This window comes from Nuphar pumila, chromosome 7 (genome assembly GCF_984573655.1).
Source record: "Nuphar pumila chromosome 7, dmNupPumi1.hap1.1, whole genome shotgun sequence".
Lineage (NCBI taxonomy): Eukaryota > Viridiplantae > Streptophyta > Magnoliopsida > Nymphaeales > Nymphaeaceae > Nuphar > Nuphar pumila.
Genome location: NC_143255.1, coordinates 68,867,594 through 68,939,682, shown reverse-complemented (window position 1 = coordinate 68,939,682; position 72,089 = coordinate 68,867,594). Strand labels below are relative to the sequence as shown.

At 36.7% G+C, this 72,089-nt stretch overlaps 1 protein-coding gene across 1 annotated transcript; it reads left to right on the top strand.

Annotated features, from left to right (window-relative positions):
• The first annotated feature begins 39,007 nt into the window (after positions 1 to 39,007).
• Positions 39,008 to 45,833, top strand: LOC149832379 (uncharacterized). Its single transcript, XM_090014480.1, has 3 exons — positions 39,008 to 39,363; positions 43,390 to 43,453; positions 45,550 to 45,833. Exons 1-3 carry the CDS (start codon positions 39,061 to 39,063, stop codon positions 45,720 to 45,722), a joined length of 540 nt encoding a protein of 179 aa, XP_089870606.1. The 5' UTR covers positions 39,008 to 39,060; the 3' UTR covers positions 45,723 to 45,833.
• Positions 45,834 to 72,089: the final 26,256 nt, after the last annotated feature.

Genomic DNA, 72,089 nt, shown 5'->3' with positions numbered 1-72,089 from the left:
TGGTAGTTCCTCCAAGACTACCATAACTGTCATTTCTTTTCACAGTGGTTCACATGGAACCATTGTGGACTTTTCTTTTTTTTACTATAGTGGTTCATCAAGAACTACCATAGCTGTCTTTCTTTTACAATGGTTCGCGTAGAACCATTGTAATCTTTCTTTACTATAGTAGTTCATCAAGAATTACTAGTCATATTCAACATTTTTTTTTTTTTACAAGGAGCCACTATGATCTCCCATTTCCATGAATGGCTCATCACTAGCAGTTATAACTGTTGCATTCCATAATGATAAATCTTGGACCATCCTGGCCCCCGCCTTTATTTATGGCACATAGAAATTCACTTAATTATGGCCTTGCTTATATATATACATATATATATATATATATATATACCCATATATATATGTATACTCTCTAAACAAATGTAGGGTAGGCCATATACCCTTCTCATTCGGCATGAGCATAGCACTTTGCGTTAGGATCAATACAAGTCGTATATGATCTTGTTTTCAATGAAGCACTTTTCTTCTATTATGCTAATTCACTCTTTTACAGGGAAGTCATGGGAAATTTGTATTGCCATCTTAAGATTAGAGATGTCATCTTTCCAGATTTCAAGGATTGTAACAACTTAGAATCTTAATGAGAATTTATATTTTCTGCTCTAGATTAGAATGAATGAGCATGGTAAATATCATAAAATTGCTCATTTTCATGCTTTTTTTTTGCCTTTATTTCTCAAATTCTCACAATGGTGAAACACGAATGGCACGTGCACCATTTCGTAAGAGGTAATTGATACTAAGTTGATGATCCACATTAATTGCCATAGTGAGGGTGTGGACAAAACTTAGTATTTTTATCTTTTACAAAATAACACTAGATCCACACTGGATCCGTTTTCGAAATTCATCATATTTTCCTTAAATATTTTTTTCTTTTATCAGAATTTAACTTAAAATTAACTCAAAATATATACCAATGGCCATAGTCAAGGTATATTGAGAGTTCATTTCATTTTAAATTCTATAAAAGCACCAAATGTATTTTATTCTTTACTTGAATCTAAATATAGATTATTATATAATACATTCAATGACCATAGTCAAGGGTGTATTATATCTTCAATCTTATTTTAATTCATCCAAAGAATGTGATAGCTTTTCAAATCCAAACTCAAAATTCTTTAAATCCATTCATCATTTAGGATAGAACTGCATCATGTTTTCAAAAATTCCTTTTTCAAAATTCCAAGTGATATAAATGTCTTCCTTAATCTATCTTCAATTCTTACAAAATCCAATTCATCCTTTCATTTTCAGATTCAATTTCATTTTTCAATCTCAAAGTTCAATTTAAACTTTGAGATTTCAAAGTCATTTTTATTCAAATTCAAATCAGATTTCAAAGTTCAAATTGACTTTGAAATTCCAAATTCATTTTATCTTCAAAACTCCAATCAAAACCAAAGTTCAATTTAACTTTGGAATTCTTGATTCATCTTCTGAATATAACCCCAAATCCATTTTTAGGATCCAGGATTCAACACTTATATCGGATTTCAGACTTCAGATCCAATTCCTCCTTAGGGTCCAGAATCCAATTTCACATTGGATCTCAGACTTCAGATCCAAATCCATCTTAGGATCCAGAACCCAATTTTACTTTGGATCTTAGACTTTAGATCCAAATCCATTCTAGGATCCAGAACCCAATTCTACTTTGGATCTTAGACTTCATATCCAAATCCATTCTAGGATCCAGAACCTAATTCTACTTTGAATCCTAGACTTCAGATCCACTTCATTTTAGGATCTAGAACCCAAGTCCATCTTGGATTCTAAATCTCGGATCCTGTTCTGTTTAGGATCCAGAATCCGATTCCAATTGTAGATTTCAATTCCATTTTCGGATCTAAGCTGAATCTCTTAAATCCATCTCTATTCTCAAATACCATTTGATTTTCTCAGTCCATTCCAATCTCAAACTTCAAAATCTAAATTCAATCCCATCTCAAGTATTTATTTCCTTTCCTAAATTCAAGTTCAAATTCAAAGTCCATTTCCGACTTTGAGACTTCATTTCAAAGCTTTAAATCATTCTTTCTCGAAGTCAAGATTTATTTTTCCAACTCTGATTACTTCAAATGCTTAGAACTTCTCTGATCTATCTCAAGCTATAAAGTTAAGATTCAAACATTTCCTCACTCCCTTATCAAGTTCATCTCAGAAAACTTGGAAATTTTCAAAACATCTTTCAAAAAGAGCATACATCATTGCATTGCACAAGCATGATTCTTTGTGCATTTAAAGTTAGAATAAATTCTTAGATTATATTCAGGCAAAGCAAAAGGCATAGATTCGATCCTTGGTTCGATTACCCCTGGTAAAGGCGCCAGGAACGGTCGAACCTCGTACCGACGAGCAAATCTCGTCTTTCCATTTTCTCACAAATTTTCAAAACGGAGGCGAGTTATTTCTAAATATTTTTAAATTAAGGTCAAGTGAGACCGCGCAAAATAGTTCCTCTTCTCTTTTTCTTTCTTTCTTTTCTCTTCTCTTTCTCTTTTCTTTCTTTTATTCTTCTCCGTTCAAAAAGGAGGAAAATAAAGGTTAGAAAAGGAAAAGAGAAGGAAGAAAGAAAAAGATACGAGAGAGGAAAATTTTGCGATGATCACAGTGATATAGAAAAATCCACTCAATTTCCATATATCCTCAATCACCTAAGCTGCAATTAAATATCTGCAAAAGGGATCTCTCAATTGTCGTCAAGATGAAGGCGAATTAAGCGAGTCGACCCCCGGGGCCAAAGAAGATTTGGATCATCTCCAAGATGACGGAGTTTGTGACGGATCCTTCGAGGGAAAGTTCAGATCATCGTCAAGATGAAGGCGAGTGTGATGAGCCTACCAACAAACCCTAAAAAGATATTTAATTCCAGCTATCATCAAGAGATTTCCTACCAAAGAGCCAATAATCATCATGATAATCCCTGAGAGAAAAGAAGGATCAGAACATCTCTGAGATGAAAGAATTTGTGACGTACCCTTCCAAAAAAAAAGAAAAGAGAGAAAAAGTCAGGACATCTCCAAAATGAAGGATGATGTAATTCCCGAAAAATCCAAGAGAGCTCCAATTCTGTTAAAAAGAGAGTGCAGAAAGATCATCATGAGAAAAGAATCCCAGGATATCAGACTGCCGAATCTATCAAGAACCTTCTTTAATTTTGTAAAATTCTTTTATCAATATTCTTTCACCAATAGCTCTCGCAATATCAAGAATACTTTCTTTTTCGTCCATATCAAGGAAATTGATAGCTTCCTTGAAAGAAAGCCAATCGCAAGTAATTTGAATTCAAATCTTGATTCTACGGAGTTAAGCCCAGTCGAAGTTAATACTTCAGGTAGAAAAGAGGAAATATTTTCACATCAATGTGCATCATTTTCAATTATTTTGAATCAACAAACAATTTTCAACATTTTGACAATATTTTCTAGCTATTCTAGCGTGAAGCGAGAGCTTGAGGTTCATCTTTGGCGCATCCTGACACCATCTCTTTTAGGACTTGATAACTGGAGTTTTCAAGATTCCTTCCCTTCTTTGGTATAATCTGAGCGCACGGGCTCTCAGATTCGCACACTTCCTTGTGTCCCCACTGTCCCACCATAGACAGTCCAATTTCGGCTTGAGGTTAAGCCACCAATTTCAGCAAAAGGCAATTTCAAAAGTTAATTAGTCTCAACAATGAGGCGCCCAGAATCAATCCCTTTTCAAACTTTAGGGACCCCAATTTACTTCCTTTTGCAAAACCCCTATCGGATTCATTGTGTGGAAATCCGAAGATTCCATCACGGTATCTTCTTTCGAGGATTTCGTTCATTTTTTGCCCAATCAGGTTAAGGGTATAAACCTGGGCCTCCTTTGATGAGGTATTCCATTTTTTTGCCCAATCATGTTAAGGGTATAAACCTGGGCCTCCTTTGATGAGGTATCCCATTTTCCACCCAATCAGGTCAAGGGTACAAACCTGAGCCTCCCTTGATGAGGTATTCCATTTTCAACCCGTTCAGGTTAAGGGTTAAGCCTGAGCTTCGTTCCATACGAGGTATTTCCCGTCCCATCCAGGTTAAGGGCAAAACCTGAATCTCACTTCTTTTGAAATAAAATTCTCCATTTTATAACTACCATCATCATTTGAATTAATTCTTTCATACCCAGTCAAATTTATCTAACTTGGCATTTTTATGGTTCAAATTTGGTATGTTTTCTTTGCCACTAAGCTCGGCTTTCAACCGGCTTAGCAGCAAAGAGGGGCATCTGTAAACACCCCAAATTTTCACTCTCATCCAGTACTTACATTTCATGTGTCATTGCATATCATTGCATGCATTCGGCATACCATTTCATTGCATTGCATAGCATTGCATGTCATTCCATCTCATTTTCGAGATTCAACACTCCTGTTTTTAAAATATTCAATCCAGATTCAGGTTTTTAAAACTTTTCTTTCAAAAACAATTTTAAAACCTGGGTTTTTATTCAACATTTTGTCATTTTTCAACCCCCGGGACCTTATATTTTGAAATACTTTCTTAGAAAACGATCTGGATTCATTTCAAACTCAATTTCAATTGATTTCAATTCTCAGATGAGGCCCATTTAGGTGGTGTCGCTTCTGGGTTCCTTCACTTATCAAAAATCTTAGAGTCCTAGTTGGATCAGGACTCTTTTTCCAGAGTCTTAGTCGGATCAAAACTCTACTTTTCACTACCTTTTTACCTGTCTTTGAAGAAAACCTTTCAAAATCTGCTGTTTTGGCCAAAATTTCAGAGTCCTAGTTGGATCAGGACTCTTCTTTAAGAGTCCAGTCGGATCAGGACTCTTCTTCAGAGTTTCAATTGGATTGAGACTCTAATCTTTTACAGCTATTTTTATCCATTTTCAATCAAATCTTTCAAAATATTTCAAAATGAGTCAGAAACTCAGAATTTCAGTCAAAGCAGGACTTTGTTCAGAGAGTCCTAGTTGGATCAGGACTCTGATCCTGATTTCAATTTTGAGATAATCTTTCAGAAATCTTTCAATCTACCAAAACTATTACACTTTTATCAAAGAATTTCAAAATTCTGAGATTTTATCTCAGAGTTCTGATCGAAGTAGGACTCTATCCGAAATTGATGTTCTCGCTTCATTTTCACAGGTTTTCAAAAGCTTTGCCCAAGTTTAATCATTTGCTCATCAGAAAATCAAAATTCTTAGAGTTCTGATCGAATCAGGACTCTTTCTTAAAGTCCTAATCAGATCAGGACTCTGAACCAAAATTCAATTTCATTCTGTTTTTAACTGTTTTTCAAAATTTTCTCATTTGATTTCTCAGAAAATCCAAAAACTAAAAGTCCTAGTTCAATCAAGACTCTGTCCTTAGAGTCTCAATTGAATCAGAACTCTCTTTTATTTCAATATTCGTTATTGTTTTCACTGTTTTGACAAGTTCTTTCATTTGTTTTTCAGAAAAATACCAAAAAAATCTAGAGTTTCAGTCCGATCAGGACTCTGTCCCAGAGTCTTAGTCCAGTCAGGAGTCTGTTTTGAAGTCCGTTGTCATTTCCATTTTTTATTTATTTCTATTTATTTTCAAAATTTAGGTCATTTTGTAGAGTCCAGTTAATTCAGGACTCTAATTTAGAGTTCTGATCGAGTTAGGAGTCTAACCCTGACTGTATTTTCTGACTTGTTTCACCATTTTCGATAAAATCTTTTCAAAAATTTCTTTATTTGGCTTTTAAAAACCAAAATCACAGAGTCCTAAAAATCCAGGACTCTAGCCCAGAGTCCAGTTTGCTTGAGACTCTATTTTCAAAAATCTTTGAATTTCAACTATTGATTTTAACCCCTTTTTAAAGCCATTTTCAGTATTTATTTCAAATTTTCAAAACTCTGATGTGGGGTCCACTCAGTTGGTGCCATATCCAGAGGAGTTCTGACCCAGTTGGAACTCTGTGCCATTTCAAAACTTTTAATTTCAAGTCTACTTTTGAATCTTTTTTTAAAACTCCTTCAATTTCAAGTTTTAAAATCGCTTTTTGAAAAAAACTCAAGTAGGGCCCACTCGGGGTGGCGCCATGTTCGAGTAAGTCAGGGCTAGACTAGGGTTAGTCATTGTCCTAGTTAGGTTAGGGGTTTAGAGGAGTCAAAATAAATTTTAAAAATCCATTTTATTTAACTTTTAAACCATTGGTTTTTTAAGGTTTTAAATTCAGGTTTTAAAAACCAAATGTGGGTCCATACTGGGTGGTGTCACATTTGGACTTTTTAGGGTTTAATTAGGTATTAATTAGAATTTAATTAGAGTTCATTTAGGGTTAGGAAACCACAAAAAATCGTTGCCCTTAGTGGATTTATTAGAAAGAGTCCTGAAAAAATGAAAAACCTTTTAATTAACCCTAATTAAGTGACTTTTTGAAAATCTATAAATAGGGGACCTAAAGGGTGTCAAAAGAGAGATTTTTTTCTCTCAAATTTTTGTGGCTTCTCTCTCCTCTCCTGAATCTCCACCTTCCTCCATTGCAGCTGCAGCCCCAAGGTGAGTTATTTAATATGATTTTATTAGTTTTTTATGATTTTTCAATAGATTTCACCATGGAAACTCTTGTGTTCATGGATTTCATCAAATAACCCCAAAATCGACCCAAGAAGATGATATAACTCAGTTTGAGGGAGATTTCAAAGATTCTAATCCATTAGAATCGATTTTAGCATTAGTCTTTGCATTATTAACCAATAAAATACATGATTTACCCTTTTAATGGGTTAAATCTATGTTTTAAAGGTAATATTGAATTTCAGACATTGATTCCCTGATTTTATTTTATTTTCATGGTTTATTCATGTTTGTTTTACGTTCCATAGTATAGAAATAATTTTTATTTACTGTTTTATGGTTTATTTTATTGTTTTTCATTAGTTAATGCATATTTTCTCAAGTTTCTTAGATTTCTGTGTGTTTTAGTTTAGAACAGAAAAGAGCATGCTGTTTCGGATTGAAATATGTGTTGTTAATTTCTGATTTTGTTATATGTGATGCATGCATATGTTATTGAACTACTGTAAAAAAATCAGAGATTTTGGACTTCGAAAACTCTGTCAGAAAAATCAGACACCAAATCGGGTTTTTAAAACTTTAAAATCGTTGTTAAAATCAGGAAGGTAACTTGCTGTGATGATATTTTTCTCATCCTATATCCGCTTTTAGATCTGTAAAGTGCCATGGATTCACATTAACTAGATCTGTCTACTGTGAAATTTTCAGAATTTTTTATTACTGTTATTATTTTTCCTCTGTCAGAGACTCTGATTTTCAATTTAAAACTCATTAGGGTTTACCAAAACCCTAATCAGACTTGTATTGTTTATAAATCCCAAACTACAGATCTGATTCATGATCTGTAAAAAGTGAGTATTGTTATTTTTCTGTCAACTGTTCACTATTAAAATCTCAGATATTTGGAATAAGTTCTGCTATTTATCCCAGAATTTTCAATTGAAAGTATCAGTTATGACCAAAGTTAAAATCAATATATTCAAGTCCGAATTGTCGGATGGGGATCTCCCTGGTTTTAAAGGCTTTTTCATATCTGTAAAAAGGAAAAGTTATGTTTTCCTGTCTATTTGGTCTCTGTAAAAGTTCATAGATTTTCATGGAGGTTTGACCCCTGGTTCGGGTCTTGGACTGAGACTGGTTGGTGAACTAGGTTAAAAATAGCATATTTTTAGGGTTTGATGCTATTTTCGGATTAATTTAATGCCAACAAAATATTTTTATAATTCTAATTTTATATTAGGGTTATAACAAGTGCAGGTACCAATTTTGAGGATTTTTAGAATCCGTTTGATGTTTGAATGGCTTGAATTGCAAAACAGGGCACCCAAAGAATTCCAAAACACTGCAAAAAACACAAAATTTGTGATATTCTTGGATTTTTGTGTATAAGCATATATTTTTAGGGTTTAATCATATTCATAATCATATTAGGATACTTTTGGTTAAATTTTATGTTCATTTGACTTCATTTAGTGCATAAAACCTAAGTTTTATCCAAAATCTATTTCAGAAAACCCTGATTTCAAGGCCATAGTCTTGCTATCGGGGGCAATTTGGTCATTTGACCTCAATTTCGAAATCCCTAACCCTAATTTTCATATTTTTAATCGTGTCATATCTTACTTAGTTCAATTTGTCATTATTTGTATTTCAAAACTTGCATTTTTATCAAATATCTTTCTGAAAACCCTAATTTCAAGGCCATAGTCTTGTTATTAGGGGTATTTTGGTCATTTTGACCCCAATTTCGAAATTTCATATTTTATATTTATTATTTCTTCATATTTTATCATTTTTATTTAAGGGAATCATGGAAAAGGCTTATATCTAGCAAAATCCAGTAATTTCTAGATATTACTGGATAAACCTATAAAAGCCAACATATTTTCATTAACCAAGTTTTCTAGTTTTGCAGGTACATTGAAGACTTTATTTTTCATGTATTTAAATTTCAATAGTGATGTAAATTAAATGTAAACTTTGGAATAAGAATTTAAATTCCTGCATAGATTAGGATTTGCATTTCATATAGTTTAAACTTTGATATATAACTGCCATGTATGCCAATTCATGCACATTTTATTAATTCACTATGGTCTACATGAATGGCACATACACTAGCTTTTATGAAGTTTATAAACTTGGTGGAATTTGTATTTATGGTCATAGTCAGAATACGAATGATACCCAGATTTATGATCTTCACATTAGCCACATTCAGCCTACACTCTTCGGCTAACTTCAAAAATGCACTGCATTTCTCAAAAATACAAAAAAGTATTTCTCAATTCCTCAAATCCATATTCATTCATTTCATGCATTTGCCAATTTCAATTCAAATCTCAATTCAAAGAAGTTCATTGTCTCAAATTTTCTAAGTCTATTTCAAAAATCGATTTTCTCAAAATATGGATTTGCCAATGATATTTCAAGCATTTCCTAAGTTCCAAATTCGATTTTCTAAGTTATATTTTCAATTTTAAAGTTTGAATTCAAAGAAATCAAGTTTTTCAAAGTTATTTCACATTTCTCAAAATCAATTTTCACAAAATCTCAAGATTTCTTCAGAAACCGATTTTTACTTTTCTCAGAAGTACATTTCAAATCCCAATTCACGATTTTCCATGTGATATCTTTTCTAAGTGTTTCAGTTATTCAAAGCAGACATCATGTTTTCAAATATGCATTTTCAGAAAATTCATAGCACATGCCTGATTCTATGTGCATTTAGAAATTAGAATATGATTTAGATAAGTTGAATAGAGCAGAGCAGTAGATTGATCCTTGGTTCGATTACCCCTGTTAAAGGTGGCAGGAACGGTCGAACCTCGTACCGACAGGCGAGTCCCATTCTACGGAATTTTCCCGCATTTTAAAATGGAGGCAAGTTATTTTCAAAAAACTATTTCAAAGGTCAGTTTGACTAGCAAAAAGTAAAAATTTTGCGATGATAACAGTACCGAGGGTTGACCCATTTCACACTCGAAGAAGCAATTCTAGTCGAAGGGTGCACCTATTCATTGCAATCTTGGTTCCTCCGGCATGTGCCAGCCCGAGCTAGTTCATTTAGATACAATGGTGAAAAGCTTCTTCCAGTTGAGTGATACTGATTCTTGATCGATAACCTTCAGGAGGAAGAAGTCATGTGGGACTACTTTGATTGTCAAGAATCACCTCCTAGATATACTTATGCATATGGCAAGCGATTCAGGCTACTTGGCCTATTCTTCTTGCTCATACTACCATCCAGAGTGGTGTGTCAGGCAGTTCTCTCAGAGACAGAAGCGCATAGAAATTTGTCTACTATCAGGGATCTTGCCAGAGTTCAATCTCACATCAGATCAGTGGTCCGAAGCATACCATTCTGCCAGACATGGTTGGGATTCTTTTGTTACTCTCACTATTTTTCCTAGTCCTAGAGTGTCCTCTGATTATTAGGATTGATGGAAAATTGTCTGTCCCCCTCCTTTTTGTCAAGTTTATTATTAATAAAATCATGTTTTTCCTTCAATACAATTCCTTTAATTTTCATCTTGGTTTGACGAGCTCGTCTAGGTAACAAGGCATATTTCCAGTTATTTATTTTGCAAAGAATAGCAACGCAATTGTCGTGACTCCAGCGATGACTTAGTTCTTAGTAATGGGACATCCTTCAAATTGTCTACCAAATATCCAACAAATATTCCGTATTCAAAACTATTTTCAGCAGCTAATCCTCAGTTTTGCCCTGTAGAGAGTATTTGCACCCTTATATGGTTCAGAAAAGGTCCGGCAGAAAAATTACACTCGTTCAGCGTATCAGTTACTCGCCAGCCTCAGAACAGAAAATGGCCTCTTCAATATCTATCAGAAACAAAAATCAGCAGAGCAATGATGATGTTGATCCTCAGATGTATGTCATGTTTCAAAAGATGATGAGTAAGATGATGGCAGAGCAAGCAGAGGCCAATTCTGGCAAGATATCTAGCAAGAAGAAGACTAAGGGCCAAACACTGAAGAAGCAGCTGATGATATCCAAGAAACATATCCAACATGAGGATACATCTGATGAATCAGAATCGGTAAGTGACATTGATGAAGAGTATGAAGTCCAACAAGCATTTCAAAGATCCTCTCATAGACAAGGGACAACCTATAAATTGAAAAAGCAAACAATAGATGATCCAGTCCAAATACAGCTGAAGGAAATGGCCAAGATGATTAAAGATTTGCAAGCCTGTGACAAGGGCAAGAAGGTGTTCAGGAGCAAAGACTTCTATGATGGCATCACCCCCGTCAGGAATAATCAAGATTCAGAAAAGAAGACAAATTTCACCTTCTTCGTCGATGCCAACTGCAGCGATTGTAAAGATAACAAGGGAGATCATACAAGTCAGAAAGAAAAGTCTTCGAAGCGGAGTGAAAAATTGAGTCAAAAAAAAGAGAAGAAAAAGCACAACAACTGGAGTTTTAAACGTGACTTTACTCCTCTAGATCAGTCACATGAAGAAATCCTTGAGTATATGTTGGCCAAGGAGATGATTAAGCTCCCAAGAGTCGATGATCCTCCTATCATTAGGGGAAGATTTAAAGATCAATTCTGCAAGTTTCATCGGGCCATGGGGCATGATACTGAGTACTGCTTCGTTCTCAAGAATATTATCCAAGACTATAGCGATAAAAATATCCTTATGGAAGGCAAAGAAAAGGATAAAGCAGCAAACTCATCAGCACCCTAAGAGTGACAAGGCCAACACTCTTTTATTCTTGCATCTTGTTTTTGTCATTTTATATGGATGGCATGGTCCCATCTCTTTCATCAATAAAATTATCAATCTTCCCCATAGCTTGACGTCATCTTTTGTATTTCTCCTTCTTTACAAAATATCTTTTTACAAGGAGTAACCTCTTTCAGAGTGCCTCCCGAATCCATCAAGAAAAACATCGTCAATCTTTCCATTGTTATCTTCAGAGAACATTCCTCAAATATCAATTATTTATCCTTTCGTCCAATATCTTACTCCCCCGTTATACTGGGGCATTATTTTGAAAATTGTCTTCAAAACATCCTGTATGTAGGTAGGATCAAGCAAATCTCTTATTTTGCATGCATACTCATTCATTTGCATACATCTGCATTCATCTTCATCAATTTACATCAAATTTATTACCCATTCAGGATAAGGGATAAATCTTGAGACTCGTGGCATTTGTCTAAGTCATCGTGAGGGTGAAGATCAAAAATCTCCCATCACAATTAATTGATAATCTTTTAGAAATCAGCATTCGTGCTGGTAATGTTTTAAAAAAAATGCAGTGCTCGTACTGGTAACCTTTTAAAATCCAGTGCTCGTGCTGGTACTCTTCCAAAATCTGATGCTCGTACCAGTTGAACTAGTCCCAAATGTCATCTTTACACTTATCAACTTTTCTTTCCTTCAAATGTCTTGAATTGGTCTAGAGGATTTGAGTTCTTATTCGAATCTTCTTCCAAATCTAATTCAGAATTGGTCCAGAAAATCTGAGTCCCGATTCAAATTTTCTTTCAAATCCAGTTCATCTAATTTTCTTTCCTCCAGATTTTAGAATTGGTCTAGAAGATTCGAGTTCTGATTTGAATCTTCTTCCAAATCCAATTCAAAATTGGTCTAGAAAATCCAAGTCCCAACTTGAATTTTCTTCCAAATCCAATTCGTCTAATTTTCTTTCCTCCAGATTCTAGAATTGGTCTAGAAGATTCGAGTTTCGATTCGAATCTTCTTCCAAATCCAATTCAGAATTGGTCTAGAAAATCCAAGTCCCGACTTGAATTTTCTTCTAAATCCAATTCATCTAATTTTCTTTCCTCCAGATTCTAGAATTTGTCTAGAAGATCCAAGTTCCGATTCGTAGCTTATTCCAAATCCAATTCAGAATTGGTCTAGAAAATCTGAGACCCAACTCAAATTTTCTTCCAAATCCAGTTCATCTAATTTTCTTTCCTCCAATGTCTCGAATTGGTCTAGAAGATCCGAGTTCCGATTCGAATATTCTTCCAAATCCAATTCAGAATTGGTCTAGAAAATCCAAGTCCCGACTTGAATTTTCTTTCAAATTCAATTCGTCTAATTTTTTTTCCTCCAGATTCTAGAATTTGTCTAGAAGATTCGAGTTCCGATTAGAATCTTCTTTCAAATCCAATTCAGAATTGGTGTAGAAAATCCAAGTCCCGACTTGAATTTTCTTCCAAATCCAATTCGTCTAATTTTCTTTCCTCCAGATTCTAGAAATTAGTCTAGAAGATCCGAGTTTCACTTCGAATCTTCTTCCAAATCCAATTCAGAATTGGTCTAGAAAAATCAAAGTTCTGACTTGAATTTTCTTCCAAATCCAATTCGCTTTGTGTTTCTTTAAAGGTTTGAACTTCTACTCAAACTATCCTGTAAATTGGTCTAGAAAATCCAAGTTTCGACCCGAATTCTCTTTCAAAATCCAATTTATCTTGTCTTTCCTTGAAGATTTGAATTCTGATTCAAAACTTTCGACCAAACTTAGTTTTACACCGGTCCGGTTAAATCCAATTTTCAAATTTGTCCTTTTATGAAATCCAATCTCGCCTTGGTTGCTTTACCAAATCTTGTATTTGTATTGATAATCTTTCTAAAATCTAGTGCTCGTACTGGTAATCTTTTAAAATCCGGTGCTTGTACTGGTACTCTTTTAAAATCTGCTGCTCGTACTAGTATCCTTTTAAAACTCAGTACTCATACTCGCGACCTTTCAAAATCCAGTGCTCGTACTAATAACCTTTCAAAATCCAGTGCTCATACTGGTAATCTTTTAAAATCTAATGCTCATACTGGTAATCTTTTAAAATCTAGTGCTCGTACTGGTAATCTTTCAAAATCTAGTGCTCGTACTGGTAATCTTTCAAAATCCAGCGTTCGTACTAGTAACCTTTAAAAATTCAGTGCTCGTACTGGTAATCTTTTAGAATCCAGTGCTCATGCTGGTGATCTTTTAAAATCCAGTGCTCGTACTGGTACTTTGTCAAAATTCGGTCTTCATACTGGTCGCAACATAAATCTCACATTGGGGTTCAGACTCAATGTTAATCTTCAGATCTACGAACCAAACAATCTTTATCAGACCTTTGGGTCACTCCATTCTGTTAATCTGACCTTTGAGTCACCAATTTTGTCAGACCTATGGTCATCCATTTTACCAAGCAAAACTTTGGGTTATCAAATTCTCTTAATGTCGATCATATTTGTCTGACCTTTGAGTCATATCCTGCAATCATAATCTTTCAAGATTTGACCTTTATGTCGAATTCGTCTGCCAATTAGTTCAGAATCAATCATTAATCATTTTCTCTTGCGAGGGACCCTTTTTCCAGGGAGAGTTTGAGGGAACTCGTTCTTTTCGCATGTCTTTATTATTCATTTGTTGAACCCCTTTTTCTAAGGAGAGTTTGAAGGGACTCATGTTTCACGAATAGTTTGCAAAACAATCTTTATTGTCACACAAGAAACCCTTTTTCCATGGAGAGTTTCGACGGAAGCTCGTCCTCCTTGTAACCCTAAATGTCTTTTGTTAAGCCACCCCCGTCGTCGAGGACCCTTTTTCTAAGGAGAGTGTGATCGACTCGTTCCTCTATGATATCCTTCCAACCTTTATTAGCGCCCCCCTTTCCATAAGAGAAGCCTAGAAGTAGGGAGTTTTGACAAAAACTCTATTTCTCTTCGAAAGGTCATTTTGTAAACACCTTCTCTTCAGGGAAGAGATGAGTATCTTTTTATTACCCATTCAGGTAAGGGTCAAGCCTGAGTCTCTCCTTTGGGGAAAGGAGAGGAGAATCTAGCCACGGATGTGTCATCTAGACCTCAAGTGATTTCTTTCACGAAGGATTCCAAGAATATTTTGCCAATTTGTCATGAAAAATAGTTGTTGATTCTAAAAATCTTTTATAACACAAAAAGAATTACCTCAGATTACCTTCAGTATTACTTCCAAAAAGATTGAAGCTTTTGCGAAAAAAGATTCAAAATCCAAATTCTTTCTATTGACCAACCAAAGGGAGGAAGAATAAATCCTTGATATGGCCAGCAAAGAAAATTCAATGTTGTCACAAAGCCATAAGTGATCGATATTGATCATAGTCAATGACACATTTTTAAAGATCATTCTTGTAAAAATAAGGCAGTCGAAATATCCTGGGTGATACAGAAAAATCCATTCAATTTTCATATCTCCCCAATCACCCAAGTTGCAATTAAATATCTGCAAAAGGGATCTCTCAATTGTCGTCAAGATGAAGACGAATTATGCGAGTTAGACCCCCAGGGCCAAAGAAGATTTGGATCATCTCCGAGATGAAAGAGTTTGTGATGGATCCTTCCAGAGAAAGTTCAGATCACCGCCGAGTTGAAGGCGACTGCGATGAGCCTCCCGACAAACCCTAAAAGATATTTAATTTTAGCTATCGTCAAGAGACCATCAGCCAATATCGTCAATATAATCTTTGAGGTAAAGGAGAATCGAAAAATCTCCAAGATGAAGGAGTTTGTTACGTACCCTTCTAAAAAGAGAGAGAAAAGTTAGGACATCTCCAAAATGAAGGAAGATGTAATAAATTCCCCAGAAACTCAAAAAAATCCAATTTTGTCAAAAAAAAAAGAGTACAGGCAGAAAGACCATCATGAGAAAAGAATCCAAGGATATCAAACTGCTGAATCTACCAAGTATCTTCTTTAATTTTGTGAAATTCTTTTATCAATATTCTTTCACCAATTGCTTTTACAATGAGAATACTCTCTTTTCCGTTCATATCAAGGAAATTGATAGCCTCCTTGAAAGAAAATTCAATTGCAAGCAATTTGAATTCAAATCTTGATTCTACGAAGTCAAGTCCAGTTGGAGGTAATACTTCAGGTAGAAAAGAGGGAATATTTTTCATATAAGTATACTTACATTTCAACCATTTTTTAATCAGTCACAATTTTTTTTATCTTATTGGCAATCTTTTCTAATTATCCTGACATGAAGTGAGAGCTTGATGTCTATTTTGATGTATTCAGGCATTGTTTTTATCCCTTTTAGGATCGGATGATGGGAGTTGTCCAAGATACTTCCCTTCTTGTTTTGATCTTAGTGCCTGGGCTCTCAGATTTGCACACTTCCCTGTGTTCCCCACTATCCCACCATAGACAATTCTTGTTCAGGTTAAGGGTTAAACCTGAATTTTCTGCAAAAGGTCATCTGTTTTAAAAGCTATTCAGTCTCAGCGATGAGACGCCCAAGATCAATCCCTTTTCAAGCTTTAGGGAACCCCCTTTCTTCCTTTTGCAAACTCCTCTCGGATTTATTGTGCAAAATTCGAAGGTCCCATCATGGTTTCTTCATTTGAGGATTCCGTTTATTGTCCCCTTTTAGGTTAAGGGTTAAGCCTGAGCCTCATTTTTCCATGAGGTATCGTCCCCTTTCAGGTTAAGGGTTAAGCCTTAGACTCGTTTTTCCATGAGGTATCGTCCCCTTTCAGGTTAATGGTTAAGCTTGAGCCTCGTTTTTCCACGAGGTATCATCCCCTTTCAGGTTAAGGGTTAAGCCTGAGCCTCGTTTTTCCATGAGATATTGTCCCCTTTCAGGTTAAGGGTTAAGCGTGAGCCTTATTTTTCGACGAGGTATCGTCCCCTTTCAGGCTAAGGGTTAAGCCTGAGCCTCATTTTTCCACGAGGTATCGTCCCCTTTTAGGTTAAGGGTTAAGCCTGAGCCTCATTTTTCCATGAGGTATCGTCCCCTTTCAGGTTAAGGGTTAAGTCTGAACCTCGTTTTTCCACGAGGTATTGTCCCCTTTCAGGTTAAGGATTAAACTGAGCCTCGTTTTTCCACAAGGTATTGTCCACTTTCAGGTTAAGGGTTAAGCCTGAGCGTCGTTTTTCCATGAGATATTGTCCCCTTTCAGGTTAAGGGTTAAGCCTGAGCCTCATTTTTCCACAAAGTATTGTCGCCTTTCAGGTTAAGGGTTAAGCCTCAGCCTCGTTTTTCCATGAGGTATCGTCCCCTTTCTGGTTAAGGGTTAAGCCTGAGCCTCATTTTTCCACGAGGTATCGTCCCCTTTCAGGTTAAGGGTTATGCCTGAACCTCGTTTTTTCACGAGGTATCCTCTCCGATCAGGCTAAGGGGTTAAACGTGAGCCTCATTCTTATGAGGTATTTCATTTCTCGTCCCATCCAGGTTAAGGGCTTAGCCTAAGCCTCATTTCGATGAGGTGAATCTTCCTCTTTATTCTCCATTCCATATCTACCATCACCATTTGAATTAATTCCTTCACACCCAGCCAGATTTTTCTAACTGAGGCATTTTTATAGTCCAAAATTGGTGTGTTTTTCTTTGCCACTAAGCTCGGCTTATAACCGGCTTAGTAGCAAAGAGGGGCATATGTAAACACCCCAAATTTTCACCCTCATCCAGTGTTTATATATTTCATGTGTCATTGCATATCATTGTATGCATTTGGCATACCATTTCATTGCATTGCATAGCATTGCATGTTATTACATCTCATTTTAGAGATCCAGCATTCCTGTTTTCAAAATATTTAATCAAGATTCGGGTTTTAAAACTTTTCTTTCAAAATCAATTTTAAAACCTGGATTTTTAATCAACATTCTATCATTTACCAACCCCCAGAACCTTTTATTTTGAAATGTTTTTGCAGAAAACAATCTGGATTCGTTTTAAACTCAATTTTCAATTGATTTCAATTCTCAGATGAGACCCTTTTAGGTGGTGTCGCTTCTGAATTTCTTCATTTATCAAAAATCTTAAAAATTTTAGAGTCCTAGTTGGATCAGGACTCTGTATTTTCATTTGTTTGAATCTTTTTGAACCTTTTTAAAACACCATTCTGATTTTAAACCAATTATGGTCATATCTCTTGTCTGTTTCCTCCCTTTTGGCCAAAATCTTAGAGCCCTAGTTGGATCAGGACTCTTTTTTCAGAGTCCCAGTCGGATCAGAACTCTACTTTTTACTACCTGTTTTGGAGAAAACCTTTCAAAATCTTCCGTTTTGGCCAAAATCCTAGAGTCCTAGTTGAATTAAGACTCTTCTTCAAGAATCCCCGTCGGATTAGAACTCTTCTTCAGAGTTTCAGTCGGATTAGGACTTTGTCATTTGTCACTATTTTTACCTGTTTTTAACCAAATCTTTCAAAATGAGTCAAAACTCAGAGTTTCAGTTAAAACAGGACTCTGTTCAGAGAGTCCTAGTTGGATCAGGACTCTGATCCTGATTTTAATTTTGAGAGAATCTTTCAAAAATCTTTCCATCTATCAAAACAATTATACTCTTAGCAAAGAATTTTAAAATTCTGGGATTTTATCCTAGAGTCCTGATAGAATCAGGACTCTGCCCCAGAGTCCTGATCAAATCAGGACTCTATACAAAGTTTGTTTTCTCACTCCATTTTCACTGATTTTCAAAATTTATGTTTAAATTTCATCATTTACTTATCAGAAAACCAAAAATTGTTAGAGTTCGGATCGAATCAGGAATCTTTCTCAGAGTTCTAATCAGATCAGGACTCTGAACCAAAACTTTAATTTTATCCTATTTTTAACTGTTTTTCAAAATTCTCTCATTTGTTTTCTCAGAAAATCCAAAAATCTGAGAGTCCTAGTTCAATTAGGACTCTATCCTCAAAGTCTCAGTTGAATCAGAACTATGTTTTATTTCAATATTTGTTATTGTTTTCATTGTTTTCACAAGTTGTTTCATCTATTTTTCAGAAAATACCAAAAAAATCTAGAGTTTCAGTCCGATCAAGACTCTGTCCTAGAATCCTAATCCAGTCAGGAGTCTATTCTAGAGTCCGTTTTTTGCTTCCATTTTTACTCTTTTCCATTTGTTTTTCAAAAATTAGGTTATTTTGCAGAGTCTGAGTTGATTGAGAACTCTATTTCAGAGTTTTGGTTGAGTTAGGACTTTAACCCTGACTGCATTTTCTGAACTCAGTCAGAAAATGGAAGCAAAAAACGATGGCAATGCCACTCGGTAGGCAGTCTCTCCGATCCGGTTCAAAATTTTGAAGGGACCAACGAATCTGGGGCTGAGCTTCCCCTTCTTTCCAAAACGAAACACACTCTTGGTTGGAGAGACCTTGATAAAAACCTTATCTCCAACCGCAAAAGTGAGCTCCCTACGCCGTTGATCTGCGTAGCTCTTCTGTCGGCTCTGAGCAGTCAGTAGCTTCTTTCTGATCATGTGGATCTGCTCAGTATAGTGCTGTAACACAATGGGTGAGTCCAAGGTTCGCTCACCCACTTCACCTCAATAGATTGGTGATCGACATGGTCGCTCGTACAAGGCTTCATACGGTGCCATCCCAATGCTAGCGTAGTGGCTATTATTATAAGCAAATTCAGCCAACGCTAGGTGGGAATCCCAATCATCTTTGCATTCCAGCATACCTCAATATATCTTCGAGAGTCTGTATGGTTCGCTCAAATTGCCCATTAGTTTGGGGATGAAAAGTCGTACTGAACTTGAGTTTTGTCCCCAGGGCTCTCTGCAGCTGCTCCTAGAAATGAGAGGTGAACTTCAGGTCACGATCAGATATGATCAATATCGGCACTCCATGGAGTCTGACGATTTCTCGAATGTAAATTTCTGCCAATCGTTCTGTTGAATACCGAGTGTTGATTGGCAAAAAGTGAGCAGACTTGGTGAGTCTGTCCACAATCACCCAAATTGAGTCATGTTGTCTCTTAGATCGAGGCAATCCAATGATGAAATCCATCGTAATGCCTTCCCATTTCCATTTTGGAATCTTGATCCGTTGCATTTTTCCACCAGATCGCTGATGTTTGATTTTGACTTGCTGACAGATCAAACATTTTGAGACAAACGTAGCCACATCACGTTTCATACCCCTCCACCAGTACTTTCTCTGCAAGTCTTGAAACATTTTTGTACCTCCAGGGTCGATAGTGTACTTGCTACTATGAGCCTCCTGGAGTATTTCATTTCTTAGCTTAGGGTTATTTGGAACCCAAATCCTTTCTTCCATCCATATTCCTCCATCTTCTTTTAAATGGAAGAAAATATCATCCTTTTCAGCATGAGCTTTTAATTCCAAGTACTGGGGGTCCTTGAACTGTTCGGCTACGATGCGATTGAGGATCTCGATATGAATCGTCAGGCATGACAATCGAATCTTTCATGGATCAGCCAGGAATGGCTTCCAGCTGAAGAAATCCTCCATCAGCTTCCATTGTCCTGTGAGGCTGACAAGAGTGCCAACAGTCTTTCGACTAAGGGCATCCACTACGACATTCGCCTTTCCAGGGTGATAGGAAAGCGTGAATTCATAGTCTTTGAGGAATTCCAACCATCGCCTTTGTCGTATATTGAGTTCTTTTTAAGAAAAAAGGTATTTTAGGCTTTTATGGTCCGACATGACCTCAAATTTCTCTCCATATAGGTAGTCTCGCCAGATTTTAAGCGCGAACACCACCGCGGCAAGCTCCAGGTCCTGGGTTGCATAGGCGATTACTTTGCTGTGCTGCATCAACACACAACCCAGACCCGTTCCTGAGGCATCCGTGTAAGCGACTAATCCTCCCTGACCAGAAGGTAGAGTAAGGACAGGGGCAGTGGTAAGCCTCTGTTTGAGAACCTCAAAGCACTCCTTACACTGGTGAGTCTTCGAACTTAACTCCCTTTTTTCAACAATTTCGTCATCGGTACGACGATTCGGGAGAAGTCGTGTATAAACTTTCGATAATATCCGGCAAGTCCAAGGAAGCTACAGACCTCAGTGATATTTTCTGGCTGCTTCCAGTCCATCACAGCTTTCACCTTTGCAGGATCTACTGCGATTCCATCTTTGAAGATCACATGGCCAAGGAACATCACTTTGTCTAGCCAGAATTCACATTTTGAAAACTTAGCATAGAGTTGGTTATTCTGAAGGGTTTTCAGGACAATCCACAAGTGCTCCACGTGTTGTTCCTTGTTCTCTGAGTATACGAGAATGTCATCGATGAAGACAATGACAAATCTATCCAAATATTGTCTGGATATCCAGTTCATTAGATCCATAAAGGTAGCAGGCACATTAGTGAGTCCGAAGGGCATTACTACGAACTCATAATAGCCATATCTCGTTCTAAAAGCAGTCTTAGGTATATCTTCTTCTTTAACTCTGAGCTGATGATACTCAGACCTGAGGTCAATCTTGGAGAATACTCTGGCAGTTCTGAGTTGATTGAATAAGTCCTCAATCCGAGGCAACGGGTATTTATTTTTAATTGTTTCCTAGTTAAGCATCCGATAATCGATGCATAACCGAAGGGATCCATCCTTATTCTTCACAAACAGCACCGAGGCTCCCCACGGTGATACACTCAAATGGATGAACCCTTGTTCCATCAGTTCTTCCAACTGACATTTCAGCTCACTGAGTTCGGCTGACGCCATTCGATACGGGGCTTTGGATATTGGCGATGTTCCAGGTAAGGATTGAATTCCAAATTCAACCTCACGAAGTGGCGAAAGTTATGGCAATTCCTCAGGAAACACATCGGGAAACTTCCGCACCACTTCCAAACTCTCAAGGGGTTGGTCGTTGGATTTTTTCACTGAGAGACTCAACAGGAAGGCCACACAACCCTTCCTAAGGTATTTTTGTACCTTAAGTGCTGATATGAGTCTTTTCTGTGGAACTGGTTTGGATAACCGGTATTCCATCTTAGGCAATCCAGGTCAAGATAGAATCACTCTGCCCTCGCGACACAGAATCTTGGCATTATTCTGAGCCAACCAATTCATTCCCAGAATGACATTGTACTTTATCATATCGATCAGGATGGCATTAGTAGGCAAATGTTGCCTGCTATCTCAATATCCAAGTTTTTCACGCACTGGATACATTTAGTGCCTAAACCCAACGGGGTATATACCTTGATCATTTTATCAACCAGTTGCACCGAAGCGTGGAGTTTGTTCAGTGAAATCATCGAAGATAAAGGTATGAGTAGCACCACAATCAAACAAGACGTAAGCTGCATGTTCATTAACAGGTACAGTGCCTTCAATCAGGTCACCATTTTCGACTTGTTTAGTCGTTACAGCATATACATGACCTGCAGCAGGTCTTTGTTCTACTCTAAGTGGCGATCGTTGGAACTGCGAATGGTGTGGTGCTTGTCGAGAGGGTCCGTCTGATCCGGCACTACTCCTCTATTCATCTGCAGCCTTCTTGGTGCAATCTCTTATAAAGTAGCATGGCTTTCCAGGGTGGTTCACACGACACTTTGGGCAGCTAAAGTTGGACTGCTGACCATTCAGAGTCGTGTTCTGTCTTGGCCTCATGATTTGTTGAGTGTTGTTCTCTCCTTGGAACTTCTTCTTTTGAAAGGGTTGTCGTGAACCTTGGCTACTTGGGAACGTTCTCTTATGATTCCCACCATTTACTATGGGCTTCTTTGCTACGATCACTTTAGATCGTTCCCAATCCGCTTGGATTTTTGAAGCTGCTGCTACTGCAGCCTGAAAAGTCGAAGGCATGCTCGTTATTACTCGAGATCGCAGCCCTTCACGCAGACTATTCTCATATTTGTCGACCCTTTCCTGGTCTGTTTCGAACAATTGAGAGCAGTAGCGCTCTAGATTTTGAGATTTGGTGGTATAGTCCATCAAACTCATACTGCCCTGTTCCAACTCCAGAAACTCCATCTTTTTCTTGTTTCCAGAATGCAACGGGAAGTAGTTATCCATGTAAATTCTCTGAAAGTCAGTCCAAGGAAAGACTTCGGCTTGTGCGAACTCGATAAGCTTAGTGATATCCCACCACTTCCGTGCATTATCTCCCAATCGGTACGTGCCAAAATTGGTCTTTTTGTCTTTTAGTACTCCCAATATCAAGAAGGAACACTCTGTTTCTTCGATCCAACTCTTTGCGAGCTCCGGATTGGCTCTACCAACGAAAACCAGTGGGTCAAGCTTAAGGAACTTCTCATAGGTTATTTGATCATGCATATAATTCAGGGTTATTTTATATCAAAAATATGCATGATTTCATAAAAAAAATGATTTAAAACCCAATTTTATTCTGGTTTTGAGTAAATGAGCTAAAATGAATTAAAATTAGAAAATGCTTGAAAAAGTAACTTTATTTTGCAATTTAGTAATAAAGTAATTTTGGATTTCTTTATAGAAAAGAAGGAAAAAAATATATTAAATATATAGATTAGAATAGTTATATTTTTTTAGAAAAAATAATAATCAAATGAGGTTTTGAGGTTTTTAGCAAATAAAAACTTTTAAATAGTTTTTTTTTTAGATTTTTGAAAAAAAATAACAAACCGGTTTACACGGTTTGATTTCTTTGGAAAAAATGAAAAAAAATAATAAGCAAACCGGCTTGAACCGGTTTGCATTTTTTTAAATTGAAAAAATTCTGTTTCAAACCGGTTCCAGCCCGGTTTGAGGTTTTTAAAACCACGAATTGAAAAAAAAATCAATGTCTCCCCTGTACGCCTGAAACTTCTTCCCTCTTTCCCCTCTTTCCCTCTATTTCCCTCTTTTCTCACCCTCCACCAACACCGGCCCCTTTCTTACCTCTTTCTTCCCCTTCTCCCTATTTTTCTCATCTTCCTCAGCCGGTGGTGGTGGTGGAGCTTCAGTCCGGTGAATGGCGCACGGTGGAGGCCGCCAACTTCTCCTCTAACCCTTCCAGCTCCAGTTACGGTAAGCAATTCTTCTTCTACTTCTTCCAATTCCTCTTCTTCTTCTTCTTCTTCTTCTTCTTTTTCTGATCTCCTGATTTTCTTCTTCTTTCGATATGCATCTTCTTTATCTACTTCTACTTCTTTTTCTTCTTCTTCCGATCTTCATATTCTTCTTCTTCTTCCATTAATTTTGTGTAAAACAGAATAAAAATAAAAATAAATAAATAAATAAATCGAGTGTGATTTTCATTTTCATCTTCTTCTTTTTCTTCAGCTTCGTTATTCTTCTCAGGTTGTGTTGATTGTGAAAAACAAAAAGAAAAAAAAAGTCGATAGTTGTGTTTTAGATTTTTTTTCCCTTTTTATGTTCATTGTCTGATCTGTATTTTGTTGAGTCGTTACTTAGATCTATATTTTAGTTTCATAAGTAGTTCATTATTTGTTATTGAATCCTATTTTTCATTCATCACATAGAGTAGATTTCTGTTTGATAGTTCGTTATTTTCCTGTTTTGAAATTCCTGTTTGCAGCATGTTCTTATTTTCCTGAATTTTGTAATTTCCTGTTTTTCTTGCTTTTACATTCATTCTATACCTTCATTAAATTCATTTTCCAGTTTTCCATTTCATGTTTTGTTTTTCCTGAATTGTTAGTAATTTTACAGTATTTTTCATTGCATTAAGTTCCTGTTTTTTTTTTCATAAATGTCTTGCATTGCATTAACATTCAGTTTTATTGTTCATTTGTTAAATTTCTGTTTCTTTTACTTTCTTTTCTGAAATTCATTTCCTGATTTTCCTGTTTTTTTTTTATCATTTTCCTGCTTTGTTTTTACAGTTAATTTCTGTTCCTTTACAGTTCAAATTTACTGTTTTTAACTTTTTCATGTTTTTTTTTTTGTATTCAATTTTTGTTTGTTCAGTTTTATATCTCTTGCTTTTGCCTGTTTAATTGATTTTTTTGTTTAGTTTTTAGTCATTTCCTATTTGTTTTTCTTTACATATTGAAATTCTTGATTTTCATTACATCCTTGATATTTTCATTTCTTTCAATTCTTGAAATTTTAATCTCATGTTTTGTTTTCATAATTAGCTTACTCTATTGTTAGATCCTAGTTCATTGAGTTTTAAGTAGTTGTTAGTTAAGTAAATGATAGGTAATTAGCATTGTTAATTGCTTAATAATCAGTTAGTTAATCGTAGAATTACTTAGTTATTTGTCATTAGATTGCTTTCATGTTTTAGCATTGAATTAGCATAAACTGTGTTTAGTATAGTTTTTACTTTTCTCTCTTGTACTGCTCGTGTTCCTTTGAATTGTGCAGAATAGCACAAGAGTGGAGCGGAAGTGATTATGTGACACGAAGTACGAAGAGTAGAGCTTCTTTTTACTTTTCAGTTTAGAATTAGGAATTTAATTAGGTTTGTAAATATTGCACTTTACGCCCTCTCCGAAGGGTATTCATTTGTTGTAATAGTTGTTTTTACCTTTCTTGAACATTTTACATTTCAAATAATTCGGCAATAAAGATTAGTTTAGATTTGTGTACTTGAATACGAAATATTCCTGTTCCCTGAGTTCGACCCGGTCTCATCCACTAGTGAGAACCGGTTTTTATTATTTGATGTCTGGTTTTCACATGTTTTACATATAAAAATCTTTTCAAAATTACAACGATTTAAAAGAAGACATCAAATTTTTGGCGCCGTTGTCGGGGAACGGCGTAATATTAGTATTCACTTTATTGCCTAGTGTTTGTGTTGCATTTAGGTTTAGAACCACGTATGTGCATATCTTAGAGACGAGCTTACTTTTCTGCACATCCCACCTATTAAGATCCCCTTAGAGGTGGCTGTGTACGATTGGTACCGTACACATAGATTTTATATTTCTTTTGCATAATCTCTGTTATGTGTACTTGCGTGATGATTGTTTAGTTTTTGTTGTTTTTAGTCTACTCGCTTTGTGGTTTGCGTGGTTTGGCCGCTTAGTGCGTTAGTTAGGTAGAAAACCCAAAGTTAGGACGTGTGCTACACCGGTCTACTCTAAGGTGTACACAATGGCTGACGATCATCATTTGATCTGTCCTTTGAGGGAGTACTTCATGCCAAATACGTATACTCCCGGCTCCTGCATCACGAGACCTGATGTAGGAGCGAGCCATTTTGAGATTAAGGCCAGTGTGATTCAAATGTTACCCTCGTTTTATGGCCTTAGTAATGTGGACCCATATCGTCATCTCGACGAATTCCTTGAGATTTGCTCGACAGTGCGAATCAATAATTTTGGAGATGACGCTATGAGGTTGACATTGTTTTCGTTCTCTCTCAAAGATAAAGCCAAGCACTGGCTAAAATGTCTTGAGACGGTTCGTATTACTACTTGGGAAGGAATGCAGCGCGAATTCCTCAAAAAGTACTTCCCAATTGGTAAAACAAATCAGTTTCGTAAAGCTATAACCAATTTTTATCAAATTGAGGGAGAACAGTTTCACGAGTCTTGGGAGAGATTGAAAGATCTTCTCCGCAAGTGTCCCCATCACCAGGTGCCTCGTTGGCAGTTGGTGCAGTATTTCTATGACGGGCTTACTGAAAAGCACCGTCAAATGGTTGATTCGTCTTGTGGGGGCACTTTTATGCTCAAAAGTGAGGACAAGGCATGGTCTCTATTCGAGACTTTGAGTGAAAACACGATGCATCATACCTTGTCTTCACGGCTCGATAGGACTACATCCCTGTCTAGTGGTCCTAGGAAAATAGGGATTTCCGAAGTATGGTCTGAGTTAGATTTGCGTACCAAGGTTGACCAGTTGACTAGGAAGTTAGATCAATTCCTAGCCAATTCTTCGAGAAGTCCAGTAGAAAGAGTGTGTGAGCTATGTGCTAGCCCTACACATTGTGTTTCGGCTTGTCCGGCAGCGCCGTTATATCCTGAATTTGTTCAGGAGCAGGTGAATGCTGCCCAAGGTTTCGCTAGACCCATGCATGATTCATTTACACCATCATATAACCCAGGTTGGTGAAGCCAGTCCATTTCCCCATCCCATCAGCTCTCCCAGACACAGTATAGACACAATAACCCTTCATAAGGTTACTCGCATCCCATTTTTCCACAGGTTCATTCCCAGTCTAGTCTACCTCCTCTTTAGAAGCCCATTCCAAGTTCATCATTCCAAGAGAAGATGTTAGAGGCCTTTTCTGATATCAAGGCCACTCTTTGCTCTCATACGCAGTCAATAGCCAAGCTAGAGATTCAAATGGGACAGTTAGCTCAGACATTGAGTAGACAAAGCAAGGGGAACCCATCTAGTAGGCTTGTTGTCTCAAAGGGAGAGGATTCCATGTCATTCGACTTGCAACCCACTACTTCACATCATGATCAAGTCAAATTTGTTACATCCCTTCATAGCGGGAAGGCGTATCATTTTATTCAGGAATCGACTCATGAGCCCCATATCATTTCTACTGATGAGTTGATTTCCATTATACCTCAACAGAAGGGGTCAGGCACACAACATGCATTATCTTCACATAAAGCTCCATTTTCTCAGCCTTTAAGATCATTGATTTTTAGTAAGCAAGAGGTACAGATGCAGAAGGTGCTTGACCAAGTCAAGCCTGATCATATTCACCACTTGTCTGAAGTGACATTCATTGATACTCGGTCGGTCCTATATTCTCATTTCTTGACTAGTCTCTCAGATGAAACGAATCTTCGTTGTTCATGTCGAGAGAGTCATGATACTACATTTAGAGGTAGAAGGGATGGAAACACAGTGCGTAGTGTCACAGATGACACTCTTTTCTACATAGAGCCCGGTTGAGCATGACTTCATGTCCATTGATCTCATGGACGATGAAGGATTTTTCTAGGGATCCGTCTGGCTGGGGGCGTGAAACTTAGCGCTTTATGGGAGGCAACCCATATCTTGTATATTATTAGATTTGATTAGAATTTATAGATTTTATTTTGTTTTTACGTTTTAGTTTTCTTCATGAGTTTTTCATGTTCTTTTTGTTTCATTCTATGAGTTTTATGTTTTGTCATGTATACATTGCATTCATTACATTCATAGAACGTGCATTTTTAATTCATGTCAGGTTATTCTACTCTTTTCCCTCGTTTATTTTCTCTCATGTGCATTTACTTAATTTCATATAAGCATGGGGGAGTGCCACTGGGACAGTGTCATTCAAGCATGGGGGAGGGTGTAGTTTGCACACCTCGATATTTCTGTTTACGTTCTTGCACATGTTTACACATATCTCATGAAAAGTAGATTTTTAAAGAAAGAGTTTGAACTTTTATGAATGTTATTTCAAATCTGATGTTTTTAGAGGATTTTTAAGCCCCACAAAATTTTTTTTCTGATATGGATCTAAAAATTATGGTTGTTTATGTGGATTTCAAAGAAATGATGATAGATACATGTTAGAATTTATTTTGAATCATAAATATGAATATGCATAGTTTTATTTTTGAAAAACTAAGCAAATGAACAAAAGTGTAGAAATGAACTCAAAAGAGAAAAAAGAAACATGTGTTAGGTTGTTCGGATAATTCCACAATCCTTAGTAGATGGAACTTAGATGTAAGTTGAAACTTTTAATTCCATTTCGAAAAGGAGAGTGGAAAGCTTCGTGATCCTAAGTAACTGAGAACAGATACAAGTTGAAATGTTTGACTCTCATGTTATAAAGGTGAATGAAGGAAGTCACTTTTATGTTTTAGTTGATATCTTTTGGTATGTATTGAAAAAGTATAGAAGATATTGACATTGCACAAGGCATAGAAGCAGACCACATGCAAGCTATAAGAGAAGAATAAGTGTGCAAAAAGAAAAGGTGTGAAAAGAAAGAAAAAAAAAAGAGAGAAAAGAGCTTAAAAAGAAAGAAAAGTTCAATGCTTAGAAGTGTGATTGAGAAAATCTGTGTAGAAAACATATGAGTGAGGATAAGTAAATAATAACTTGTTTTTATTGGATTTTCTAAGAAAAAAACATAAATAATTGTGATATTTAGAAAAGTGAAAGAAATTCTTTTCTCTGGTGGTATATAAAAGATTCTAATTATATTTTGATTTTGAAATAACAGGAAATAATTGTGAAAATAAAGTCTTTAATTACCTACTACTTGTGAGGATGTATAATATTATGCATACATGACAGAGATGTTTGTGGGTAGCATCACTGCAAACCCTCACGAGACCTTACTCGTCCACTGGGGTAACCCAGGGGTTGAAAGAGCTTGTTGCATAAGCTAAATGCAACCGTGATTCCTACGAAAGTGAGTTAGGTGATAGTTTTGATTTCTTGTATTTTTCTAGTTTGCTCGAGGACTGGCAAAACATAAGCATGGGGGTATTTGATCATGCATATAATTCAGGGTTATTTTATATCAAAAATATGCATGATTTCATAAAAAAAATGATTTAAAACCCAATTTTATGCTGGTTTTGAGTAAATGAGCTAAAATGAATTAAAATTAGAAAATGCTTGAAAAAGTAACTTTATTTTGCAATTTAGTAATAAAGTAATTTTGGATTTCTTTATAGAAAAGAAGGAAAAAAATATATTAAATATATAGATTAGAATAGTTATATTTTTTTAGAAAAAATAATAATCAAATGAGGTTTTGAGGTTTTTAGCAAATAAAAACTTTTAAATAGTTTTTTTTTAGATTTTTGAAAAAAAATAACAAACCGGTTTACACGGTTTGATTTCTTTGGAAAAACTGAAAAAAAATAATAAGCAAACCGGCTTGAACCGGTTTGCATTTTTTTAAATTGAAAAAATTATGTTTCAAACCGGTTCCAGCCCGGTTTGAGGTTTTTAAAACCACGAATTGAAAAAAAAATCAATGTCTCCCCTGTACGCCTGAAACTTCTTCCCTCTTTCCCCTCTTTCCCTCTATTTCCCTCTTTTCTCACCCTCCTCCACCAATACCGGCCCCTTTCTTAACTCTTTCTTCCCCTTCTCCATATTTTTCTCATCTTCCTCAGCCGGTGGTTATGGTGGAGCTTCAGTCCGGTGAATGGCGCACGGTGGAGGCCGCCAACTTCTCCTCTAACCCTTCCAGCTCTAGTTACGGTAAGCGATTCTTCTTCTTCTTCTTCCAATTCGTCTTCTTCTTCTTCTTCTTTTTTTTCTGATCTCTTGATTTTCTTCTTCTTCCGATCTGCATCTTCGTCATCTACTTCTACTTCTAGTTCTTCTTCTTCTTCTTCTTCCGATCTTCATATTCCTCTTCTTCTTCCATTAATTCTGTGTAAAATAGAATAAAAAAAAAAAAAATAAATAAATAAATCTAGTGTGATTTTCATTTTCATCTTCTTCTTTTTCTTCAGCTTCGTTATTCTTCTCAGGCTGTGTTGATTGTGAAAAACAAAAAGAAAAAAAAAAGTCGATAGTTGTGTTTTAGATTTTTTTTCCCTTTTTCTGTTCATTGTCTGATCTGTATTTTGTTGAGTCGTTACTTAGATCTGTATTTTAGTTTCATAAGTAGTTCATTATTTGTTATTGAATCCTAATTTTCATTCATCACATAGAGTAGATTTCTGTTTGATAGTTCGTTATTTTCCTGTTTTGAAATTCATGTTTGCAGCATGTTCTTATTTTCCTGAAATTTGTAATTTCCTGTTTTTCTTGCTTTTACATTCATTCTATACCTTCATTAAATTCCTTTTCCAGTTTTCCATTTCATGTTTTGTTTTTCCTGAATTGTTAGTAATTTTACAGTATTTTTCATTGCATTAAGTTCCTGTTTTTTTTTTTTCATAAATGTCTTGCATTGCATTAACATTCAGTTTTATTGTTCATTTGTTAAATTTCTGTTTCTTTTACTTTCTTTTCTGAAATTCATTTCCTGATTTTCCTGTTTTTTTTTATCATTTTCCTGCTTTGTTTTTACAGTTAATTTCTGTTTCTTTACAATTCAAATTTACTGTTTTTAACTTTTTCATGATTTTTTTTTCTGTTTGTTCAGCTTTATATCTCTTGCTTTTGCCTGTTTAATTGATTTTTTTGTTTAGTTTTTAGTCATTTCCTATTTGTTTTTCTTTACATATTGAAATTCTTGATTTTCATTACATCCTTGATATTTTCATTTCTTTCATTTCTTGAAATTTTAATCTCATGTTTTGTTTTCATAATTAGCTTACTCTATTGTTAGATCCTAGTTCATTGAGTTTTAAGTAGTTGTTAGTTATGTAAATGATAGGTAATTAGCATTGTTAATTGCTTAATAATCAGTTAGTTAATCGTAGAATTACTTAGTTATTTGTCATTAGATTGCTTTCATGTTTTAGCATTGAATTAGCATAAACTGTGTTTAGTATAGTTTTTACTTTTCTCTCTTGTACTGCTCGTGTTCCTTTGAATTGTGCAGGATAGCACAAGAGTGGAGCGAAAGTGATTACGTGACACGAAGTACGAAGAGTAGAGCTTCTTTTTACTTTTCAGTTTAGAATTAGGAATTTAATTGGGTTTGTAAATATTGCACTTTACGCCCTCTGCGAAGGGTATTCATTTGTTGTAATAGTTAGTTGTTTTTACCTTTCTTGAACATTTTACATTTCAAATAATTCAGCAATAAAGATTAGTTTAGATTTGTGTACTTGAATACGAAATATTCCTGTTCCCTGAGTTCGACCCGGTCTCATCCACTAGTGAGAACCGGTTTTTATTATTTGATGTCTGGTTTTCACATGTTTTACATATAAAAATCTTTTCAAAATTACAACGATTTAAAAGAAGACATCATTATTCCTCCCAGGTTCTCGTTTCGTGGTGCGACTAGTTTTGGCCTCGTTTCACGGATGGTTGTAACCAAGTTGTTGAGCGTCTCGAGAAGGAATCCTTGCGTATAGGACTCCTCGCTCGGCATGGTTCTCCTCGTAGTAGGAGTCATTTATCTATTCACACACAAGCACTTGTTTTTAGTTTCTCGATGTATATGAGAAAATAAAAGCTTCATTTACTTATATGCATTCATTTACACAAGCATCGCCTTAAACAAAACGTCGTGCCGCACTGGCAGACTTTAGGCATTGAGAAACTATATACATGAGTTTATTGACTCCAAAGCATTACCAGTCTCCTCAAGACCTGGATTTCTTTGATGAAGATGAACTCATAAAAGTCCATCTATTTCCACAAGGCCTTGGTGCAGGCATAACTAGTTTTGGCTTGGGCGGCACTTCCGCACTCTCATACGAATCTTGTTGGTAGATCAGTGATGTCGGTCCACTTGCCCACTCAGTGGCATCATGGCTCGAGGAATCCGAGACCATAATGGGATGATAGGGGTTGTATCCTTCTTCCTGGCCATTCAGGCTCGGCGTTTGTGAAGCCGCTCTGTTCCCCCATATAACGGTACTATGATTTGAGAAATCTGAAATCATAATGGGATTATAGAAGGAGTTGTTGCATCCCTCATCATGTCCGTGCAAGCTAGGCATATATGATGCTTGTTGATAGCCTTGCGTCTGACTGAATCCCTCAAGGAAGTTCAAGTCAAATTCTACCAGATGTGGTAGTTCATCTGAAGTTGTTGGGGTATGGCTACTCCCCCTACTGGAGTAATGTGGTGCACTAACACGTGAGGTCTCGTCCTTAAGACCAAGCGATCCCCGACGACCCATATCGGCGGTATATTTCATTTGGCATTCATTGGCGGAATGCCCCTCTTCGCCACAAAATTGGCAGTCTTGGACCTCATATGCGCATACCCACTCATCGTGCATGATCCCGCAACGATAGCAGTATCCTCGCGAGTCATGAGTTTCCATCTATACAAAAATGCACCCAGATCAGAACAAAAAGTATAAAATATACTTACAGTGCGATATCGTGAACATGACGGATCTTAAACCAGGTTTCTCAGACACACGCTCTGATACCAATTTTGTAACGCCCCGGATTTCCAAAACAACGCTAAGTTAAAATTTTCATGAATTTTTTTTCTTTGCAGCGGAACTTAGAAAAGCTTTTAGCAGTGGAATCAGACGATGATGAGTCGTCAGTTTTAGAAAACTCTGAGCACGTTGCAGGTATGTGGCCAAGCAACTCATTGACCACCGAAGTGTTTCATTTTATCGAAAATCACATATTTATTACAACATCACTGCTCGAAAACGCATTATAGGTTCAATAAAAGGAAGCAGTACAACTCTGTCTAGAGAAACCCTAGAACTTGATGCCGCCTTGCTCCGCATATCGCCACGCAGATACAACACCTGAAATCCCCATTAAACGGGGTCAGAACCACTGACGGTCTGATAAGCATGCAATCACATATTCATTCAACTCAAGTACATATGATAACCACTCAGGGTCGCAGTTCGCAATAACGACGCTCAAGCCTCCAAGACTTAGCGTATATCGCAAGAGCCTCCTTAGGGCTATAAGTTGAACATCCGCTCAAGTCTTCATGACTTAGAGCAAGCCTCTTCAGGGTTGTGATTCGAATAATCGCTTAAGTCTCCACGACTTAGCCTTGACCTCTTTCGGGTCTCAAAGGGATGTCTAGCTCAAGTCTTCATACTTGGCACATCCGTATACCACACATCTAAGGACAACTCCTCGAGCTTCACTTAGTCGTGCGGATACAACATGAGTCTTTGCCCAATCGGTTCAGTCATATACCGATCATGACACATTCACAAAGGTTATGCAAGATTGACTCAACAACGTCCATCCACTCATACATTCAAGCATCGCTGAACCTAAGCTAATGCATTGTTTCGATATTTAACCTCTTTCACCCTTGGTACGCAGGCGAAACAATTGTCCGGGCATCAACTCGATGTTCTGGGGGTTGATTATTCTATGTATTTTAGATACCCCAGAGGCCTGTTGACCCTATTCATAGTAGGGTAGTGTGTTTCAACTCGAAGAACCCTACTAGGCCCATATTCGGATGCATCCCCTACTTGTAGTAGTTGGGTTCAATCCTTAGATCTTAAGGATAACCACGACCCCAAAATCCATTTGTGACTGAGGTCATTATGGACTCTATCAGGTCCAAAGTAAAATACGTGTCACTCAAGGCTGTACCATCACTGTCATTCCACAGTGAGCATAATTCTTGAAGGGGTCTGCCAGTCTTACAATTACTTGGATAGATATTTGCATGCTATTTAGGCAGCCCGTGCCTCAGCACTACGGGAGTATGTACCCGACCCCATTCAGTCCGCCCCAACACAGTCTAAATAGATCGGCTACTCAGCGTATTTTTACGTAACGAGTCCAAACCTGGTTAAGGTGAAACCAATACTCTGGCTCAGCGGCCCTTACGAGCAAGGTGCCCTTGGCGGCACTGGGATACAAGCCGTTCTGGCATCGTTCCATCCACGGACATTATTATGCTGTTTAACTGGTTCCGACAACTCTTCTACCAACCATTTCGTCAACACCTCCCCTGCTTTATCGGCAGCGGTGCGACGAATCCTTCTACATTGTAGAAGGCATTCTATGAACTAGGTAGCACTCTACTGTATGACAGAGTATCCTGCTACGTTCTTTCTGAGCCATTCTTGGCTTCTTCAGAAATTTCAGCAGCACTTCCTCTCTTTAACGGAGAAAGCGTGCATTTTTTTATCCATTTCAGCGGCATCTTCCCTCTTTGGCCGGAAATCGCTACGCTTAACTCGAGAAATGGATGTGCGCTGTTGTGCGTACTTTGCATCCATCAAGGTTGCAAGAACCTTAGGCCATAGATAGGCTATACGTAATTGACTGAGTCTTTACGTAAAGAGCATTTTGCCAAAAAGCGAAGCCTTTCCAATAGGGGCTTCATTCGTCAAGCAGAATCTTGAACGAGGAGCGGTAAAGGAATCACATTGGCGATTTGGAGTTGATCTCCATTTGAACGCTCATTTACGCGCCATATATATTGTATAAGCAGAAGTCTGTGCTTTATACAGCGGCGGTGTAAGGAAATGCATACACTATTGTTCAGGGTGTGTAACTGAACAAAATATTCTACATATATATTTGAAGAAAGCAGGAGCCTTGGTGTCATTCAACACGACGGCGTAAGTAAATGCATAATCGGAACTGCAGTAATCGGAAATTGCAGAAAGCATGAGCCTCGGCATTATACGACGCGACGACAAAGGTAAATTACATAGCTTGTGCGATATAGGACGTGTTTGCAGAATCAGCAGATATACACCTAGATCTGCATCCAACGATAGTTACGAGGCAAGTGGGTGAACACTGAAGTGTTCTGAAGGGCTCAACCAAGAACTAAGGCGAGATACCATTTTAAAAATGCATATACTGCATATTTGAACATATATATCCGACAATAGTTACGAGGCGAGCAAGTGAACACCGAAGTGTCCAAAGGGGGCTCATCCAAGAACTAAAACAAGATACTACTTCAGAAAGTATATGCTATATACAAACAATCAAATACTTGAGAGAGATGGATCAACAAAGCGAACTTACTTCAATTGAGGAAGAAACGACTTCGGTTGCTTCGAACGAGGCTCAACTTCGAAAAGGATCAACTTCAGACTTCGAACGAAAAAGGACTTGGACTTTGACTTTGAACCAAACCAGGTTCAAGTCAAGTCAACTGGGTTTGATCTAGGTCAGGTGGGTTCAGACCTAGGTCAGGTGGGTTAGGACCAGGTCAGGCAGGCTAAGACCAGATCAGGCAGGCTCAGGCTAAGTCAGGCAGGCTCAGACCAAGTGGGCTAGGTAGAGGAGTTTCTAGAGAGAGAAAGAGGAAGAGGAGAGAGAGGGGTTGGCGATTTTCTAAAGGAGGGGGCTCCTCTATTTATAGGGGAGGTTGCTTAGGGGCTAAGTAACCCCATTTACCTAAATGCCCTTGGCTTTTCTGAGAATTCCTTCCATGGAAGGTGCTGGAACATGCTGGAAGGCTCTGGAAGGTGCTGAAAGGTGCTGGAACATTCTAGAATATTCTAGAATGTTTTTCTGAGAAATATTTTTGTGGGTCCCACCAATATTTCTGTGGGTCCCGCAAAAATTTTGAGTTTTCGGCGATTTTTTTTGAAAAAATCTGAGTACGTCATTCTCTTCGTATTGACGTAATTAAGAAAGTTGGCTCGAGGAAATCCTTTGATTTTGTTCAGGTAGGAAGTTATGGCTTCTAGAGTGTTTGAGCATATATTCGCGAATCAACGAATATCCTAAGTATAACTAGCTCGCAGGAATTGATTTGTTTCGCATTATGAGAAAAAATGTTATTTTTGCTAGTAAATACCTCATGAATTTTATTCAGATATTTTCTGAAAAATTGTGGGTCTTACAATCTGGGTTGATTAAAATATTTTCTGGAAATTGAAGTAGCTAGAGTACTATCAATAATCTTCCTAAGCCAAAAAAATATTTTCTTGATTTATTATCTGATGTAGGACTCATGGGTGCAAAGTTGATTGATTTTTCAATGGATCAAAAGTTGAAGTTAAATGTACAAGATAAAGAACTCATTCAAGAGCCTACTCGTTACAAGAGATTAGTAAGATGCCTAATATATCTGATAGTGACTCGATCAGATATTGTCTACTCAGTTCACATATTGAGTTAATTTATGCAAGAGCCTAGAGTGCCACATTACAATGTTGTTCGAGTTTAAAGGTACTTAAAATCATCTTCCGATCATAGAATCTTGTTGCCTGCTAAAAGTGAACTTAAATTGTATGTCTACTATGACTCAGATTGGACTAGTTGCCCAATGACTTGAAGATCCATAACTGGTTACCTCACTATATTAGGCACCAGTCTCATTTTATGGAAAGTAAGAAACAAGTCACAATTTCAAGATCCTCTGCTGAAGCGAAATACCGATCTATGGCAGCAACAACATGTGAGTTAGTTTGGTTGAAAGCACTTCTAGCTGATTTTGAAATTATCCAAAAAAGCCCAATGATATTATATTGTGACAATCAATCTACTATCTATATTGCAGCAAACTCGGTATTTCATGAGCGAACCAAATATATGAAACTTGATTATCATCTTGTTAGTGAAAAATTGCAATCAGGGGTCATATGCACTAAATATGTTGCTACAAAATTACAACTTGCAGACATCCTCACAAAGGCCCTTGAACGAGATTAGTTTAAAATTCTCATAAGCAAGCTGAGAATCACAGATCTACACTCTCCAGCTTGAGGAGGAGTGTCAAGTGATATGGTTTGATACAGATCACGCATGATTTGAATCATGCATGATATCTGATAAAAGATAAGATCTCCCACATAATATCATGCATCATCACATAGTTTAACAATCTTGCCTCATTTGGCAGGATCGTATGCTTTGTTGTAACTGTTGATATCTATCATTATTATCAAGGGATCGGCCAAGAGTCAGCTCTATAAATGTACATCTCATATTCAAATAAAAGTGAATTAATTTTATGCAAACCAACTTTTTTATTTTTTACCACCCGACAAACCTTCCATGATTGTATGTCTCCATGGTTTTTGCATCTCTGAATGTCTGTTTGCTGGCACGAAAACCCTCTTGAGACCATCCTCAGATCTGATCTTAAGGGGATTCAATCCTTCCATGGAAAAAGATATGTTGACCCCAACCATATCTAATCAAGATCTAGTATTTGTTGTGTGCCCACCATCCCCTCCTTTAGTGTTCTTTGCACTTTGAGAACTTTCTCCGGGATCCCAAGGACGAGATCTCAGAACACCATCGTTGGAAACATGTTGGACCTCAGAGGAAGACGCCATTGATCAGCTACTTCTCTCCATGTTTAGGTGACTTGTTGAATTTTACCGGCAAGTGAGGAACCTTATACAGGGTTTGGCTTCATAAATTTGCTCAGACAATTTATTAGTACCAGGTTATAGGTCTCTGAATGGATATTGATATTTAGAGATAGACAGAAGATACTAGCATCTGATAGTCCTTGAACTTATTGAGCCATTAGTCAATGGAGCGAGAAACCCGTTTTACATTGCATGAGAAACCTACTTACTTTATATGAAAAACCAAATTTGGGACATGTTTCTCATACGTTTCTTTTATACTTCCCATAAATAAGACTTTTTTAACTAAAACATTGATATACACGTATTATTCAAAAAAATTAATTACATATTTAGAAAAACTTGATTTTATACATATTTTTAATATTAAGAAGAATGTAATGTATTGGATGAAATAGGTAAATCCCAAAATCTATTGTAATTGCATTATTTTTTCCTTGTTTCTTGATTCTATCTAAAGCTATATTGCATTTAAATATTTTATTTACGATATTTACTATTTTATTAAAAGTAAGCTGACTATGCATGCACTTGTTTATATAACCAACTTTATGATTAATTAGTTTTATAATTGTAGTCAATGTAGTCATATATTAAAAAAAAAATTATTAATTCTTCCAAGTTATCATAATATTAGTAAAAAAGTAAAACTTTGTGTAAATTTAAAATACTCTTTATGCATACTATTAGTATTTGTACTCTCTCTCTCTCTCTCTCTCTCTCTCTCTCTCTCTCTCTCTCTCTCTCTCTATATATATATATATATATATATATATATATATATAGAGAGAGAGAGAGAGAGAGAGAGAGTAGAGCGTAGCTGCTTAATGCATAGCTTCTTAAGCTCAACTTAATCATGCTGGCCGTTTATCACGGGCGTTGATGGATGGTCAGTGCACAAAAAAAATGAAATTGCATCAAAAAATGCCAAACAGAGCTTTAGTGGCGCACTTAGAGCACTGCTAAAGCCCCAGTTTGTATGTTTGGACACTTTTTGAGTGTTTTTGATGCTCTCTCTCTCTCTCTCTCTCTCTCTCTCTCTCTCTATATATATATATATATATATATATATATATATATATATATATATATATATATATCAAAAGTGCATGAAAGCAGTTTAGTGGATTAAACAAGAGTAGACTGAACCAATAAGTTGCGGCAAGTCTCTAATAAGAACCAAACATGATTGAAAGAACCTAATTCCTTTATTTTTTCTTCCCTCATTTATTTAGAACTGACATTGTGAGTGATAAATAACCTATAGATGAATAGGCATGGAATGACAGAACAGAAAAAATCCAGGAAAAAATTGCAAATGAGAAAGCAAGAGATGACAGGAAAGCATACAGCGCGATATAGTTTGAAAGCAGAGGATCAAAATTATGAGAACCGGCTGGACTAAAATAACTGAAGAAAAAAAAAGAATAAAAGGTGTAAAATTGTTTTTTAATATCATCAATCTTTGTTTAGTTATGGTTAAGTTGATGAGGTTGGTCTCTCGAGCCCCTTTTCACATAGAAGAATCCAGCCCTCGTCTCCAATTCTTTTCCTTCGGTAGAGGCCCCACAACTAGTTGGAATTTATCGAGTCCGAGTATTGTCCATAAGTTTGTGATATTTCAAGAGTTAATGGTCCGAGGCAAATGTTCGGACGTGACTCCTCCGGAGGAAAGCAAGCCCATTCATTTATTTGGGTGCTGGGGGATGGTCGACTAACTGAGCTAGGTAAGCTTGCAAATTAAAGACCACAATCGGCACTCCCCATTCAAGTCCTCAAAGTATTATTTGTTGGGGATGACAAAACCACGTAGATACATCGTCAGCCACACACAAATATATCGGGAAGCATCCGGCGTGTGAAGATGCTACGTACGTAGGAATTCATCAGCCATATGAAGCTCAAAAACAACAAAAGTTCACCAATCTCTCATCGTTGCCTCCCCAAAATTTTGTCTATAAAGAAGAGGTTCGGGTCACAAAAATTTTCTCATCTCCAGGCAACATGGCCATGAGATCTGTCGTGCCCCTTTCTTCTTCATCTTCTTGCGGCCTCTACTCGCCTTGTTCAACAGTCTCTAATAACAAAACGACCAACGGCTTCAGGTACCGTAAGACACAGGGACGAGTTTTTGCTCGATCTGGAGACAAGGACTCTAACCCCAAGAGCTCAAAGTCAGAGCAATCCTTGTTTGGGAGCTTAACAGAAGCCCTTGATTTTTCCCAAGTGCGCTCTGAGGAAGATGCCGTCCTTTTAGAGGAAGCGAGGGAGGCCACAAGATCTGGTGGACGGATGAGCAGAGAACAGGTGAGTGAGAGAGCAACTGATCACGTCAGTGATGGGTTGCAAAGTACTCTGGCTATATCATTGTACATGCAGCCATTTTCTATATTGTAAAATCGCTACGTGCAGAGTGATTTTGTGTTTTTGTACGGGATCACGGAGTAGATCCAGTGATCGGGTTCTAAGTACTTTACAAACTAGTTTTTATTTTCAATTAACAATAATTTTTTTTTTTTTTGTGAAGTACTCGGACACGATCATTGGATCTGCTCGGCATGCTACGCGTTCATTACTTTTAAGTTCTCGTCATCTGTTTCCGCTGATAGTTCATTCGTTTGGCCAAAGGAATTAAGAGATCTGGTCCTATTGAATATCACCAGAATATGGTGATATTGGATGTCGAACATACACATTTCTCCACTTGTGGTCCCCACTGACAGGTGGAGAAGTATCTGGTAAGAGCCAGGTAGGGATGGCAGTGGGGCGGGGCGGTGCCGGGGACAAGGTCTCCACCCCCGCCCCGCCTCAAAATTTTATCCTCCACCCCCGCCCCGCCCCGCCTCAGCGGCGGGGATGGATTTTATCCTCCACCCCCACCTTCATCCCCGTTTCATGTCCTCTATCCCCGGTTCAAACGAGGATGAGGCGGGGCGGGGCGGGGATATTGCGGGGAAAAGTGGTCGGGGCGGGGATCGTGGCGGGGACGGGGCGGGGAAAAGTGCTCGTCCATCCCCGTCTCCACCCCCGGACAGGGATGGATTTTAACCTTCATCCCCGCCTCCATCCCCGTTTCATACCCTTCATCCCCGATCCAAACGGGGCGAGGCGGGGCAGGGCCCCGCTTTCTCCCGGTCCACTGCCATCCCTAGAGCCAGGCACCTTTTGTTCAGTAGGGATTTTTTTTTTAATAACTTGAATCGGCTATTTTTCAATCAATGTAAAAAAATACTTAATTCTTTTTTTAAATATTATTTTAATGGCTTCGACATGTGTCATGTTCGGTTTGACACAAAATATTTTTTAATCACTTTTTAGCCGATTCAGAAAGATTCACTTGAGAATATGTATGAATAGTTTCAAGGCCGATACCGATACTGACAACATTGACTCAACCTGAAACAAGCCCCAGTCATGGATGCAGACGACAACCATCTATATACTGCAGTCATAAATATTGCTAAGATTTTTAAAATTTGTATGATATTATTGTGCACTATTCACGTCATAAAAACCTTACTAATTTCACAAGATCTTCAAAATCTTGTTTATTTTTAAAATATGTTGACAACATAATTGTACATGTTTGTTTTATTTATTTCTATTTTTAATATATATATATATATATATATATATATATATATATATATATATATATATATATATATATATATATATATATATATATATATATGGTTGAGGTTTGCCATGGTCGTTTATAGGTGCAAACTACCTAACAAATGTGGCGGAATCCCCTTGTTTGGGTTTTTTCACATTTAACACCATAGATGTGATATTTAGGTTTTGTTTAATGGGAACAATATTTTGGATCACCAGAATGCAACCTTGACATAGGTTTTCTTGGCAATCCAAAAATCAATGGCTATGAATTCATCAATTCTTTTCAACTAACAGAAACATGCTTTTTGTCAAAAAATATGATCCAAGAGTTAATTCTTGATAAATCGAGCATGTTGAACACATCTATGAGGTTAGATTGTCCCAAAATAACTGGCATAGTGAGATTCAAATTAGATTGTAGGTACAATTATTTGTACCAAATATAAACCCCCTTTATATATATATGTGTGTGTGTGTGTGTGTGAAAACATATTAAATGTGCACGGTGCTAAATGAAACATGATATTGGATTTTCAAAGTTTTTTCAAATGTGATCTATATGTTTGTTTTTATAGGGTTAAATTCTTATAGCATTTGATTTCAATGCATTGATAGGTTTTTATAAGATTTCAAAAATCAACGGCCTACAATTTTCATAAATTTTTGAGACTCCAAATACATTTTTTTTTATCTAAAATCTATGATCCTATTGTTGATTTCTAGTAAATCAATCATGCTCAACACATTTGTATGGTCAGGATTTCAAAAAAATACTGAAAATCCAATAGCATGTTTCATTTAGCAGGTCCAATGATGTTACTGTGTCGAACAGACTCGCGGTCACCCGCCGTGCGTATGCTTATACATACAGCAGTCACAACCGCAGCTAAAGACCTTGCCCATGTCTGATGAAGGGGCGTCTGATGATATATATATATATATATATATATATATATATATATATATATATATATATATATATATATATATGTATATATATATATAGAGAGAGAGAGAGAGAGAGAGAGATGGAAGTAACGTTGAAGGACAGGCACACAGCTGATTGCGCATGCTATCAACAGAGCACATTTTTTTGGTTTTTTTTACATTAGCGATGGTGCAATCAGATGCGCTGGGTGTGTCCGACCATGTTCGACGTGCGTTTGATGCTATGCTCTCTCTATATATATATATGAGAAAATATTTGCTACTAATGAAGGTAAGGAACTAAGCAGCTAGAAATCATAAGTGCAAGTTGTATTTGCTCAATCTAACCACATAGATGTGTTCTGCATGGTTTGTTTGCTAAGAATAAAACCTTCGATCATGTTTTTCTGATGTAAAAATGTGATCTTTTGAGTTATAAAAATTTGGCACATTGTGGGCCATTGATTTGTATACCCCTTTAAAAACCCAATTACTTGTCATGATCACATTATTCAAAATAAGTTCGCTTAAACAAACCAAGTAGATCACATCTATAAGCTTTGATCTACAAAAAAAATTAAGAAAAGAGTGGTTTCTACTCATTAGTTTATTACCTTCATTAGTTGCCAATATTTATCCAGTGAGTGTGTGTGTGTGTGTGTGTGTGCGTGTGTGTGTGTGTGTGTGGAGAGAGAGAGACACTAGAATATGAGAACTAATGTGTGAACTGCAATTTTTATGAATTTTTTATTCTTTACTCTTGAATTACCTTCATGAATTTTTTATTCTCCTCTCTCTCTCTCTATATATATATATATATGATTTTTTTAAACATATATATATATAGTGAGAGAGAGAGAGAGACATATATAGTGTGTGTGTGTGAGTGGTAGGTGCTCAACCCGAGCTCAAGCGCGTTGACCATCCTTAATTTGCGCGTGTGATGGACGACATGCAAAAACACAAAAAAATACTCAAAATGCATAAAAAAAATCCTTTAGCAGTGCTTCGAAATGATGCTAAAAGCAAAAAGAATTTTACATGTATCCTTGTTGGGCTTTTAGTGGCATTTTGAAGTGTCTTTCAAGGTCCAAGCAGAACTGGGACCTTTATGACACTTTCTTAATAAAATAAGTGTGTTTTTGTACTTTTTTTTGCTCATTTTTGCACACTGACAATCCATATGTGCGCACAATATCAGCATGATTAAGCTTGGGATGAGTACCTACCAATCACTATATATATATATATATATATATATATATATATATATATATATATATATATATATAGTGATTGGTTGGTGCTCAATCCGCAGGTGCTCATCCCAAGCTTAAGCACATTAGCCATTCATCGTGCACGTGATGGAATGTCAATGCACAAAAAAAAAAAATCATGCAAAAAATGCCTTTTAAAGGTGCTTTCAAAGCATCACTAAAAGTACAAAAATAAAATATAGTGTCCTTGCTTAGCTTTTAGGGGCGTTTTGAAGCGCCACTAAAGGTAATAAACTTAAAAAGCATGTTTTTGTGCTTTTTTGTTCATTTTTGTGCATTGATCATCTATCATGCGTGCACCGTGGACAGTCACCGTGATTGAGTGCAGGTTGAGCAGCTACCAATCTCTCTCTCTCTCTCTCTCTCTCTATATATATATATATATATATATATATATATATATATAAGCGCTTTGAAGGGCTGCTAAAGGTACGAGCGAAAATCTGATCTTTAGTAAGATGCATTCTCTTATTTCACTATGTTGATTAATGGTCCATGTGGGTGGCAGTACGGAGCACTAAGGAGAAAGATCGGGGGAACCTACCGGGATTTTTTTAAGTCGTACATCGATGGTAAGTTGACGCTGGCAAGTTTTTTGTTTTTTCCTCGTTGCAAGTGGAGAACAGATCTGGTCAAGGGTACTGTTAGGTGTTCTCATTCATGACATAAACAGGAATCCAATCATTATTCTTAGCCACACATCTGTCATGCTCTAGATGTTGTTCATCTGGAGCTTGAACGGCTTTGAAAAAAGTTGTGGAGCCCATTTAGTAAATAAGCAATCCAACCATGGTGGTTGGGCACTGTGCATGGCATGGATGAATGACATTATCTCGACTTGATGATGGTTGTGACTTGTAAAACTACCGGCTCTTTGTAGATAATTTGTTAATAGTGTAAATTACAATAAACAGACAAACTCATAGGCATGCTGAGGGATTCGAATCCGCGACCCCTAAGTTATGATCATACAACCTAACCACCAATCTATCTCATTCTACCACCAAGATCACTTGTTAGGGCATACATTCAACTTTATCACTTCTTACGTTCACTGTTGCAATTTCTTATTTTTGTCCAAAGCCATCTTTTAGGTATTAGATTTATATCATTAATAGGGCATATAATTAGTTGTTTTATGATTAAAGGTGAAAAGGATAATTTTTTTCACTTTAACAGGTATTTGAAATGCATTAAGAAATTATGATTTTGAACAAGTACATAAATAAGCTATGTATAAATATCATTATTTGAAAATATCACGATTTTATTGCAATACTTTCAAAGACAATATAATGCTGGAAAAAAAAATACTCTCTTCTGAAAATGTTGCCTATTTTCTAGTCTGTTTTTTTTTTTTAATATTGTGATAAAAACACATTTTTAATGTTTTTCATATTAACAGCTGCACACACACATACTTTCGTGTATGCCAATAATTTCCTGATATTTTTCTTGGGAAAATTTTACTTACAATGTCGTGAAAGTTTGCTCGTCAATAATTTTCTAATCAGGGAATTGGTGACAAGCATGGCCAATCATTTGTAATTTTTCCTTGAACATGTTTGAAAAGTTAGAAAGTGATCCATTTTCATGCAAGAATGAATACTTTCGCATATAGGATCCTTTGTCCTAAGTCAATGAGAAAATAGATCCCAGTTAAGGGACTAACGTGGGCTTTGAAGTCACACCTCTCCCATGTGACTCCAATGCCGATGAAAGTTTTTTCACTGAAAATCTCTCTCTCTGTCTCTCTGTCTCTCTCACTCTGCATGTGAGCACATTGGATGTGAAAATTACCAAACTCAACTTATCTGAACCTATGTCAAATCGATTTATACGGATACAATACTGATGAAATATTGACCCACACTCAAGTACCATTTAGCTCTTCAACTATATATAAATTTGGATTTTATCTTAAAAGTAACATATAGGTGCCAAATGTACGTTAAATTTATGCTTAGCCACGTTAATTTTCAAATATTAAAGATAGACACTTATCTTTTTAGGAAATTGTGCATATGACTGCTTGAGTTACTTTTTATATCACTTAACTCTAGTGAACTTTTTAAAATGAAACTCTTAACTTCACCTTTATTTCAATTATTGAATTTCACTTGTAGCACCTTATTTTTGTAGCTATGGTTAAGGGCAAATAATAAATTTCTTGTGGTAAAAGTGGCACGAGCAGTTTCTCAAAACGGTAAGTCATTTTATCTCAAGTATTTAAAAACTGAGGCAGCTCAACATAAATTCACCATACAGTAGGCGTCTAAATGTATATAGATTATCCTCTTAAATTATAACCGAGGATGTTATTGAATCCAAACTATTGGATAAAAAAAAATCAAATCCAATTTGAAAATGTTTTTGGATCTTTATAGATCCCACTTATTGTAGCACAAGACAAACATGCCAAACCAAAACATTTCATAATACGATACAAAAACAAACATATGAAACTAATTCATCACATTCTAAATAATGTGTTTAATTTCACATGTATTTTATTTTCATGTGTGAAAATAACTTCCGTTTCCCCAAACGCACCTTATGTATAGTAATAAATAGTATTGTTTCTTCCCTGTGATATTGAGCCCCTAAAGTCATGATGATGATGTAATTTGTTTACATACATACACACATACTTTTGTTATGATGGCAGTGGATGGGCAATACGTTGAGGAGGGCTGGGTTGACAAGTCGTGCAAGATATGCAAGAAGGACACAAGAGGGGAGGCCAGGCAAGTAGACAACCTTGGAAGATACGTTCATGTTGCTTGCCTACAACAGTCGTCCAAGAAAACTAATTTCTTTTCCAGGCTGTTTTCTCGATGAAGGAACGATCCATTCAAACATGGATTCTGCAACATCTTATTGATGTAGTCAGTACGAATATATAGAAAATAGGAAATTCATATTTAGTTGAAATAAATTTCTTTTCCACCATATTATACAACAAAAGTGGCGCTAATTTGTTGGCAAAGGTAGCCAGGCGTCACCTTGTCTGGCAGGAGCAGTTAGTGCACGTCACCGTGTGTTGGGACGTTGCAAGTTTGAACCCCAAATGGTATTGTTGTATAACTGGTAGGGGTATGCCTAACCCCAGCTTTCTCTGTCGAAAAAAAAAGGTAGCCAGGCGTCTCATTATTCGGGTTTTAAGGAATTAGCGGTGGTCCTCTAGATTAAAACAAATTGGACGCAGCAGGCACGATGCTTATTCATGGATAGCCTGTCCACTGTTATGGCCCATATATATATATATAAAGAGAGAGAGAGAAACAAGATCGGCCTCTGTATGTTGCCTGTCTGCAAGTTCCTCATCCTGAACTCTCGAAGCAGGTTATATGTTCCTTCCCCCCCCCCCGAACAGGGCATCTCATGCTCGGGGGTCCCAAAAAGCACCACGTATTTAAGCTTGTGCATCTCGTATCCCCATGTTTGTCAGCATTAATTAGCATTGGAGTTTGATGTGATTGCAAAGACTTAAGTACCCTCTCCTCCATTGGTGCCAAAAAAAATAACGATTCTAGAAAAGGAGTGATTGTAAAGACTTAAGTGCCCCGAAGATGATTATTTAAGACCCAGTCTCTACACTGCAGGATTATTCGAGAAAAAAATTTCTCATGGAGGAGGCCATGAATATCAACCCTCTCACTCTCTCTCTCCCTTCTCTTTCTGCTTTTGTGCACATCCAGCAGAAGAACCTATATTGCTCTATCAAACACCGACTGACCTGCACATTGACTGTTGTGGAGCCTGATTCAGAGTTTTTACCCTTACAGGAAGAGGGTTTGGGGGCTCCTCCCAGCGTGAGTAGCATCATTCAACTAAATAAGTTGTGGATCCTGATTCAGAGTTTTTACCCTTATAGAAGAGGGGTCTAGGGGCTCCTCCCAGCGTGGGTAGCATCATTCAACTTGAAGAGTTGTGCAACCTGATTCAGAGTTTTTATCCATACAGAAGGGGGGTCTGAGGGCTCCTCCCAGTGTGGGTAGCATTATAAGGTCCATGATTTATTTTGTGGTAATATTACACAAATCGTGTTGAGATCGAGAGTTTTGTTGAAATTGACAATTTTTGTATTTTAGCCTACATAGAGATACTGGTCAAATCGCATAATTTTACATAAAAAGGCAATTGAGGGAAATCTAGAGCGAATTAACCTTCAATTTTTTTAGGGCAAGTTTATAATATGTATATGGTGATTGACCCCAAATTTGAGTTTCGAACGACGAAAAAATCCCGTCAGTGCATGTGAATTACGGGAGATTGCTTAGAAACTTAGCGAGGGCATAAACGAGACCCAATTCGTTCATAACAGAGATTTCTTCGCTTGGGTAGCTTTGAAATATCATTTACATTGATAATATAAAATAAAATAATTGTACATAATGGAAAAATATTTGAAAATTCAAATAGAAATAGAATCGATATAATAAACATTCATTTCTTTCATTGGTCAAGGTCGACCAAGGCCATGACCGTCCATTCAGGATGGCCTTAGGACGACCATGGCCATGAAACCAGCTGGTCATGTTGACCAGCTGGGTGAGTGGCAGTCTCATAAGAGACTAAAGTAATTTTAAAGGGAGGGCCACGATTGGCCCTACCCAAATCAATAAAAAAAAACAATGATTGAAGTGTGAAAATTTTAATAAAGTAACCAAGAAGAAGGAGGAGTTCATGGCATGTGAGGGTTGACCTTCCCTCTTGGAGAATGCGTGGGGCATTGAGAGCCCTTTAGCCTTGGGATTCAAGGAATCCCAAGGGCTCTTCCCAAGAGGGAAGAGCCATTATGTGACTTGATAGAACCTCATTGGATGCATGGGGCGGCAGCCCCATGGCATTTTTGTTATTTCAAAAAGAAGATTCAAATCCTCTTAGATGAATGGTGGAGCTAGGCGGCAGTGGGAAACCGTGACCCACCCCCAGCTCCACATCTTGGAAGGTGATTCTCCACCCTCCATCTCAGCCCAACCCTCTTAAAGCCTCTTTGAAAAAATCGAGAACCCCATTATAGGGGGGCGATTTTTTTTCAAGAACATTTTCACTCTCTCTCATTCTCTCTCCCTTACTCTCTCACTTCTCCTTCCTCTTCCTCCCAGTCGTGGGGGTGCTTCTCCATCAACGTTGAAGAGCAGTTACACTTACCTCCGTTTCCAAACCTTCAAGGTGAAGGCTCAACTCATTCTTCCTTATATCGTTTTAATACACCATGAAACTAAGGGAGGCACAGCATCCATGAATGCATGCTCCATTGGTGGATTAGCTGGATAAGTCTCTCTTTTTTTCTTCCATGTCTCCATTGCATTCGACAGTTTATGTGTTTTCTGGCTGATTTTTTTTTAAGATGCTATTTTTAAAAGATAATTTTCAATAAAATAATGGAAAAATCATCAACCAAAGATATAAAAACCGACTTTCCACAGAAGTGGCGAGTACGGGTCGAATTCATAAGGAACAGGATATATTCTGAATTAATTCTAAAATAACAATTTATTAATATCACAAAGTCTACAACTATGTTAAGATTACAAATTAAATGAAATAACAATCTAAACTATGAAAATAAACTAAAGCAGGAAGCTAAATTTTCTTGCAGATCTCCAGGGGTAAATCGGTCTTTTCACCATATATGCAGTTGCACTTCATATTTGAAATACACTTGTAAACCTGTTCTAACTTATCAACCTACACAAGGAAAAGAAAGAGTTAGTAACAATGCGTAATGAAATTCAAATTACAAAATACAATTAATTCTAAATTATTTCTGAAATTAAATTACAACTAAACAAATAAATAAAGCTAAAAATTCAACCTCTAACTAAACTAACTAAACAAATTAATCCTAATGAGTCTAACTACAGTTAATTCACTAACTACAAGTTAAGAAATACGAATAACTACATTAAATCAAGCAAATAACCAAATGACTATTTTGTCCCTAAATAATGCAAAAGTGGATTCTGACAACTTTTCGCAATTCGATGATTTGAAAGGTCAAACGAATTTCAAAATTCACGAAATCACTTTTATTTTGTAACTGACAGATCCAAAAATCTGACACAACTTACAGATTTAAAAATACATTCTCGATCTTCAGATATAAGCGTTTCAAAATTAGGATAATTCTTGAAATCGCTGGACCCGAAATTGAAAAAACCGAAAAAGCTATTTTCACAAAATGCTTAAAAACCAGACCAAATCAACTCGGAATGAGTTGAATTTTGTTCGGAAGACAGTGAACACACGGATGTGGAGAATAGAAAAATAATTTTCAGAAAACTTTAAAAAAATCCACATAAAATAACGAGTGCTAAATACGATAAAAATCAGATTTGAAATTCAGTGCACTATTCATTTGTGCGAATCCACAATTGACATCTAACACTAAATCACATGGAAAAACAGTCCTAACTAAATCTAATTTATTACTAAACTACAACAAAGGACAACAATTAAACTAATTTATAAAAAATTGGAAATAAATTAAACAACCTAAACTAAAGTTAATCTAGACACATCACTATTGTTACTCTATTCTAAACTAAGTGCTATTCTAAGTAAACTATTCAAATAACTACTCTAATTAATCCTATTGTATTCTAGCTAACATCACTAACTAATTAACTAACTAATCAATACTTAGTTCTAGAACCTAAGTAAAACACAAACACTACCTAAGGTTAGTCTCACTAGGGTTACAAACTAAGTTAGAATAAATTGCTAACTATGGTTAAGTCGACTAAGGGTAAACACTAACTAGGGCTCGCTATGATTTGGTTAACTACTAGGGTTACTAGGATTAGTCACTAACTAGGGTCAGTTGGCTCACTATGATTAATTAGAGGTACGGTTAGCTATGATTAACTAACTAAGGGTTAGTCTAACTAGGACTAGCTACTAACTCAGGTTAGATACCTAGGGTTAGTTAAGATTAGCTAGGGTTAACTAATTAGTCTAGCTAAGGTTAATTAACTAAATATGGTTAACTACTAAATAGGGTTAGGGGTATATGTAGGGTGGTGGTTTAGGATAGGCTTTGACTACACGTCACCCTAAGGTTACTAACTATATTACTAAGGTTAATCACTAACTAAAGTTAGCTATGTACGGTTAGGGTTAACTAGGTATAGTTAAGCTAACTAAAGCTAATAATTACACTAAAATTTAATAATTAAAACTCTAAACTAAAATCGGTAATTGGAAGAATTAATCCTAAAACCTAATCTAATTACTTTAACACTAAATATAATATAATCTAATATTAATATCTAACTAAATAGTAATACACGATTTCTCTAATCTAAACTATTACTATATTTACTAAATTAATTAATATCTAATTAATGCTAAATCAAACTAGGCAAGTAGTAAATAGGGCTCTAAAGATGGGAATCTACGAATTTGGTAGGGGCCACCTCCTTACCTTAATAGCTCATTAGGAAGTCTTTCAATTTATAAAACCATCCAGCCTATTGGGACCCACACGTTTTCAATCATTTTCCTTAAAAGCAATAGACTCTTTTGAAAACCTTTCCTAAAACACAATACACGTTTTTGGTTGGCCTTAAAAGTAAATTAAACATGTCAACTCTTGCCAAAATCGTGTAAACAAGTTTTAAAAACTCTTTTGAAAATCAAATGGGTTTCCACCTTTTAAAATGTAACTCCTTTGCAAATTGGCTGGATAACATTTATTAAAAACTTTCCTTCAATGAGATTCACGAATTTGGATATGTTGGTCTTCTACCAAAAAACGTTTTTTCAACTACAAAGACCATAGTGCCCTTAACTAAAATACATGATTAACTACACAACTAATTTAAACTAAGGTTAAGCTAGCTAAAATTAGTCTATACACACATAATCAAAAGGATATACAGGAGAACAAAAAGTAATTGGAACAACCTAAATTAATGACTACAGAAAAACCAAATCAGCTAATTAAATTGTAAAGGGACTAACCGAATTCTAATAAATCTAGCTATACTAATCATGGAATTACATCTATTCTAAAATGCATCAGACCTAACAAGCTAATATAGACATAATTTAATTCAAACTACCATAAAGCAAGACACTACAACGATCTATAAAACGCTAGCAACTAAGTTAAATTTAACTAACATCATATCATGAATAAAAACAATCTAATTTACACTATACTAAGACAAAATTGACTCTAAACTGTTAGACTATGAAATACCAAAATACTCTAAATAATATGTTGTACATGAAAGAAAGAATAGAAAAACACATTCTAACATTTTACTCTATAATAAACTAATCAAACTACAACCGAAATTGCATCAAAACTAAATTGAATACATGGATAAACACACCTAAATCTACACAGCAAACAACTTAATTTAATTTAATCTATCACACTAATGTATCAATAGAAAACGCTACAGCTGAATGGAATTAAAATACTATTTTATATAAATCAAAATCACTCGATCTTCACAATGACACATTAAATCCAACAAGAACTAAAAATGAAATCAAACGTACACATCTACCCGCCATAATATTCTATCATCGACACAACTTAGTCCTAAATATCACTGGAAATTAAGAGGAAACACGCAGGTATGAACCAGAAAATCAAATCACACACCTACACCCAAAAACACTAAAAATGTCCAACATTAGATTGAAAATCACAAGGAAATAGAAGGGACAACATCTAAAAGACCTCTACGTGCTGGTTTATGCATGAAACCTCTACACTAAGGCTCACGAAAAACAGAAAATACGCAGCACACAACTCACGCACAGTTTGGGTTTTATCTAGAAGCAGTGGATGGGAAGATCTAACCTCTAGGGTGATCCGACGACTGAGGGGAAGGAAAGAGCAGACTTTGCTTGGCTTTCGCACCACGAGGGACCTCATTGATGCTGAAAATACACCATGGAACAATATTATGCAGCTGCAACACGTTTGAAGTCCACCGAAGATGGAGGAGGGACCGATTCTCGATCGGATGACTTAGAAGATCGGATGGCGGTAGAGTCGATCCCTCTTGTTGGAGTGTCTTGCACTTCCACGCAAGAGCAAGTGTCTTCAACCTCTGCGTCACCTGCAAAGCACAACAAACATGGGATTAACCAACAGGGATGACAAAGAACTGAAGAGGTATGAAAGGGAGGCAAGAAAGGATGCTTGGATCTCAAGCATTTCTTCAAGCTTCAATGGCAATGGCGTGGGGTGAGAGGTGAGAAGGGGGCTGGACTAAGATTCGTGCCCCTAGGGCACAAAAAGCAAAGCAAAGACAAGATTCCATTAGGTGTCACCTCTCTTTTAGACGATTTGCCTTGTTTTAGGTTATTTTCAGAAAAGGTGTTAAAAAGAAAATATTCACTAGGCGCCTCATGTAGGAAGGGTTTTTTAGAAAATATTCTATGAAAACGTGAATTGGGTTGGAGCTGGGTTGAATCTATGCATTTTGGTCCAGATCCAAGGTCCAAATGGACGTTTGGATCCAAATCCTTCAAATCTGCTCCGAGGTTTGACCCGCTACACTGTAAATGCCATAATTTCTTCATTTTAAGTCCGATTTCGATGAAATTTGAATATCATTTTGCACCTAAGTCTGGACCTTAAACCTATAGATGATGCATTTATGCAGTAAAAATGTGTTAAGAAAATGTAATATTTATGCATCATCAAATACCCCCATGCTAGAATAATTGCTAGTCCCTAGCAATATACTCTACCCTTGCAATGAAGATATAGACTACCCAATAATATGAAAGCTCTTATTAAATAAATAAAAAAAACTAACTCACTTTCGTAGGAATCATGGTTGCATTTATCACATGCAACAAGCCTTTTAAACTCCTGAGTTACCCTAGTGGACGAGTAAGGTCTCGTGAGGGTTTGCAGAGATGCTACCCACAAACATCAATATCATGCATGAATAATTTTTCTGAAATAATAGGCAATTAAGAACTTATTTTAAACAAATATTTCATGTAATCTACATTCTCATAACAAATTTAGAATTTTTCCACCACAGTAAAAATTATTTTCTTTCACTTCTCTAAAACTGTAATTATCTATGAATTTTCTCAGAAAGTCAAGTATTGTCATGTTTTACTCATTTATCCTCACCTGTATCTTTTCTGCACAGTAATTCACAATTTTTCCTAAGCAATGAAATTTTTCTCATTCAGCTCATTCTTTTTCTTTTGATTTTCAATTTTTCACTCTTTTTCCATTTTTCTAATTTGAGCACTATTTCGAATATCCAGTCTTGTAACCCTTGTAGCGAGCTTTGGGTAAGTGACTCCCAGGTCAGACAACCTTAGGGCACCAGATACAGAGTATCCCTCGGACTTAATTGCTCGAGTCACTAGACCTTCTATTCTAATAGTTTACGTATAGTCTTCCTCTTATCATGTGCAATGTCTCTATCTCTTAGGCTTTCTATGAAGTTCATGTAACAAGCTTTCGAATCGGTGGATCCCAAACCAAATGGCTTTAGGGCACTAGGTGTAAAACACCCTGCAGACTCTACTTACTTGAACTACAAAGGCCACAGATATCGACTAGACAAGAAGATGATCTCCTTCGTTATTCATTTCGTCAAGAGATTCAAACATTTCAACTTTTGTCTGAGTTCCACTACTAGGACTCGCGAAGAAATTAACAACTAAACGTAGCTCTATTCTTTTAAGCTCATCTTTCAAAAACATCTTTCACTTGCTTATCTTTTTCACAAAACATACTGTGCCTTCCCAGCCCTTTCTGAGAACGAGGACTCAGAAAAGGAATCTGAATTCACGCTACTTACTCGAAAATTTCAGCGCTTCATAAGAAAGAACATGTTATCAAATAAGCACAAGAAAAAGAAAGATTCTAAGGAAGATTCCATGTGCTATCAATGCAATAAGCCAGGTCACATGAGACGTGACTGTCCTCTTCTAAAAAGAAAATCCAAAATTGAGGAACCAAAGAAAAGGTTTTTCAAGAAAAAGGCTTTGCATGCTCAATGGGATGATTCAAAACCATCCTCAAGTGAAGAACCAAGTGATGATGAAGCCGAAACCGCCAACATGTGCTTCATGGCAGAAAGTTCTGTAAGTGAATCCTTTGATTTTTCTTTTGAAGAACTTCAAAATGCTTTTTAAGATCTTTTTGAAGAATCAAGAAAAATGATTCTCAAAAACAAAAGTTTGAAATCTAAAAATCTAAAGCTTCTCTAGAAAAATAAAGAACTCAGTATTGAAAATTCTGAGTTGAAAAAGAAAATTTTTATCCTTACTTATGAAATCAACTCTATAAATTTAAGACAAAAAATCTTCAAGTAGAAATTTCAGAATTGAAAAGCAAAACTGAAAACCTTATGAAAACGGTTTTCAAGTTTACCAAAGGGAAAGAGAACCTGGATAAACTCCTATCCTCTCAAAAACTCTCTTTTTACAAGAATGGTATTGGTTACTCTCATATAAATAAACCTTCTTGTATGAATAAAAAAACTGTTTTTGTCAAAGGTTCTGCTGAATCTAAGCAGGAGTATTACAACTTTCATACTTTGTACTCCTCTAAATTTATAGACAAACCCAAATCAAAATGGATATGGGTACCAAAGTCTAACAAAAAGGGACCCGATCGGGTGCCACAAAGAATTTTTACCTGATATTTTGCAGGCTCTAAAGAAGAAGAACATATGGATACTAGACAGTGGATGTTCAAAATATATGACAGGACATCCTGATCTTTTTGTTTTTCTTCATCATAAAGAAGGAGGAACTGTCACCTTTGGAGATAACAACAAAGGGTTGATAGTTGGTATTGGCAATATTGGTAATATCGATAAACCTCTTATCAAAGATGTCCTCCTTGTTAAAGGTTTAAAACATAACCTATTAAGTATAAGTCAAATGTGTGACACAGGTTATAACGTTAGTTTTAAACATGATGCTTGTCTCATAGCAGACACCAACGAAAATATTATTTTAAAAGGTATAAGAAAAAATAATATATATGAATTATACCTAGAAAATATTACTGAACACTGTCTTATAGCTAATAATGACTCTCAAAATTTATGGCACATGAGAATAGGTCATGTCAACTCTAAATATATGTCTAAATTAGTTAAGAACAATTTGGTACGTGGGTTACCTAAAATATCTTTTAAAAAAGACTATTTTTGTGATGCATGTCAGTTAGGAAAACTGTCAAAATCATCTTTCAAATCAAAAAATATTGTTTCAAGCAAAAGACCTTTAGAGCTTCTTCACCTGGATCTTTTTGGTCCTTCTAGAGTAGCTAGTCTTAATCACAATAAATATGTTTTTTTAATTGTAGATGATTACTCAAGATTTACTTGGGTAATATTTTTGAAAAACAAAAGTGATACGTTTTGTCAATTTGAAATTTTATGTAAAAAGTTACAAAATGAAAAGTCTTCTACTATTATCAATATTCGTAGTGACCATGGAGGAGAATTTGACAATGATCTTTTTGTAAATTTTTGTAACTTGCATGGTATTTCACATAACTTTGCCTTTCCTAGAGCTCCACCTCAAAATGGTGTAGTAGAAAGAAAGAATAGAACCCTTCAGGAATCTGCTAGAACTATGCTCCAACATAATAATCTTGCTAAATATTTTTGGGCAAAAGTTGTTAATACTGCATGCTACATATCAAATAGAGTTCTTATCAGGCCCTTATTAAATAAAACTCCCTATGAATTATTCTATGACAGAACTCCAAGGATAGACTACTTTAAAGTCTTTGAGTGCAAATGCTTTATCCTTAACACAAAAGATAGCCTTGATAAATTTGATGCTAAATTTGTTCAAGGCATATTCTTAGGATATTCAAGTCATAGTAAAGCATACAAAGTTTTTAATAAGAGTTCAAATACCATTGAAGAATCTATGCATGTCAGTTTTTATGAATCTATTGATAAATCTGTTCATAAGCAGACTAACGATGATGATGTTGAAAGTACAGATTTCTTCTTAGATAACACAACTAAACCTAATGAAGATGATTCTCAAAGAATATTTGCTGAAATCAAAGATCATCCTCAAAAGCAGATTTTGGGAGACCTGACCAAGGGGGTTCAAACTAGAGCTCAGTTGGAACGAATTGCAAACATGGCATTCATATCTCAACTTGAACCAAAGAAGATTGATGAAGCCATCATTGACAAGTTATGGATGTTAGCCATGACTGAAGAACTAAATCAGTTCCAAAGAAATGATGTCTGGGATCTTGTACCAAGACCTAAAGATCATCAAATTATAGGGACAAGATGGATCTTCAGAAACAAGCTGGATGAAAAATGTAATGTTATAAGAAACAAGGCAAGGCTAGTGGCTCAAGGATACAACCAGGAGGAATGTATTGATTTTGATGAAACATTTGCTCATGTTGCTAGACTTGAATCTATTAGAATGTTTTTAGCATATGCAAGCTATATAGATTTCAAACTATACCAAATGGATGTTAAAAGTGTTTTTTTAAATGGTTTTATAAATGAAGAAGTTTATGTAAAACAACCTCAAGGTTTTGAAAATGAACAATTTTCGGATCATGTCTTTAAACTAAAATGTGTTTTATATGGTTTAAAGCAAGCACCTCGTGCTTGGTATGACAGACTTAAAACTTTTTTAGTAAATACCAGATTTTCTGTAGGCTTGGCAGATTCAACATTATTTGTAAAAATAGTGAATGATCATACTCTAATCGTTCAAATATACGTGGACGATATCATCTTTGGATCTACTAACAACAGTCTTTGTGAAGATTTTTCCAAGTTCATGCAGAAAGAATTCGAAATGAGCATGATGGGAGAACTCACCTACTTTCTTGGACTGCATATTAAGCAAACCAAGGATGGAGTCTTCATCAATCAGTCTAAGTATTCTCATGAACTTCTGAAAAGGTTCAACATGAACTCAACTGCTTCAAAAATTACTCCTATGAGCATAAATACTGTACTGGACAAAGATGAAAATGGTAAGACTGTGGATACAAAGTTATACAGAGGTATGATAGGATCACTACTTTATTTAACTGTTAGCCGTCCAGATATCATGTTCAGTGTTTGCTTGTGTGCTAGATTTCAGTCAAATCCGAAAGAATCACATCTTAAAGCTGTAAAAAGAATAATGAGATATCTAAAAGGCACAGTTGATTTTGGGTTATTTTTATTCAAAATCATCTATATTTGATTTAATCTCATACAGTGATGCTGACTTCGCTGGAAGTAAATCTGGCAGAAAAAGCACAAGTGAAATATGTCATATGCTAGGGCACTCACTAGTTTCATGGTTCAGTAAGAAACAAAACTGTGTATCATTATCAACTACTGAAGCTGAATACATAGCTGCAAGCCTATGTACACAGGTCATCTGGATGAAACAAACCTTAAAAGATTTTGGTTTAAAATTTGAAAATACAACTATTTTCTGTGATAATACTAGTGTCATAAACCTATCTAAAAATCCTATTTTACACTCTCGAACTAAGTGTTGAGAAACTCTGTTTTGATGTCACATAATATGATACACTGTCGGATTTGATTTTATATGATATGATAATATGTCCTCTTGAAAAATGTTATATTATGACTGAATATGTTTTGCCATAAATCTAACGAGTATTTGATGCAAGGATATCTCACCCAAAAAGGATGGAGACTTCCTGTTCAAGTACAACTATAGTGCAATCATACTCCTTGAAGAAAAAGCTTGATGAGCCATGCATTCCTAAAGATCAACTGAAGAGATCGGCTACCTCAAGATGAAGTTTTTTTCTTCTTTAGAGTCATATGTAACAGAACCTTCAGGAACATGCATATTGCATATTACATACTCATTCATAAAAGCTATATCATAAAAGTATACGATAGTTTCAAAAAGCTCCTTTTTGAAAACTAATAATTGTACCTTCTTACAACCCTTTATAAAAAAAGGTATTTTGACATGATTTCAAAATGTAATAATTGTACCTTACATCATGTACAAGACAACATGAAAAGAAATGTAGGAAAAAGACAAAACATGAAATCGGCTACATAAAGAAAAACAAATATAATATGTTTTTGAAAAGACTCTATTTACCTTCTTTAAAGAAACAATTTCAAATGTAGGAAAAAGACAAAACATGAAATCGGCTACACAAAGAAAACAAATATAATAAAGTTTTTGAAATGACTCTAGTTACCTTTTTTACAAACCCATAGAATGTCGACTTACTTGAAGTCATCATTCTCTTTGTATAGCATTAAATACCTCCTGTAAGAAATCCTTGTTAAAATATCCTTCTCAAGAATGTCGACTTTCTTGAAGTCCTCATTCTCTCTGAAGACTTTGAAAAACACAACATAAAGAAAACACTTGACATGACTATGTATAAATAAATATCTCAAAGCACTCATTGTACTTACACTCATTTAAAGTAAAAAAGTACTTATGTACCTCAAATCATTAATTAGGATAAAGACAAAACTACAATCCAACGTTCAATGTACTATTGTAAGAAATAGACTTTTTTCATAAAATATGTATTACCTAAAATATTACAACGACTAGTGTACCCCATATTTTACTTTTATGGAAAAAGGCTTTCTCGAATTTCTCTAAAGATGTTTTTGAAATGACATAACATTTCACATCTCAAAAAAGGCTACGATTTCAAAAAGTAACAACTACTTTTTTAAAAGCTATATAAACACACTCAAATAAACTATTCAACATGGAATGGATTGGACATGTGAGCTTACAATGAGAAAAATTCTTATTCGATATTTGAAAAGAGAGCCTTGAAAAAGAAAGAGAAAAAGAAAAGAAAGAAAAAAGAAAAAGTCAAGTATAGCTCTTTAACAAAGAGTATCCTCTGAGTGACAAACAGAACATCCAAGAATGTCAAAAAAACTATGATTTTGGCAGTGTTTTTGGATATTTCAGGAACCCGGTTTTGCAATTTGCTTAATTTAGCCATCAATCAGATTCCAAAATTCATCAAATTTGGTACCTACACTTGTTATAACCCTAATTGTGAATTAGAATTATAAAAATATTTTTTTGACATTAAATTAACCCGAAAATTGCATCAAACCCTAAAAATATGTTATTTTTGACCTAGTTCACCAACCAGTTTCAGAGTTAGACCCGAATCAGGGGTCAATCTTTTATGAAAATCTATGAAATTTTACAGAGACAAACAAGGAAGAAAAACAGAGATTTTCCAATTTACAGATCGGAAAACGCATCTCTGGTTAGGGAGAAACCCTTCCGACAATCTGAACTAAAATCTAACAAATCTAACAGGGGTTAAAACAGATACTTTCAATTGATAATTTCGGGATAAATAGAAATACTAATCTAAAATATTTGATATTTTCGCAGTAAACAGTAGATAGAAAAATAACAATACTCACTTTTTACAGATCATGAATCGGATATGTGGTTTGGGATTTATGAATAACACAAGTCTGATTAGGGTTTTCGTAAACCCTAACGAGTTTTAAATTGAAAATCAAAATCTCTGACAGAGGAAAAATACTAAACAGCAATCAAAAATTCTGAAAATTTCACCGTAGCTAGATCTAATCAATATGAATCCATGGCACTCTATAGATCTAAAATCGGATATAAGATGAGAAAAATATCATCTCAGCAAGTTACCTTCTTGATTTTAACTTCGATTTTAAAGATTTAAACACCCGATTTGATCTCTGATTTTTCTGACAAAGTTCTCGAGGTCCAAAACCTCTGATTTTTTTTACAGTAGTTCTTTTAGACATGCATGCATCACATATGAAAAAATCAGAAATAAACAACGAATATTTCAATCCGAAACAGCATGCTTTTTACTGTTCTAAACTAAAAAACACACAGAAATCTAATAAACTTGAGAAAACATGCATTAACTAATGAAAAACAATAAAACAAACCATAAAACAGTAAATAAAAATTATTTCTATGCTGGGAAAACGTAAAATAAACATGAATAAACAAATAAATAAAATAAAATCAAGGAATCAATGGCTGGAATTTGATTTCACCCTTAAACACATGGATTTGACCCATTAAAAGGGTAAATCATGTATTTTATTGGTTAATAATGCAAAGAATCATACTTAAATCACCTTTAATGGATTAAAATCCCTGTAAATCACACAAAACAGGGTTAGATCATCTTCTTGGACCATTCTTGATGGTTCTTGAGGTTGGATCATGGTTGAATCTTCATAAGGAGGAGCATCCAAGGCTAAATCTAGGTTTAAAGCATTTAAAACATTAAATAAAATAATTAAAAATGAAGAAGTTGATACCTTAGAGTTGAAGCAATGGAGGAAGGGCTGGAGAGGAGAGAGAAGCTCCAAGAAACCTCAAAGGTGAATAGTGAAAATCGTCCCCCTCTCTCTTTCTATTTATAAAAAGAAATTAGGTTTAAAAATCAAGTTTTTTAAAAAAATTGGACTCTCTAAGGGGGGGGGGCGATTTTGGGGTGTAGTTACTATCCTACCCCTAGCCTAAATTATCTAAACTAATGCCTAATTAACCCCTAGTCTATCCTAGAAATCCCCCAAATGTTATGCCACTTGGCATCCTTCACATTTGTTTTTTTAAAAGACCTTTAAAAACATTTAAAAACACTAGTTTTAAAAACTAATTTTCAAAATGAGTTTTCAAAATGATTTTGACTCTTCTAAACCTCTGACACTAACCAAGACACTGACTAACCCTAGTCTAGCCCTGACTTACTCGAATATGGCGCCACCCCGAGTGGGCCCTACTTGAGTTTTTCAAAAAGCGATTTTAAAACTTGAAATTGAAGGAGTTTTCAAAAGATTTTCAAAAGTAAGCTTGAAATTAAAAGTTTTGAAATGTCATAGGGTTCTAACTGGGTCAAAACCCCTCTGGATATGGTTCCAACTGAGTGGGCCCACATCGATTTTTGCAAATTTTGAAATAAACACTAAAACAACTTTTAAAAGGGGTTAAAATCAATAATTGAAATTCGAGATTTTTGAAAACAGAGTCTCAGGCGAACTGAAACTCTTGGTTAGAGTCCTGAACTCTTAGGATTCTGAGATTTTAGATTTTAAAAAGCCAAATGAAAGGTTTTTGAAAGATTTTATCAGAAAATGGTGAAAGAAGTCAGAAAATACAGCCAGGGTTAGACTCCTAACTCGATCAAAACTCTGACATAGAGTCCTGAACTAACTGGACTCTGCAAAATGACCTAATTTTTTTTTAAAACGAATGGAAACAAATGAAAATGGAATAAAAGCAGACTTCAAAACAGACTCCTGACTGGACTGGGACTCTAGGACAGAGTCCTGATCGGACTAAAACTCTAGATTTTTTTTTTGTATTTTCTGAAAAACAGTTGAAAGAACTTGTGAAAACAGTTAAAATAATAACAAATATTGGAATAGACCAGAGTTCTGATTCAACTGAGACTCTGAGAACAGAGTCCTGATTGAACTAGGACTCTTATATTTTTGGATTTTCTGATAAGTAAGTGATGGAATTTAAGCAAAGCTTTTGAAAACCAGTGAAAATGAAGTGAAAAAATCAATTTTGGATAGAGTCCTACTTCAATCAGGACTCTGGGGTAGAGTCCTGATTTGATCAGGACTCTGAGATAAAACCTCAAAATTTTAAAATTCTTTGATAAAAGTGCAACAATTTTGATAGATGAAAAGATTTTTGAAAGATTCTTTCAAAATTTAAAATCAGGATCGGAGTCCTGATCCAACTAGGACTTTCTGAACAGAGTCCTGTTTTGACTAAAACTCTGAGTTTCTGACTCATTTTAAAAGATTTTGAAAGATTTGATTGAAAATGGATGTGAAAGATTAGAGTTCTAATCCGATTAAAACTCTGAAGAAGAGTCCTGATCCGATTGGACTCTTGAAGAAGAGTCTTGATCCAACTAGGACTCTAAGATTTTGGCCAAAATAGAAGATTTTAAGAGGTTTTCTCCGAAAACAGGTAAAAAGGTAGTGAAAAGTAGAGTTTTGATCCGACTAGGACTCTGGAAAAAGAGTCCTGATTCAATTAGGACTCTAAAATTTTTGAGATTTTTGATAAATGAAGGAATCCAGAAGCTACACCACCTAAATGGGTCTTATCTGAGAATTGAAATAAATTGAAATTGAGTTTGAAATGAATCCAGATTGTTTTCTGAGAAAATACTTCAAAATATAAGGTCTTAGGGGTTGGCAAATGACATAATGTTGATTAAAAACCCAGGTTTTAAAATTGATTTTGGAAGAAAAGTTTTAAAATCCGAATCTGGATTAAATATTTTGAAAACTGGAGTGTTGGATCTCGAAGATGAGATGTAATGACATGCAATGCTATGCTATGCAATGCAATGATATGCTGAATTCACGCAATGATAAGGAATGACACATGAAATGGATGAATACTGAATGAGGAGGAAAATTTGGGGTGTTTACAGATGCCCCTCTTTGCTGCTAAGCCGGTTAGAGGCCGAACTTAGTGGCAAAGAAAAACACACCAAATTCAGACTATAAATATGCCCCAGTTAGATAAATTTGACTGGGTATGAAAGAATTAGTTCAAATGATGGTGGTAGATATAGCATAAAGAATAAAGAAGAAGATTCACCTCATCGAAATGAGGCTCAGGCTTAGCCCTTAACTTGGATGGGACGACAAATGAAATACCTCATCAGAATGAGGCTCAGGTTTAACCCCTTGACCTGAAAGGGGATGATACCTCGTGGAAAAACGAGACTCAAGCTTAACCCTTAACCTGAAAGGGGACGATACCTCGTGGAAAAACGAGATTCAGGCTTAACCCTTAACCTGAATGTGGACGATACCTCGTGGAAAAACAAGATTCAGGCTTAACACTTAACCTGAAAGGGGACGATATACGGAGTCCTCGAATGAAGAAACCATGATGGGACCTTCGAATTTTGCACAATAAATCCGAGAGAGGTTTGCAAAAGGAAGAAGGGGGGTTCCCTAAAGCTTGAAAAGGGATTGATCTTGGACGTCTCATCGCTGAAACTGAATGACTTTTAAGACAGATGACCTTTTTGCAAAAAAAAAAAAAATCAGGTTTAACCCTTAACCTGAACGGGAACTGTCTATGGTGGGACAGTGGGGAGCACAGGGAAGTGTGCGGATCTGAGAGCCCAGGCACTCAGATTAAAACAAGAAGGGAAGGATCTTGGACAACTCCCATCATCCGATCCTAAAAGGGATAACAACAACGCCTGAATATATCAAAATAGACATCAAGCTCTCACTTCATGTCGGGATAACTTGAAAAGATTGCCAATAAGATAAAAATTGTAGTTAATTCAAGAATGATAAGCACATATATGAAAAATATTCTCTCTTGTCTACCTGAAGTATTACCTCTGACTGGACTTAACTCCGTAGAATCAAGATTCGAATTCAAATATCATTGCCATTGACTTTCTTTCAAGGAAGCTATCAATTTCCTTGATATGGACTTAAAAGAATGTATTCTTGATATTGCGAGAGCTACTAGTGAAAGAATATTGATAAAAGAATTTCACAAAATTAAAGAAGATTCTTGATAGATTCGGCAGTCTGATATCTTGGAATTCTCTTCTCATGATGATCTTTCTGCACTCTCTTTTTGACAGAATTGGAGCTCTCTTGGATTTTTCGGGAATTACATCATCCTTTATTTTGGAGATGTCCTGACTTTTCTCTCTTTTTGGGAAGGGTACGTCACAAACTCCTTCATCTTAGAGATGTTTCGATCCTTCTTTTTCTCTCAGGGATTATCTTGACGATTATTGGCTCATTGGTTGGGAATCTCTTGAGGATAGCCGAAATTAAATATCTTTTAGGGTTTGTCGGTAGGTCCATCACACTCGCCTTTATCTCGACGGTGATCTGGACTTTCCCTGGAAGGATCCGTCACAAACTCCGTCATCTTGGAGATGATCCAAATCTTCTTTGGCCCCGGGGGTCGACTCGCATAATTCGTCTTCATCTTGACGACAATTGAGATATCCCTTTTGCAGATAGTTAATTGCAACTTAGGTGATTGAGGAGATATGGAGATTGAATGGATTTTTCTGTATCATCCAAGATATTTCGACTGTTTTAATTTCCCAAGAATGATCTTTAAAAGTGTGCCATTGACTGCGATCAATATCGACCACTCATGACTTTGCAACAACATTGATTTTTCTTTGCTGGCCATATCGCAGATTTATTCTTCATCCTTTTGGTTGGCCAATAGAAAGATTTTGAACTTTGAGTCCTTTTTCGCGAAAGCTTTGTCCTTTCGGAAGTAATACCGAAGGTATTTCGAGGTACAATTTTATGTAGTAAAGATTTTGAGATCAACAACTATTTTTCATGACAAATTGGCAAAATATTCTTGGAATCCTTGGTGAAAGAAATCACTTGAGATCTAAATGACACATTCGTGGCTAGATTCTCCTCTCCTTTCCCCAAAGGAGAGACTCAGGCTTGACCCTTACCTGAACGGGTAATAAAAAGATACTCCTCTCTTCCCTGAATAGGAGGCGTTTGCAAAACGAACTTTCGAAGAGAAATAAAGTTTTCGTCAAAACTCCCTATTTCTAGGCTTCTCTTATGGAAAGGGGGCCGCTAACAAAGGTTGGAAGGATATCATAGAGGAACGAGTCCATCACACTCTCCCTGAAAAAAGGGTCCTCGACGATGGGGTGGCCTAACAAAAGACATTTAGGGTTACAAGGAGGACGAGCTTCCGTCGAAACTCTCCCTGGAAAAAGGGTTCCTTGTGCAACAATAAAGATTGTTTTGCAAACTGTTCGTGAAGCACGGGTCCCTTCAAACTCTCCCTAGAAAAAGGGGTTCAACGAACGAACAATAAAGACATGCGAAAAGAAATGAGCTCCCTCGAACTCTCCCTGGAAAAAGGGTCCCTCGCAAGAGAAGTACTTGACGATTGATTTTGATAGCTTTTGATAACTTAAAGAACTGCTCGATAATACGAATGACTAGAGGTCTGACAAACTCGGCAATCCGAATGTCAGATTAACAAAATGGAATGACCCAAGGGTCTGGTACAGATTGTTTGGTTCATAGGTTTGAAGATTAACATTGAGTCTGAACCCCAATATGAGATTTATGTTGCGACCAGTATGAAGACCAAATTTTAATAAAATACCAGTACGAGCACTGGACTTTGAAGGATTACCAGTACGAACCCTGGATTTTTAAAGGATTACCAATACGAACCCTGGATTTTTGAAGAATACCAGTACGAGCCCTGGATTTTTGAAGGATACCAGTACGAGCACTGGATTTTTAAAAGGTTACCAGTACGAGCACTGGGTTTTTAAAAGATTACCAATACGAGCACTGGGTTTTAAAAGATCACCAATACGAGCACTGGACTTTAAAAGATTACCAGTACGAGCACTGGGTTTTTAAAAGATTACCAGTACGAGCACTGAGTTTTTAAAAGATCACCAGTACGAGCACTGGGTTTTAAAAGATTACCAGTACGAGCACTGGGTTTTAAAAGATTACCAGTACGAGCACTGGGTTTTTTAAAAGATTACCAGTACGAGCACTAGGTTTTTAAAAGATTATCAGTACGAGCACTGGGTTTTAAAAGATCACCAGTACGAGCACTGGGTTTTAAAAGATTACCAGTATGAGCACTGGGTTTTTAAAAGATTACCAGTACGAGCACTGGGTTTTTAAAAGATTACCAGTACGAGCACTACGTTTTAAAAGATTACCAGTACGAGCACTGAGTTTTAAAAGATTACTAGTACGAGCACTGAGTTTTAAAGGGTCATCAATTGACGATGACTTGGACGACTTGCTGGGGTCTCAGGATTTATCCCTTATCCTGAATGGGAAATTCAATGCAAATTGATGCAGATGAATGCGAATGAATGCGTGCAAATGCAAACGGATGCAACTGAGTGCACATGCGTGCAAAATGAGCGATTTATTAGATTCTGCCTGAACACAAATTGTTTTGGATAAAAGGCAACTTTAACAAGAATGCCCCAGTATATTCAGGGGAAGAGAGATATTTTGACAAAAGAATAATTGATCATTTATTGAAAGGAATTTTTGAAGAATACAAAAGATAGAATAGAGATTTTCTAGGTATAGAATTTCTTCAGATGTCGAGCATTAATGGGGTCGGATAGTTCTACCCCATCTGCATTAATCAGGCGATATGAATTACGGGGCAACGCTTCTTTCACCACGTAGGGACCTTCCCAGTTTGGTGACCATTTGCGACATGAACGATGCTTGAGATGAGCCGTTGATCTAAGGACCAAGTCATTAACTTGGAATCTCCTTTCGATGACTGACTTGGCATATTGCCTTGCTATCCTCTAACGATAAGACTGAGCGTGCTCTGCTGCTTTGAGTCTTTTCTCATCGAGTAAATCTAACTGTACCAATCTCTGTTGCTGATACTGATCGAGTGGTAACTCTAAAAGAGATGTGAACTTAAGGGCGGACTTCTGAACATGAAGGGGTAACACCACCTCAGTCCCATAAACAAGTTCTGAAGGAGTCGCATTTGTTGGGGTTCGAATGGTAGTTCGATATGCCCAAAGTGCATCATGGATTTTCTCGTGCCAATCACGACCCGTCTCAACGGTTCTTTCCAAGATGCGAGTCAAACTCTTGTTGGTTGCTTCTGCCTGACCATTTCCTTGTGGATAATAAGGGGCTGAAAAATGGTGATGAATTCTGAATTTTGAACAAAAGATCTTCATTCTCTCATTCTTGAAATGAGTACCATTATCTGACACGATGTCGTGCGGTATACCGAAACAACAAAGAATGTTCTTATGAATGAACGAGACTACATGTCGACCTTTCACTGTACGCAGAGTGACAACTTCAACCCATTTGGTGAAATACTTTGTTGCGGCAAGGAAATATTTATGACCATTGAAAGCTGAAGGAGTGATGGGTCCTACGACGTCGAAGGCCCACATAGAAAATGGCCATGAAGACACAACTAATTGCAAGTACGTGGCTGGCGCATGAATGAAAGGTGCGTGTATCTGACACTGAACGCACTTCTTCACAAAACGATAGTAGTCTTGCTGCATGGTTCTCCAATAGTATCCTGCCCGAATGATTTGTTTAACAAGGGTTTGGTAGCCGACATGACCACCGCAAATACCTTCATGTGCTTCTCGTACGATTTCTTTGGCTTCTTCTTCGTCTAAGCACCTGGAATACTCAGAACTGAACTCACGACGATAAAGAACATTGGCGAGGATAAAATAGCGGGCGGACATATGCTGAATTGCTTTTTGCTCCTTCTTTGATAGTTCTGGTGGAAGCTCACCAGTTTCAATAAAGTTTTTAATATCTTGGTACCAAGGCTTCTTTTTCTGTTCCGCCTGGTTGACTTGCATTACTGGAACGAAGGCAGGTTGGTCAAGTCTAGCAATTTCAAAAGAGCGACAGGACTCTCCATTTCTGAAAGACATAATGGAGCCTAAGCTGGCCAAACCGTCAGCTATTTGATTAAACTCTCTTTTGATATGAAAAAGCTGAAATTCATCGAAATTGTTGATGAGGGCTAAAACGATCTTTTGGTAAGGGAGCAACTTCTGATCTTTTACCTGCCATTCAGCTTTGACTTGGCTGACGACGAGCAATGAATCGCCGAAAGCGTGTACCCTCTGAACATTGAAGTCTTGCAAAATTCTCATTCCTTGTATTAAAGCTTCATACTCAGCCATATTATGGGTACATTGAAAATCCAGTTTTAGAGAAAAGGGGATCATCTCTTTCTCTGGTGTGATCAGCAAGATTCCGACCCCTATGCCGGTCATGTTCTTGGATCCATCGAAGAATAGATTCCAAACTGGGGATTGTTGAACATTACAGATCCGCTCATCGGGAAAGCTATCCTCGATTTTAACATTTCCTGTCAAAGGAAAATCTGCCAATTGGTCCGCAATTGCCTGACCTTTGATAGATTGCTGAGAAACATACCCCAGGTCATACTGCATTAACAGGACTTGCCACTTAGCAATCCGTCCACTGAGAAATGGTTGTTCGAGAATATACTTGAGAGGATTAAGTTTTGAGAGAATCTTGACCTCTGATGCTAACAAGTAATGTCTCAACTTCTGACACATCCATACTAGTGCTAGGCATGTCTTTTCTATCTGAGAATATTTCTTCTCGTAATCAATGACGGTCTTGCTTACATAATAGATGGCATGTTCAATCAAACTGCCTTCCTCATACTGTGCCAAGAATCCACCACATGTGGCTTGGTTAACTGAAACATATAGCAAGAGAGGCTTTCCCAATTCTGTTGGCTTCAGAACGGGCGGATTAAGAAGATATTTCTTGATATGTTCAAACGATTGCTGACACTCTGGTCCCCACTCAAATTTCACTCCTTTTCTGAGTAGATGATTGAAAGGTTCACATCTCATGGCAAGGTTGGATATGAATCTCCGAATTGATTGCATACGTCCCTGAAGACTACGCAATTCCTTAAGAGTAGTTGGAGGTGGCATGTCAATGATGGCCTTTGCTTTAGCGGGATCCATTTCTATCCCCTTTTTGCTGACCAAGAAGCCTAGCAATTTGCCTGATTCAACCCCGAAGACACATTTCTGAGGATTGAGTCTCATTTTGTAAAGAATGAGTCGCTGGAAGACTTGACTTAAAGCATCAATATGATCTTCTTCTTCTTTGGATTTGACTAGGATGTCATCAACGTATGCATCCATAGTCTTGTGCATCTGATCATGAAAAATGGCAGCCATTACACGTTGATAGGTTGCCCTAGCATTCTTGAGCCCAAACGGCATGACTGTATAACAGAAAGTGCCCCATGGCGTAGTGAAGGATGTTTTGGATTGGTCACGAGCGGCTAACTTGATTTGATTATATCCGGAGTATCCATCCATGAAGGAGAACATGACATGCCCAGCCGTGCTATCAACTAGGAGGTCAATATTTGGGAGTGGATAGTCATCCTTCGGAGTAGCTTTATTGAGATCGCGAAAGTCGATACAAATTCGCACTTTGCCATTTTTCTTGGGAACTGCAACAATATTTGCCAACCAGTCCGGATAATCTATTGCTCGAATGAATCCTGCTTTAAGCAAGTCCTCAAGTCCTTCCTTGACCTGTTGCTCGATTTGAGGATCCATTCTTCTTAACTTCTGCTTAACAGGCTTCGCGTCAGGCTTCAGAACGAGTCGATGTTCCACCAATTTAGGATCTAAACCTAGCATATCTTCATAAGTCCATGCGAACACTTCTTGGTACTGCTTGAGAAAGTCAATGAGCCTTTTCTTCTCATCTGTACTTAGGCTGGTGCCGATCTTGAGAATTTTTGGACTATCTTCTGAACCAATATTGATGTCCTCAGTCGTGTCCTGGACTAGGGTTGATGGTTCATCTTGTTTCTGAATCGCTGCAAATTCTGGCAACTTTGGAAGCGACGAATCAAATTCTGCCATTTCCCCTGACTGCTTTGTGACCTTACTGTCCTCTGCTCTTGCCCGGACCCGATGTTCTTTGCCGGTTTCAATAGGATTGAAGGATTGATGACTAATCTTTTTATCGGTTGAGAAGACATTCTGAAATTTTGAAAAGGAATAGCTTTTAGAGAAAGTTCATTCACTATGACATAAATTGCATGGGAATAAGAGCAAATGAATTTCGAAGACAAATTGCAGAGGAATAAGAGAAAGATGACATCCAGATAGACGAGAAAATTGATAACTTTATTGAAGACTTGAAATGAAATGAAGACATTTAAAATGAACTGAAATGGGACATTGTTCCTACAAACTGCAGACATCAAATGAATGAAATAGAAAAGACAGATGGTAGAAAATTTTTAATGGATCCCTTTAATGAAGACAGTATTTTTGTGAGATCTTTTGCCCATGAATCCTAGCCCTGCCCTGCACGGATGATGATCAGGGACCACTGGCTCTAGCCGGCCATCTCCGTTCTTGCCCAATCCTTTGAAAGGCTGATAACCATGCTTCAGTAACAGGTCAAATCCTTTCTTGGTTCTAACAAATTGCAGGAAAAGAGGATGGTCTTTGAAAGTACTGTAATCGAGACGACCTCCGATCTTAAAGAAATGTGGTCCTTGCCATTGGACCATCGCTGCTGTGTGATTTGTCTCTGATGCTGCTTCTAACTTTAGCATTTCAAGGCTTTCATTGAGAACGACCTCTTCACTTTCCCTAATGTTGGGGATATCAGCAGTATAAGTTGGTCTAGGGATCATAGGCTGAGGTAGCCTCTCTTCAAGATCTTCCCCCAAAACAGTAGTTATCATACCACCTTTAGACCATTTGATGCACTGATGCAGAGTGGATGGTACGGCGTTGGCATTATGAATCCATGTTCTTCCCAGTAGAAGATTATACTGTATGAACAGAGTAGTTGATAAATGTTTCCAGGAAGATCTTTCCCTTTGCTGTCTGTCCATGATTATCGAACCCATAAATAGTGATCGGATCCGGTGTATACTCTTCTTCTTTTATACCCAGAGCCTTGGTAGTTATTTCAGGACAAATGTTGAGGCTACTGCCTCCATCTACAAGCACGTGGGGTACAGTCATTCTACGAGTTCGCACCACAATGTACAGAGCATTGTTATGAAATGCGTGAGGTTTTGGCAGATCCTCATCTGAGAAGGTTATGGGAGCATTGGTCATGGCCTGATTAACGATCTGAGCCATGTCTTCAGGTGTGGTGCCTGGCTTGACCTTGATTTTTCGCAGTAAATCATCCAGGACTTGCTGATGCTTAGGAGAGGCACGTGCCAACTCAAGGATAGGGATATTAGAGAGGGCAGTGATTGGTCTTTGCACTGTATCAACCTTTTCTTCTGGTTTTCTCCCTTTTTCCGAAGTAGATTTGACAAGGCTCTTGGGTAACCATGGCATTCTTTTGGCTACCTCTGGAGATACGCTAGCGGGCTCTCTCGAAACTTTTAGCTTACTGAATGCTGAAATGAGGTCCATCTTTTGAGAACTGGACTGGGCCTTATGCAACACTAATACCTGATGCTGCACCTTGATATCATTGCTAGGGCATGGTCGGATATGATCTTGTGGCTGAAAGGGATGATCAGATATCATTGCTATTGAGTGCTGCAAGAAAGGCTGTTTTAGAATCTCCATTTTCTCATCTTCAGCCCCTTCTACCAACAGATGTTTGTCAATATAATCTTGTATGATGTTTTTGAGAACGAAACAATTCTCGGTATCATGTCCCACAGTTCGATGTAACTTGCAGAATCTGTCTTTCATTTTTCCCATAACCACTGGCGGGTCAGCTACCCTTAGAAGCTTAATCATATCACTATCAAGCATATATTCTAATACCGTCTCGAGGGACTGGTCTAGAGGAGTAAACTTGCGGTTATAACTCCATCCTTCCCGCTTTGGCTTTTCTTGTGGTCTTGATCTCTGTTCGAGGGTTTGCTGTGGCTGCTTATCATATTGAATAATCGACTTGCCTTTCTGATCACTTTTGTTGGGATTTGACCCTCCTGAAGCATAACTGTGATTTTTTCCATTTCCTTTGTTCTGATTCTTGCTGTTATTGGCAGAGTAGGTAAAATGGGCTTTCTTCTTTGATTCTTGTTGACTGTTATTCTTTGTAAACATAAAACCTTCATACGATCCGTTCTCCATACTCAACTCGAGCCATTCGGCTCGTTCTGTCAGTTCTATGAAGCTCTTCGATGGAGATGTAGAAATTAGTCCCCTCAGGGGTTGCGAGAAGTTGCTCAGGATCAAAGATAGTGCGTGTCTTTCTGCTATTGGCTCACACATCTTATTGCAAGCGGATCTCCATCTATGAATGAAATCCCTGGCCTTCTCGTTTTCCTTCTGCCTCAAACTGCAGAGATGACTGAGAGTTGGGAGTGCTTCAACATTTAATAGAAAGCGCTCAATAAATAAATTGACCACTTTGTCGAATTCTTTCAGTTCTATCGGATTAATGTGCTTTGAGTACTACTTTGCTGCGACACCTTCCAAACTGCGAGGAAAGCAGAGAAATAAGGCACGATTGTTTCTCTTGAACCTGGAACATTCTGCGAAGAATAGGGCGAGATGTGCTTTTGGGTCACCCGAACCATCAAACTTGATAAATTTCTTGGAGAGATTATCAAGATCATCATCCCCATTCAGTCCATCATAGAAGTCTTCACTTGTAA

Excerpts from the sequence above, each read along its gene's own strand:
- LOC149832379 (XM_090014480.1), top strand. The coding sequence starts at position 39,061 with ATGGCCATGAGATCTGTCGTGCCCCTTTCTTCTTCATCTTCTTGCGGC. Across the intron at positions 39,364-43,389 it reads GACGGATGAGCAGAGAACAG|TACGGAGCACTAAGGAGAAA; the intron begins GTGAGTGAGAGA and ends TGTGGGTGGCAG. Across the intron at positions 43,454-45,549 it reads TTTTAAGTCGTACATCGATG|TGGATGGGCAATACGTTGAG; the intron begins GTAAGTTGACGC and ends TTATGATGGCAG.